Genomic DNA, 72,089 nt, shown 5'->3' on the forward strand with positions numbered 1-72,089 from the left:
AGGCAGACACGACTAAGTGACTAGCACTTTCACATTCATTGATATTTATGCATTTAATACACTCTGATAATCTTCTGCTTTACCAACCAAATCATACAGTGGAACAAAAGTGGAGCTGTGGTTTCACCTGAGAAAGTCATGGCCTCGCCCATCAGTTATTTCGAGTGCAACCCTGATGACCATGATGCAAAACTTCCCTTCTTCGTAACTGTGTTTGGTTCTCACCTGAGCTGTGTGTGTTAGGGTCAGTCAGTATTTTAATCCCATATTTACACAGGGAGGACTGAGATCCAGAATGGAATGACCCCCTGTGGATCGTGCACACGTAAGTGATGAGTCTGGGATTGCCTCTGGCCTCCTGCCTCCAAGGGTAACATGCGCTCCACTGATATTTAAGGGATGTGACACTGTTGTGAACTTTGCAGTGATTCCGGGTCTGCCCTCATCTCAATGCAGTTCTGATAATGCGCCTGGGAAACTGCAGGCAGGGTCTGAATGGCAGTTTTCTGCTGAGGCCACGTCTCTCCACACTGGCAGCCCATTTAGGGCGTTGGTATTTATGCAAAGATAATAGAGAACTGCAATTACCTGTTCATCTATTCTCCAGCTGGACTGTCAATCACAGAGAGGCAGTGCTTTAAAAGTCTTGTCAATCAGAGAGTTTCTCCCACATAAAGGTCTGCCTCTCGCCTCCTCCGACACCACTTCCTATAAACCTCTTAAAATGCTTAATTCAGGTGGTTTCCTTGCTTCATCTCTACCTGCACTCCCAAATTATCTCGACCCCCAGTTTTAGAAAGTGGAAATGGTATGACTTATCCATCCATTAGACATGCAACTGGAAACAGAAAAGCGTTGCTGAACTGGGGACAGTTCCGCATTCAGGGTCCCCGGTAATGAAGCTGCTCCTCCCGCAGACCTCTTTCCCAAACAAGCAAATCTTATTCCTCCTCTGGCTTCTCATGGAAGCTCAATTCACCTCCATGCATATCTAGTTTCTTTTCCTCTGCAATTTGTCTCGGTTTTGTGATTAGTGGCAAAAACCCTTTTCGCCTTGCACACTGCTTTCTGCTTAGCAAAACAGAACTTGTGCTATGTAGCCGGGGCTTAAGGTCAACGGTTAAATTGTTCCTGCTCCAGAAGACACGTTTTCATGGGCTGAATCTCAAGCATCTGATTAGCATCATTTGTACCTGTAATAAATGTCCAGGTGGAACAGGGAAGAGAGTCAGGGGGAAATGCTGAAATTCTCTGTTCTCTGCCTAGAATGCACTGCTGTCAATTATCTCATTTTCATTTCTTTAGAGACTTTTATTAGCAAAAATGATAGAATAGTTTTCAGTCTGAGGACTAGAAGGAAGCCTGCACATCGGCTCATTGGGCAGTGGTGGCACCTGTTTGCAAGTCAGGGAGACCCAATGTCAGAGCCAGGGTCTACCCAGAGAAAGTTCCCAGGACCTCAGCCTCCTCATTCATAACAGAAGCAGCTTCCAAGATGACCTGCATTTCTAAAACACGATGATCTCTCTGTCAGATACATAGGGACAGAGCATATAAGATCTAAATGTTATTATGAAATTACCAAGCTTAGAGTCACCCGAAATCCTTAATAAGGGGTAGAACAAGCATTACTACTGGAGCCACCAGTCCCCCAAAGAATAACAACCAAGGAAGAACTTAGGAGAGAAAAGACCAAAACCAAAGATGAAAGAAAAGAGAGTGAAAAGAAACTGGGGAAGATCCCTGAGGAGAGGATGCTTCAGGTGGCACTGTAGACACATCACATGGGAGCGGATTAGTTAGTCCGCCATGGTCCAGGGATCTGTGCTTCCACCTGGCCCCACCATTGAAGTGTTTGTGGGTGTAAACTAGGGCCCCTGCCACTGGAGTGTCAATGGTGTAAACCAGGACCCCCATCATTGGAGTATCCACAGGTATAAACCAGGGCCCCACCATGGGAGTGTCAATGGTATAAACCAGGACACCCATCATTGGAGTGTCCATGGTTGTAAACCAGGGCCCCACCTTTGGAGTGTCCATGGTGTAAACCAGGGCCATGCAGATTGTCTGAGCTGGTAGAGGTGACAGAAGCAGGCAGTGACAGGCCAACTTCAGACAGTTCCCTCCTTTCTAATTCCTTGATGCTGGGAGATTACCAGGTAAGGACTATGCTCCCCTGTTGCTCAAGGGTAGCACGTCCCCGATGAGTCTTCATTCCCCACCCCTACGCAATCCAGGGTCAGCCCAGGACACCTCGTCTCTCTAATGGGGCACCACTGGCCCAGTGGCTAAGCCAAGGTTGCAGGGGTCATGTCATATCTCTCCCTTCCCTCACATCCACTTTACATGGCTACATTTGGACGCACTCTGTGCATTACTTTTTACACAAACGCTGAAAGTACTACAATTGTAAGCTGCTACATCCTTACCTTATTTATGTGCTTAGTTGCTCAGTGGTGTCCGACTCTTTGCAACCCCACCGACCGTAGCCTGCCAGGTTCCTCTGTCCATGGGATTCTCCAGGCAAGAATACTGGAGTGGGTTGCCATGCCCTCCTCCAGGAGATCTTCCCCACCCCGGGATGGAACCCAGGTCTCCTGCACTGCAGATGGATTCTTTACCATCTGAGCCACCTGCGAAGCCCTCTTACCTTCCTTAGAAAGACAGAAAATCTTTTCTTCTCCTCCAAAATAAAAATAATTCAGAACCAAGGTGTTGTGGATGTGTTTTCTGATACACAAACCCACATTGTTACAAAACACAATCATCCCAGGGCTCCTGGCAAATTCTAACACCTGAATGGAGGGACTGTTTTTGACAAATGCGTTGCTAATTACTTCTGGCACCACTAGTTCTTGGAACGAATAGCGGTTGTACAGGACGTTCCTCCCAGGCAGAGTGACATCAAACAGTTATTGTAGGAAGGGAGCGGGTAAAGTCCCCAGCTTCTGTGTTCATCCATCACAACGATCAAGCCTGACTGCCTCTCCCTGCCCCCATAGCTGTGCCCCCACCGAAGTTCAGCTCCTCTACAGTGACCCCCGCCCTGTACTCTCACACTGTCAGTGACAAATCACCCCAGAGATGCATTGTTTCATAGTTTTGGAGACCCGTACTCCAAAATCCAGGTGTCACAGGTTGACTCCCCTTGGAGGCTCAGATGTATGGTCCATCAACGCTTCTCTCATTGTTTCTGGTGGCTCCCGGCAATCCTTAGGTTCCCTTGAATTTCTGTGCTGGGTCACTGCTGTCTCTGCCCACATCTTCACTTCACCTTCCTTTCTCTATCTGTCTATTACAAAGACTTTCGTCATAGGGTTTATGGTCCACCTAGTCTATGGTTGCCTTCGACATCCTCACCTAATGACACCTGCAGAGACCCTTACTGCACATTTTGAGCAGTAGGTCACATTCTGAGTGCCTGGGAGAACACATATTTGGGGGACCCCTTTCCAGCTGCCACAGTTACTAAATATGAAACCTCCAGCTCTCCTCTCAGGTTACATGAAACGCATCCTTCTTTTCCACCTCACTCAAATTTGTGGTCCACAAATTCAAAAACTGCTTGTTAGGTTTTAAACATTTCTCTCCATTTTCTCCTATGAACCAGTCTCCCAACCAGTCTCTCTCACTTTCTCTCAGGCACCAGTATCCCATGGACTTTGTCATAATTTAAAATGTCAACATTTCCCAGTTTGGAATGTATGAAAAAATGAGTCAACTGAAGTCTTTTTAAAGTGGTGTCTATTTCACACGAGAAACATTCATTGGGCAACAGCAGTTCCATGGATCGCCCATGTTTCAGCATGACTGGCAAATAAGGCATTAATTACCCTTATTTTAGAACTATCTTTTCAAGGAAGTCTCAGTCATGACCATTTTGGATGGTGGAGATGGTGTCTTACTGTGGAGCCGATGGCAGGCATGCTCATTGCCCACTATAAAACATTTGGATTCCTTAAGCTCTGAGTTCTTCCTTAATGAAACCCCCTGTGTGTGGGCATCCATCTAGACAGATCCATGTCATTCTTGTGGGCAAGGAGGACCACACATAGTTCCTGAGGTTAGTAAAGTCCTTTGTCTCAGACTCAGGAGTCTTGAGTCTCCTGATGGCAACCATGAAATTGTGACTAATTTATAAGCTCATACAAAAAATAAAACCTTAGACCCTCTGAAGACCTCAGTTAGATACAGTGTTTCTTTTTTTTCCCCATCTATGTACCAATGATTTTCAATGAAATGAAAGACAGCGTGAGAGAACATGTTAAAATCATTCAGGTAGTGTTTTCAAAATACCTATTTTCATCTCTGCTCAGAAGACATACTTGTATCTCTTGAGGATATGTTCAAGTGAGTAGACTGGCCAGGACTCAACCATGGACTTACTGTTTCTTCACAACATTTGTTTATTCTGAGTCTTAAGTGCTTTTTTTGGTGGGGGGGGGGGGGCGGTATGACTATATTTCTAGAAATAACCTCTCTTTAACAGTAGAATTTCTAACTATTGATTAGTATCCATCACTAACCACATATCATCTGGGCTCTGTGAGCATAACAAAATTATAGCTTTTGCCTCTTTTTCCCTTCTCCCAAACAATTTGCTTTGGCTTTCTCATCTCTGTCATTGGTATCACTGTTTCTTTTTGTTCTCACTGGAACGCTTGGATATGTTTGAATTTCAATGTTGTAGATCTAGAATAAATTTAGTGACCATTGAATTCAATATTCCTATTACCCAAGTGAAGCACTAAGGATCAGAGATAAAGCTGTTTGTGCAAACTTACAGGAAAATTGCTGAAGTATCTTTACTTCAGTTTAGTACTTTTATTCTTAGTTTAATGCTTTTTACACCACAACCCTTTCTCTCTGTCTCCAGATTATGGATGTTGCCAAGTTATTCCTATATTTAAAGTCCTCTTAAATCTGTCTTTTTTACTTTGCACTTGTATTGCTGACCAAGAAATGCCATTAATTGTAAATTTGATTTGTTATTCTTTTATTGGACTTCCCAGGTGTAGTGGTAAAGAACCTGCTTGGCAAAGCAGGAGAATTCAGAGACATGGGTTTGATCCCTGGGTCAGGAAGATCCCCTGGAGGAGGGCATGACAACCCACTCCAGTGTTCTTGCATGGAGAATCCCATGGACAGAGTAGCCTGATGGGCTACAGTCCATGGGGTCACAGAGAGTCTGACACAACTGAGCACACACTTTCTTTTATTTTGAGAGGTCTATGAAAGAAATGTGGACACAGCTTTGTAAGGCTTAACTCCATTCATGAAAGAGTACAGAACCCAGGTTGCCTATCACCTGAGTCATAGTTCTACTTTTTTGGTATAAAACATAAACCCAGTATTTTCAGATCCACTTTGAAGTATTTGTATGATCCTGTATTTATTTCTCTCTATACTGACCTCAGCTGTACATCATCTAGAAATTCAGAGATTCTTCTCCTTCCAGTATGAGTCATGGAGAGATTTGTAGGTGCCCATACTCTAAAGGTTGAGGTCACCATGGCTCTGATGAATGTCTGGTTGGTGCCAGGAGAGGCATTGTGCACAGGACCTGCTGTCCCAGACAAGCTCCTCCTCGGTCATCAGTGGTGACCAGTGAGGACGATCAGAACCTCCCCAGAGTGATGGTCACCTGTGTTTCTTTGTACATTGACTGAAGATGTATCATTGACATGAGTAGGCAGTTTTCAAATTTGTTTATGTTCACTTGTTTAATGCCTGCTCATTTTGTGACTTTTTAGCAGCACAACTGGCGTGTCAGTGTCAAGACTCTTCCCTCCATCTTTATCTTTCACTCCATCTCTCTCTGTATATATCTGTCTCCTACTCTGGATTTACTACTGTGGCCTTTCTGAAATTCATTATAGATCAAGAACATCTGCCAATATCTCTCTTACAGTGGGACCTTACTTTGAGAGTTCAAACCAGTATAATTCACTTTCCCCGTGTTCAGCAATTCTGTGTTAACCATACTTCCCTACCCCCATGATAAACAATTCTGGGATGAAGGCGACTTCCTAACTTTGCACTACACACTCCTGCAACCAGGCAAATGCAGCTCAGTTATCCACTCCAGGAAACGCTCCTACTGGGAGCTATGAAAGTGATGCTACCCTAAATATTACATCTCATTCAAGACTAACATATCACTCATCAATACTCATTTCAAGACCCTACCTTCCCATGTTCACCACCCAAAGCTATTATCATAAACTCTCTGGAACCCCAACCAGTTCTCCACCTTGGGTGTCAGCTTTTACATTGCTCAGCTGAAGCCCTAGATACATAAGTATCTTCCTGTTGTTTTTCCCTTCTGAGATACTGCTGAGACTCAGCCAAGATGTTACTGTCCTTCAGAGCAGCGAGCTGAACAAATTTTGTCTATCTGTCCAACAGCTTTGATGGTCGTCTCTTTGGAAATTCAGTGGCAAACACAAGTTCTAGGCTTTTCTCTCAGGGTCATCTTTCTTAGCCTGAGTGCTGGAATTCACATTCCTAGCTTCAGCTTTTCTCCCTGGTGTCAGGGTTCTGTTTTCCCCCTGTGGTTCCAGATGAACAAGCAGATGTTTTCACCTTTTGCATACCTGCTGCCTTCCTGACGTAGGGCTCTGCAACTCCTCTCTTGGGGTCTGAGCAGAGAAGTGTCCTCCTGGGAGTGGAGTTTCCTCCAACTGAGCTGAGAGAACAGAAATTGTGGAGCAGTTATGGCTTAAGTGCACCAGGCTCTTGATGTTCTTACTGAGCTTTAGTAGATTTTCTTGAGTAAATGTTTCCTCATTTGCTGTATGCCCTTAGGATAACTTCCAGATAGTTAAAAATTTCAAAAAGGTTTAAATAATTTCTACCAGTTATGGGTGTCTCACCGGGAATGGATCCACAAGGTTCCTGGTGCCACCATTCTGGAAGTGGGATTTCCTCTTAGTCCTTAAACCCAAGTAAATACTAAAGCTTCTTGGTGTTCAGTAAAACCTCATGGAAGCTTTTATGTGAGTAAGTCTCTCCTTCGGAGGGCAAGATGACTATTTCCAGTTACAGAGAGATCTCAAAGAAATATCAGATTCAGGGAATTGGGCATAATTTATTTTTTGCAGTTTGATAAGAAGAAGAACACACCATCGCTTGGTAATTGGCAACCACCATAAAGTGCCTATCTTGGTCTATCAGTGTTAATGATAACATAATGAAGCCCAGGGAAGGAGAACATCAAAGACAGGACTAACTTACCATCCACCACCCTCGTTTTACCCGTGGTGAGAGGCTCATGAAACAGAAGTGGCAGCTTTTTCGTACACTATGTTCTGCTTCTGTGCCTGATTGTTGACATTCAATGAATGAAAATGATGGTGGAATAGCCTACATCTTTGAGCAGGTATCAGAGAGCTCCAAGTACTCAGAACCCATCTGCCAGCACTAAATCTTTCTGTTAATTTGTATTAGATTTTTTTTGCAGTCATAAAATAGCTAGACTAGAGATCAGATTGGCTATAGCAAACTTTATCTGGGAGGAGAAAAGTGTCAGTGTTCAGGATGCGATCCAAGGACCCTCTCACAGGTAGCTCTGAGGAAGGTGGGGAATGAAGTCAGTTTTCGCATTTTGGAGATGATGGTCTTGGACCAAAACTGATGATAATTAAGAAAAGTCACTGCTGTCAGATAACAGTGTGACTTGAATTTGAATGACTTGCCTCCCAGCCTAAAGCTTCCCACAGTGTCTCTACTGATTTGCTTGTCAAGTAACAAGTCACTGTAATTTCCTGATGAGGTGAGAGTCCTTAGAGAGATGTGGACTTTACACTGAACCTTGGGGAGATGTTTATCACGGGGGTGTCTGCGATCTGGTGACGAGACAACTTGATTCCCTGAGCCGACATCCTCCACTTGGGAAGAACGTGCTACCATATGGCATTTTAAAGATGTTATTCTAAAAAACAAAACAAAACAAAAAACATTGGTAAAGTGAGCTTTTCATGAGACTCTGTGCTTCCAATGCAGGGGGCATGAGTTCAATCCCTGGTCGGGGAATTAAGATCCCACATGTTGTGCGGTGTGGTCAAAAGAAAAAAGTCTTTGTAAAATTTAATTTAACATATGGTCTATTTGTTAAACAAATGTTACATTTTTTAGTGTGGCAGTCATTTCTTTCTTGAAATTAATAATAATTTTTTAAAAAGTTTTACAGAAATTGCCACTTCACTGAGAAAACTGGGTTCAGATGTCAATTTTTTTTTTCTGTAAATGATTTAACTAGTGGAAAAATTAACTCCTATTTATTGAAGAAGTATTTTAAATAGTAACAATTCAAAAACCTAAGATCATGGCATCTGGTCCCATCACTTCATGGCAAATAGGTGGGGAAACAGGGACAGACTTTATTTTTGTGGGCTCCAAAATCACTGTAGATAGTGACTGCAGCCATGAAATTAAAAGATACTTGCTCCTTGGAAGAAAAGTTATGACCAACCTAGACAGCATATTAAAAATCAGAGACATCACTTTGCCAACAAAGGTCCATATGGTCAAAGCTATGGTTTTTCCAGTAGTCATGTGCAGATGAGAGATTTGGACCATAAAGAAGGTTGAATGCCAAAGAACTGATGCTTTTGAACTGTGGTGCTGGAAAAGACTCTTGAGAGTCCCTTGGACTGCAAGAAGATCAAACCAGTCAATCCTAAAGGAAATCAATCCTGAATATTCATTAGAAGAACTGTTGCTGAAGCTCCAGTACTTCAGCCACCTGATGTGAAGGGCCAACTCATTAGAAAAGACCCTGATGCTGGGAAATTTTGAAGGCAGGAGGAGAAGGAGATGACAGAGGATGAGATGGTTGGATGGCATCACTGACTCACTGGACACAAGTTTGAGCAAGCTCTGGGCGATGGTGAAGAACAGGGAATCCTGGAGTGCTGCAGTCCATGGGGTCGCAAAGAGTTACTGAACAATAACAACAAACGTATTATGATGGATGTCAGGCTTGATAATTGTCATTTAAAATTGTTTCTTATGCATTCATTTTCTAAAATGATTTTATTTTCTTTTAAAATTTAGATTATAAACTCCATCTGTTCAGGTCATAGTCACTTGACATATTCAGCTATAGAATTTTAATTCATCTCTGTACAGGTGTATGAGCCTTGTTTAGTGATAGTAGGTTAATGAGAAGGTGTGAAAATTATATTACAAATCGAGTTCTGAAAGATTGGAAGGGTGAAAGAAGTCACTGGTTATATTTAGTTTCGTTGTTAAATTGTAGAAAATGATCTCTCATGCAGCCATTTTTTTTTAAACCATGTAAATAAAATCAACTACTTCTAATACTTTTTCAGACTATATGGACCCTCTTTTCATATGTGAAGAATTTCTTCTGGATAACCAAACAAGGACCTACTGTATAGCACAGGGAACACTGGTCAATATTATGTAACAACATAAATGGGAAAAGAATTTGACAAAGAATAGATACATGTATGTGTATAACTGAGTCACTTTGCTGTACACTTGAAATTATCACAAATTATTAATCAACTATGCACGCAAGCTAAGTCACTCAGTCATGTCTGCCTCTTTGCGATCCCACTGACTGTAGCCTGCCAGGCTCCTCTATCCTCGGAATTCTCCAGGCAAGAATACCGGAGTAGGTTGCTATTTCCTTCCCCAGGGAATCCTCCCGACCCAGGGATCGAACCTGGGTTTTCTGCATTGGCAGGTGGATTACTTAACACTAGCATCACCAGGGAAGCAAATGGCAATCATATTCCTCAAATAGCTAGATGAATTTATTTACTTGACAGTGCTTATCTTCCAAATACTCAACAGTAATTCCAATTTACAGGAAGCAGGTGGCTTCCCCCAAACCTTCTAGATAACAAACTCTGAAAGCCGGAGGCAGCAGAATCTATTCTGACTCTAGTCCTGGGTCTGAGGTCAGTGGGAGGTCAGGAGATCCTGATTCGGTCCAGGACAGCTGGCCAGTCACTGCATTTTAGGAGTTGATGATCTTCATGATACATCTCACTGCCCAGCATGTCTGTCTCCAGTACGATCACTTTTTCCTTCCTCAAATTCATATTCAGGTGCCTTTCTTTTTGATGAGCAGGGATATTTAAGCAACAGATACCATGCCATTCAGATCTAATTCACCCAAATGAAACCACTGTCCCACTCTAAGAAAATTCTTTTCTTTAGCTGGGGTAATGGCTCCTCCAGCTGTCAGGCTGTAACTGAGTCAATCACTGGGGTCCTACCCAGGTACAGCCAACTGAGGCTGCATGGCGGGGTTGGGAGCGGAGGCTGAGGGCTGATTCTGAGAAACAGGAGGCCGATTCTTCCTGTGTTATCCCAGAGCAAGTGGTCTTACCTGTTGGATCATACAAATCATTTTCGGCATTTCTTTATTTTTACTTTCCAACTTGATGGAAATACCACTTTGAACAGTTTTGTGGAAACATCAGAAGTGTAGTCCATGTTTCAATAGTCTTGTAGCTGACTTCATGTATATTTATAATTTTATCACTTTCAGACACCTATTACTTTTCCTGCTCTTGGATGCTTAAAGAGCATGGCTTCTCCTGTCTTCTTCCACCCTAATAGTCCAGGTGTCATCTCAGCAGTAAATTATTGAGCGTTTGCCACCATTTCCAGGAGAGCTGTCCTCTGGGAGGTAGGGAGGACATGGAGATGAGGATGAACCTGTCTGGTTAAAATCTGAAATATCAAGATATATAGTGGTCAGATTAACAGCACTGACAAAAATGGGACTATATAATTTTTATTTTTCCCAAGCCATTAGACAGAACATTTAGGCTCCCCTGAAAGTAACAGTGAGACGAGGATGTGGGCTGAGGGTGAATAACTGATGTGGTTATCTGATAAGCAGGCTAGTGAATAAAGATAGTTTACCAGGAAAAGAGTGAATACAGAGGTGCACTTAAAGGTAACTTTTCTTGGCAATAGTGAGTCTATTCCCCATGAGTCCTTCAGTAGAGGGTATACAGAACACCCTCCCAGGAGAGTCTGTGTGATGATGAGAGCCGGGATCATGGACACACATCTGCCCCTGGAGATGCCTTCCCAGTACTTGTGAGCTTGTTCAAGTGAGGGGCAAGCAGGGACCCTTGTCTCCAATGGTGGGGACAACCTGTCATTGTGAATCTGTGCCTCGAAGTGACTGTGAGAGACCAACATTCCCTACATCTTTTGTTCCTAGATCCATTTATTCTAGCTTTGGGAACACGACACTGTTTTTCAACTCACTTATTCTACATCCTGCTCAAAGTGTCTCAAGTTGTTTAGACTTGATGTGTATGGGAACCCAAAGTCAACCCCATGACCAGTTATAAGTTGTCCACTGAAGCACTTCCTTTGTCTGAGTATGTGATCTTCACCCCAATACGAAGAGTGTGTTTTCAGTGAAAAGTTTCCTCTGTGACACAAGTATAATCTTTCCCAATAAGTTTACTATTCTTTTTTTAGATTAACAATATCCTCCAATTCAAAATTGAAACTCACTACTTGATACAAGGTTTTCATCAACTTTAAAAAACAGCTCTGAGAGTAAAAAGCCATGTTGACATATATTCTCAAGTAATTCAATGAAGGATATTCAAGGAAGTAACTCATTGGAAGGACGGATGTTGAAGCTGAAACTCCAATACTTTGGCCACCTGATGCAAAGAGCTGACTCATTTGAAAAGACCCTGATGCTGGGAAGGATTGAGGGCAGGAGGAGAAGGGGACGACAGAGGATGAGATGGTTGGATGACATTGCCAACTCAATGGACATGGGTTTGGGTGGACTCTGGGAGTTGGTGATAGACAGGGAGGCCTGGTGTGCTGTGGTTCGTGGGGTTGCAAAGAGTCAGACATGACTGAGTGACTGAACTGAACTGAATTTAGTGAAAGGAAGTTTTGTTTTTTTTTTATGACCATTTACATTTGAAGGATACATTTTGAATTAAAGAATTTTAGTAAATGGGAATGTAAATAATCAATGTTTCATTTGCCTCTTTTTTCTGTTATGTGTTTGGAATCTAGCCTTTCACATTTAGGAAAACCTAAAGTGTTCATTTTAGCTATTCTTTGTACTCAGTTCAATACTTTCTTGACCAAGTTGACCCTTGGATTCTGTGTGGTCCACTTAGGAAATACTCTCTGAGCAGAGATAAACCATTGTGTGAAACAGCAAACTGTGAATTTGCTTCCAGAACTGCTTTGGAAATACATTCTTACATTGAAAGAATGTAAAACTGAGCTAAGCCCTGAAGGGTGGGTAGAATTAGGATGGTTAGACATTAATTAACATGTTTAAAAGAGAGTGAAATTCTCAGAGACCAAAAATACGTGTGAGTCTGCACTGAGAACACATATGGTGTGTATTCATGGACTGGACTAGGATAGACAGAAGTCACAAGATATACGGCCTGGGTGGGTTCAGACCACTGCGCAAACAGCTGCAAACACAAGAGTGAATACTATAGTTCATCTCCTGAGCCATGAGGAATGACAGAATGTGAAGAACAGTATCATGATTTGAGATCCTTTTAAGATATGATCATGGTGAGTGTTGGGTGCTGGTCTTGCTGTCTTCCAGATCAGCAGAGGGAAATCAGAAACAGTAATCAGATTTAAGAGCAAGTCTTTCAGACTATAAGTAGGTGTTTATAAAACCAGTACAGTGGAAGTCAATGGGAAGTGACTATCTTAAGTACTTTCATGAAGGAAGGATTTTAAGGTTCATCATTTTGGGGTTAATTTCTACTGAAACAGCCTGTTAGAATTTTCATTGAAATGAAGTACACAGAGCAATGAGGGGAGAGTTGACTTCTTAACAATATGAATCATTTCAATCCATTAACGTGACTCACCTATTAATTTTACTTGTTTTCATTGATATTTTAGTTTTCAGCACATGAATCCACAAGTGTTTTCCTAGTTATACTTTTTAAAATGTCATGTTTACAAAGTATTATAAATGGTATTCAAGTTTTCATTTCCAATTATTCCTAGTCAGTATATAAGAATACAGTTTTTCTATAGACCTTGCATCAAGTGAACATAATAAATTCATGTATTAGTTCCTGTAACTAATTTTTATCTAGATGTACATGGTGTCTGCAAACAAAAGTAAGTTTATTATTTCAGATCTATAAGTCCATTATTTATTTGCCTTATTATCAGACAGTAACTACTGTAGGCTTTGTGAGTCATATAGTATTTCTGTTGCATGTTCTTTTCTCCTTCCTTTTTTGCTTTCTTCCTTTCTTTTTACATTTGGGAGTTTGGGATTGTCATGTATTATGTTTAAAATAGATAAGCAAAAAGGACTCACTGTATAGCACTGGGAACTCTGCTCAATATCCTGTAATAATCTAAATGGGAAAAAAAATTGAGAAAGAATAGTTCCATGTATATGTATAACTGAATCACTTTGCTGTACACCTCAAACTATCCTAACATTGTTCATCAACTCTACTCCAATATAAAATAAAGCTTTTTAAAAATTTAAAAGCAATTCTCAGTTTCCAAGCTACACAAAAATAGGCCATAGACAGAATTTTTGTAGCTTTGATGCAGAGTCTATAACTGTGATATTTAAGAGGTTTATTCAAACTAGGTATTGAATGAATAGATAAATGAAAGGCTCTTCAAGACAGACCCATTACAGAAAGTTACACTCGTTCTGGGAGTTTTTCAACATTTTAGTCTCAATTATTTCCCTCAGTTAGATATTTGCATTTCACTTCCCTTCAGTTCCCTTGCTAACCCCAGGGTGACCCTTAGAGTGGAGTATTGCCTGGTATCCATCGTGTGCTTCTTTGTGTGGTTGAGAGATTGCTGACACTAAATGCCATGGACAGCAGAGAACTTCTGAAAACCCTGGACTTTTTATCATTGAGCCATCGTTTCTTTTATGGATCTATAGTTACATCAACCCTATGTAGAAACCCACCTTTTAAGGCATTTTCCACCTGTTCCACTCTCATTGCCAAAAGGACGGAGACATTTAAGATCAAGTACTTTTTAGGATTTTCAATTTTCCCCCCAAACACTGTTTTTATCTCAAATAGTTCTTTTTTTTTCCTTCTTGAATGTGCTGCTTTTTATTTTTTTTATTTTATTTTTTTCAAATAGCTCCTGTTACAGCTCAGAAAGATTAACTCCAGGCACTGAGGAAAAGAAAGGAGAGAGAGGCGGAGAGAGAGAGAAAGAGAGAGAGCGCGCAATCAATTTACAATAGTCTTGAGCCACACATGTAAGAAAACAGGATTCCAGAAAGTCTTGGTTTGGGGGATTACTGTTGAATAGCAGGTCATTCTAATGGAGGTAATGACTAAAACATATTATTTATCTAAAAACCCCCAAAATGTTTTTGTCTTGTAGTGACTGTGATTCAAGACCCTCCAGTCTCTTCATCTCTGCAAGAAGTTGAAATGCCTCTGGGAATTTCTGTTGTGTCAAAATCTAAACAGTGATGTGGAAAATGCTCAATATCAGTGTAAACACTCAGATACAGGTGAAAACTGTGGATTCTGAAAGAAATATTAGAAAATATGTACATATATGTACATGGAAAAGACTACCAGAAAGCTACAAAGAAGTCATGTTTGTTTGCACTTCCTGTACTTTACATATTTCCTACAGAAAATATGAATCAACTTTATAACCCAGAAAAAGACCTATTTATAAAAGGATGTATGCTTTTAATCTTTGCGTCCTTCCATTATAAGCTTTAACATGAGCTGATATCATGTCCTCGCTGTTTCTCAGTGATGAGAAAACGTGTATCTGATCTCTCTCTTAGGAAAGTATATGCATTTTTAAAGGAAATTTCTGCTGTCTCTCTTCTTAACCCAACATAATGGATGGAATTTAGATTTAAGAAGTATTTGGAGTGATCGTCAAATCTTGTTTTCACTTTGCTCTTTAAAGAGCAGTAGTTATTATTCTATTTGATGGTTATAGCTCTGAAAGTACAAACAGCAGAGGCATAACTAAAAATGAGATTTAAATTCCCCGACTTGAAGCTCCATCATGACAACCCTTCCGAGGTTCATCCCTCATCGATTCTGTGATGATTTAAGAATCACAGAACAATCTGGCTGTCCCTTCCTAAGAATGCAATCCCCAACTGTCTGCTGTCTTTCCTTGTCATTAGTTTTCTACATTAAAGATGTAGACACTGTAATTGTTTTCCACTTAACACCATCATCAGCTGAGCAGACAGGAGCGGCTGCTTTTATAAATCTGCCTGTTTCTCTGCAGGCGTGAGCCTCACCCTTCTTCCTCCGCGCTGAGCTGGGCGCCTCTGATTGCACCCGTGTCCCCGAAGCGGGTAGGAGAAAGTGAGAGCTTGCCCCCAGTAGCTCCGACCCCCTGCCCCGTGTCGGTGCTTCAGAGAAAATCCAGGCTGAACTGGAGCTCAGGCGGAGGGCAGAATTCCCAGAATTACAAAAGCAGTGTTGAGAGGTAATTGAATATACTTACATTTAGGTCTTAATTACCTTTTTGATTGGAGGTTTATCTTTAGCATGGTATTTTGATAATGCAGCAGGACCAATTATTTTGCGTGATCTCCCACTGTGTTAAGGAAATGCAGACTGTAATTTTGCGATAAGTAAGTTCAGTGGGAATAATGTTCTAAAAGTGTATCAATTATGGCAGGCTTTTAGTTATATTTTTACTGGTGTGTAAGCATTCCCAGTGACTGGGTTTGAACAATGTCTTCACCTTTTACTTCTGCTTCCCTTGGCAGTGAGAGCTGGTCATGGGATGTGGGGTTATAAGGGAGGGGTTCTATGCTTAAAATTATGGAAAAGATGCTTGAAAACTGTCTTAAAGAAATGAGTTGAATGAGTAAGAATACACATTTTCAGTGAGACACACATAGCTTTAGGGTGGAAATAGCAGAGACAGAAGATCTTCACGGTTGATCAGGATACACAGGTGAAAATAACAGTAATATAAACAACAATCCTAATGGAAATCAATTCTGAATATTCATTGGAAGGACTGATGTTGAAGCACTGATACTTTGGCCACCTGATGTGAAGAGACGACTCACTAGAAAAGACCCTGATGCTGGGAAAAATTGAAGGCAGAAGGAGAAGGGGATGACAGAAGATGAGATGGTTGGATGGCATCACCGCTCGATGGACGTGACTTTGAACAAACTCTGGGAGATAGTGAAGGACAGGGAAGCCTGGCGTGCTGCAGTCCATGGGGTCCAATGAGTCAGACATGACTTAGTGACTGAATAACAACAACCCCAAAATCTTTGCTGAAAGAAATCTATGAGGATGACACCTCAGTCGTCTCAACTGAGGACACCACGACCACTCTCCTAAGAATATCTGAGACTTCTGAACTATGCCTTGTGAGATGCCTTTAGTTTTTAGCAATTTTAGCCATTAGATAGTCATATCACTCTGAATTCTATAATGACATAGACTTGATCTCTTTCTTAAAAATCACCATCAGCAACAGGGAACCCACTTAGAACATCAATATAAGAACATGATCCTTGCAATTAACTTCCTGCAAGGTTATGGAAATTTTTTCCAGAAATGAAGTGATTGTCTATGGGAAAAGGAAATTTCCAGAGAAATTGCTTGAATGAAAAATTAGTTCCAAGAGCAGTCACTCTCCACATTGTCCCCTTCCACCCTCATTGCCTCTTGAATATACACACACCTCTACCCTAGTGGGCTTCCCTAATAGCTCACCTGGTAAGGAATCTGCCTGCAATGTGGGAGACCTGGGTTTGATCCCTGGGTCGGGAAGATCCCCTGGAGAAGGGAATGGCTACCCACTCCAATATCCTGGCCTGGAGAATTCCATGGACTGTACAGTCCATGGGTCACAAAGAGTCGGACATGAGTGAGTGACTGTCACTTCACTTCTACCCTAGTGAAGAGTGAACCTGAATTATTTAAAATTATTTTATTGTATTTTCTCCTCTTGTTATATTGAAATGTTGTTAACATTGATCGCATTAGCATTATGGAAAGAAAGAAATGGTGCTTGCAGCTTATTAAGTGTCTTAGCTTTTCTTCAGCATTTAATCAAGTGAGAAAACGATTCATTGCTTCATAGACCTCAAATCATGAACATTATCTTCTTAATTCTGTGCAGAATATGAACACCCCAGGACTAGGAGTTTTGATATGAATTTAATATCCAAGAAAGCAGAGAATATAAAGCATTCAATGCAAGCAGGAAGATAAAAATAATAATATTTCAAATATACTGTGTGCATTCAACAACAAGGCTTTGAATTAAATAAAAATCTTTAAAGAAATTATACCTCTAAAGACATTTTATTTCAAACTAAGCTTTAAAACACAGGGAGCTAGAAAGAAAAATACTGACATATATAACTTGCCCCTTAAGGGAAAAAATACTCATTACTTGTGTAAGCAAAAGATATAAGAAATAAATAATCAAGCATGACTTCAAAACGATAAGTCAACAACAAAGGATTACTCTGTTCTAGATAAAAACTGCATGAGATATGAGCTTTATGCTATAAAAGAATGAAGGAGATAGCAAATTTTATGATCTTTTATTTAAAAAGAGTAATTTTTTCCTCAACTTTATAAAATGTTTCTAGAGCAAAATCAGTGACAGAGATCTCTCTTTGTATTTAATGGTGTGAAGAGTCCAGATACATAAACCCTGATCTGAGCATGCTGTGTGCAGTCGCTCAGTTGTGTCTGACTCTTTGCTACCCCATGGACCATAGGCCCGCCAAGCTCCTCTGTCCATGGGATTCTCAAGGTAGGAATACTGGAGTGGGTTGCCGTGCCCTCCTCCAGGGGATCTTCCCGACCCAGGGATTGAACCCGCATCTCTTGCATCTCCTGCATTGTCAGGTGGATTCTTTACTCTTGGCCACTTGGTCTGATCTAAGTGGCCTGATCTAAGCCCTGATCACTAAGGGCTTATGATCACTAAGATCACTAAGCCCTGATCTAAGAAGCATGAAATCACACTTGCAGATTATATATATATATATATAGCCCAGGATACTGCAGGAAAAGGCAATGTAAACACAAAAATAGCCATTGACATAAGGGTAAAATATTACAGAAAATGAAGCTACATTTCAAGAAAGCATCTGTTTAGGATATGCAACAGTATTCTTGGCCTGCTTTGAACGTCTGTATTGTTTTTCATTTAATAAATGCTTACTTATGGTATTAAGAAAATGTAGCCTTTAAGATACAGTGTTGCTAATACCTAAAGCATTTAAATTATGAAGCCTCTTTTCTGACACCCCCTTGGAATTCAGTGGAACATATTTTAATTTAAACAGGTGTCTTGAAAAAGTCAGTAAAAAAAAAAAAACAAAAAAACAAGACTTTTCACTTTCTTTCAAGCTTGCAATAAGAGTTTTCATTTTAAAATCATACTATCATGCTATTTTGTGATTTAAAGAATCATTTTGTTCTGGTCAACTTTAATGGGATTTTTGTCTGGAAAAGTCTAGGCAAGTTGAAGTGAAGACATTTTATGAAGAAATTGCTGTATTTTTCTGAGTTGCACATTTCTGACAGTATATCTTGGGATTTATTTTATTCTTTTATGTCAGTCTTTGCAGGATAAAAGAGTATTTTTACTACCCCTATCAGGTTCCGTATTTATGTGTGTTTCACAGGTTGACTGAAGCAACTTGACAAAGAGCATCAAAAGTTTATAATGAAGTAATTCTATTCAATGCTGAAATTCCTAATTTGTTCCCTTTTGGATTTATTGACCATGATTCCAACCCAGGAGAAAGGATGCTAGACTTTATGTCCTCATAGATGACTTTAACGTTTTAATTTTGGTGGGTTTCCAAACTTTAATGAATGTATCATTTCATTTTAGATTTTAAAATATTTTTTGATGTGGACCATTTTTAAAGTCTTTATTTAATTTGTTACAATATTGCTTCTGTTTTATGTTTTGGTTTTTTGACCCCGAGGCATGTGGGATCTTAGCTCCTTGACCAAGGATCAAACCCACACCCCTTGCATTTGAAAGGTGGAGTCTTAACCACTGGACCCCCCAGGGAATTCTTATCATTTTAAATACATAAGGTCAAATCACTTTTAGAGAAAACTATTGTTGTTCAGTCACTCAATTCTGTCTGACTCTTTATGACCCCATGGACTGCAGCACACCAGGCTTCCCTATCCTTCACCATCTCCCGGAGCTTGCTCAAACTCATGTCCAGCGAGTCAGTGATGCCATCCAACCATCTCATCCTCTGTCATCCCCTTCTCCTCCCGTCTTCAATCTTTCCCAGCATCAGGGTCTTTTCAAATGAGTCAGCTCTTCACATCAGGTGGCCAAAGTATTGAAGCTTCAGCTTCAGCGTCAGTCCTTCCAATGAATATTCAGGATTGATTTTCTTTAGGATTGACTGGTTTGATCTCCCTGCAGTCCAAGGGACTCTCAAGAGTCTTCTCTAAGACCACAGTTTGAAAGCATCAATTCTTTGACACTCAGCTTTCTTTAAGGTCCATCTCTCACATCTGTACCTGACTACTGGAAAAACCATAGCTTTGACCATATGGACATTTGTTGGCAAAGTAATGTCTCTGCTTTTTAATATGCTGTCTAGGTTGGTCATAGCTTTTCTTCCAAGGAGCAAGCATCTTTCAATTTCCTGTAGTCATCATCTGCCATGATTTTAGAGCCAAAGAAAATAAAGTCTGTCCCTGTTTCCATTGTTTCTCCATCTATTTGCCATGAAGTGATGGGACCAGATGTGTAGGTTATCTCAGTTTTAGGAGTTTGACATCACTTACAAACTTCTATGAATTAGAACCATGAAGCAATTTCCCATCAATGATGTCAAGATAATCAGGATAAAAGTATATAAAATAAAAGTGTCTCCCCCCTTTAAATGGGAGTTCTCTGGGCTATAATTTGTCAAAGGGTTTTAGTGCATATCTCTAAACAAATCCTTGAATCTGATGTAGAAATAATAATACAAGGTGTTTGTGTGGTATTAGTTGCTCAGCTGTGTCCACTCTCTGTAGTCCCATGGACTGTGGTCAACCAGAATCTTCTGTCTATGGAATTTTTCAAGCAAGAATACAGGAGTGGGTTGTCATTTTGTACTCCAGGGGATCTTCCCTACCCAGGGGTAGAACCTGAGTTGTCTGCATTGGCAGGTGGATTCTTTACCACTGAGCCACCTGAGAAGCCCAATAAGACAATAATAACTTATAAAAACTGATATTGCCACCTAATATATTATGAGCTAAGCATTGTCTGCTCAACATGATCATGTGAGTCACATTCCATTTAACCAAGTCTGAGAAGTGAGAGTCCTGCAACCCAGATTGGAAAAGATGCCTGCTTGTCTTGCAGCTACTAAGCAGTTCATAGGGGATTCCAGCAGTGATGCTTCTGACTACAAAGCCCATACACTTTTCATGCTTAAAAAATAAGAACCGCCTAGATGGATTATGGAAGAAAGAAAGCAGTGGAGATATTAAGAACCCTAACCCATAACAACAAGAGAAGACAAAGCATTTCTTGATTTACTCCTCAGTGGTTCACAAGAATAAAATTATTTCTACATTCATTCCCCACCACCCCATCCCCCAATTGCAGCAGAGTCATCTTTTCCTGAAGTTTTTTCACTTCTCTATAAATATTAATACATTCATTTACAATCATATTAGTAATTTACCAGTAATTTACTTGTCAGAATTTGTTTTTGAAAAGCCACAATAACGGGGACAACAACAAATGTTATAGGAAATGAGGAACTGGCCGTTGGGCTGGGAGACAGATGGTAGCAGCTGTCTCCTTGACACTGTTGTACTTCCTATCTGACAACGAATAAATCTCCATAAGCATTTCCCGACCTGGAAATATGCCGACGTTGGGCAAAAAGACACGGGGGAAAGCTCTGCACAGTGCTTGGCACGGAGGAAGCATTCAGTAACACTTAGCTAGGTGGCAACCTTTCAAAATCAGATGAGCAAACTAACCGCCCATCATCTGAGAGATCTGGAGCGCCTAGGATTTTCCTGACTCCTCCATGTTGAGGGGCAGCTGTTTTCCCTGTGACCTCAGATCTCGGAGAGATCTAAGAAGGGTTGTCAATGTTTAGTTTGTTCAGCTTTTTTCTTGTGAGGGTAGGAGTAATGGTGTCCAAGACTGTCCTTGCCCTATTTGAAAGTGGAATGACTTGATAAACATAAAAAATCTGAACTAACTTAATTCTTCTCCCTCCAGCTCCTCATCTAATTCCCTTTTAATAATATATGATCCAATGTGCAGGATCTATAGAAAATTATTCTTGACAAAAACAAAAGCAGGAGAGAGAATGCTGATAAACTTATATAAATACATATATAAAACTTATATAAATACATATATAAAATGTATTTATATAAGCTTAGAAGAGGTTTGAGTAAGGGCTCAAATCCAGATTATGTTATACCAATCAAATTATTGTTTGGGTAATTAAATAATTATTGCTTCTAGAAAAGAGTTAAAAAAAGTATCATATTCCATTAAGCCAATCAATTTGTTGCATCCATTTATATTATATCTGTCCTAAGAAATGGACTCGCTTTTCTTTTTTTTTTTTGCTTTTTTGCTTTTTAATGTAGCAGCAAAAGCCCCAGTTTCATTTTTTAATCACACTTTGGCTGTTATCAATGCTTTTTGCAAGCATCAGCTCTTTCTATGCGTTAATTTGATATAATTCATTAGTCTTCCTGACATATCTTATAGGGTTGTGCCATTCTTTGAAATTGCCCTTGATTGCATAACCTTCTTTTCCAACTTTTTTGACTTATTCTTCTAAAATCTGAGCTTTGTGGTAATATGGTACATTCCCTCTCATGGTGACCTGAGATTTCTTCTTATCTTTACTGAAATAATTTCTGATGTAAAATCAGAACTCATTATGAGGCTTTTAAATGTCCTTAATCATATTACTTTTTAACATATTTTCACAGGAGAATTGAACTACAGAATAAAAACAGGATCATTTTATTGTATTTTTGGAAAAAAACAAAGACAAATTTTTTAAGAAGTCCTAAATATAATGAACAATTATGGATATACTATAAATCCTTTTCTAAGTTATATTTATGCTATATGTGTGTGTGTGTGTGTGTGTGTGTGTGTGAGCACACGCTAAGTTGCTTCAGTCATGTCTGACTCTCTGCCACCCTATGCACCATAGCCCACCAGGCTCCTCTGTCCACAGGATTCTCCAGGCAAGAATACTGGAGTGGGTTGCCATGCCCTTCTCCAGGGGATCTTCCTAACCCACAGGGGACTGAACCCATGTCTCTTATGTCTCCTATATTGGCAGGTGAATTCTTTACCACTAGCACTACCTGGGAAGCTATATAGATACATGTATATGTATACATATATTTTTTTTTTTTTTCAAATTTTGGTTTGAGTCAATGGAACATAAAATGTGGAATTTTCTCCACCAAAGAGTCAGAAAGTTAAATATTGTTTCACCCACATTCTTTTGCAATCAGAGATCTAGATTTTATTTGGGCCCTTGTGAAATTGTGACTTTAGAATTAGCAACTGGAAGTGAAGTGGACACCAACCACTTCCACTGGGACTGGAAGGCAGTTTGGAGGAACAGGTAGTCGTGTTATTTCTGGACCAAATTCAAACCTCACGACTCTTGGGGAACACAGACACTTGTGCTTGGCCAGCCGGCAACAGTGTAGATTCCCCCACGGAGGCTCCATTTCCACTGTGACCTTGCTCCAAGTCTCTTGTTTGTGGCTTCCATGGGCACATGGGTAGATCAGCAAAATGATGGAGGAAGCAGACGTTGAAAATGCAGTGAGAGTCTAGGTTCCTTGTTTTGCAGGTCCATCGACTTTCCTTGAAATTTCTCAAAGGGCCAGACAAAGCACCCCTTCCAAAAAGGAGGTTCAGACAGAGACACAGCTCTCTCTGTGGGGCCAACTGAGTGGAAGGTAGTTGGTCCACAGTCCTCTGGGTTTGGGGTGTGGGATGAGTCAGCCTCACCGAGTGAAAGCTCTGAGCTCTCTTGAGACTTTTCACAGGAAGACTTTAATCCTCTGCTTTGCATCCGGTCTACAACTGTGGGGATGTTGGGGAAGTCATGCCAAACCTTAGTCCCCACTCTCTGATCATTGATTGAACATCTGAGAGCCTTGAGCTCAACTCCAGCATTGTTTTGAAGATTGATTCTTGTGTAGGGAGGATTGCTAATGACTTACTGCTTGTTTTTATGGGATTCATCATTAGAGAGTTTGTGTGTTTTTCCATGTAAACCCTATGGGAATGTTCACCCAGAAAGGCTTCACATTTGCATGTATCAGGGACCCTATCCACAGCTAACTTTTGGTTTAATTTCTCGCCTTGGGATTTCATTGCCCGCCTATGCTGGTTCAGGGATGTTTTCCTCTCTGCAACTTTATTCAAAGGACAGCTTCCCACAGTACTGGATTAGAGTGGAGCCCTGGTGGTTATGGCTCAGTTGGTAAAGAATCCACTTGCAATAAAGGAGATCCGGGTGTGATTCCTTGGTCAGGAAGACGCTGGAGAAGGGATAGGCTACCTACTCCAGTATTCTTGGGCTTCCCTTGTGGCTCAGCTGGTAAAGAATTTGCCTGCAATGTGGGAGACCTGGGTTCGATCCCTTGGTTGGGAAGATCCCCTGGAGAAGGGAAAGGTTGCCCACTCCAGTGTTCTGGCCTGGAGAATCCCATAGACTGTATAGTCCATGGGGTCGCAAAGAGTCTAACATGACTGAGCGACTTTCACTTTCACTGGTGGTCAGCACCACTTCCCCACATGAAATATTTAGAGATGTTTGTCTGAAGGCTAGCCTGTGCTCCTCACAGTTTTTCCTCTGATGCTAAGGCTCTGCTTCTTCATCTCTTGGGCACAATTTATCAGCCCTTGAATTTGCACCCCCAGCCCTTGAGGCCGAGCTTTGCCCCTCAGAGCATTTATAGCACCAACTCAAACACTTCAATCTCTGCTTTGAATTTTACCTTAATTTCTGAAATACTATGAATTTCTTGTCCTGTTTTCTGAGCTCGTCTCTGTATTTTAAAAAGTGTTTTATTTTTAGCTGTTTACAATCCGCAGGAAGAGTTCAGGTTCACTTAGCTTGCCATTTGTGGGATCTTAAAATTATTATTTCTTTGCAATCATATCCACATGAGCATATTTTTAATGAAAAAGGGTATTCATGATGTAATTTGCAACTTTCATTTAGCAAAATCTTATTCATTGGGATTTTATATTTCAGATATGGAATTAGTCCAGAAATCAAAACAGATTTTGATGACATTCTTCTATATTAGAATAAAAGGTTTACCTTGAAAATTAATCATTTTAACAAGACAATAAGAATATATTTAACTAAATCAAGAAAACAACTGTTTTTAGGAGCACTTAAAATGACCCAGAAACAGTGATATGCTAATTACTAATCATTTTTTTCTATTTATTGTAGCCTATCTAAAGGAATTAGGACTTAGGAATATTTTATTTTTCTTAAACCTTGATTTTAAAAAATATATGGTAATATTACAGGTCTTTGAGAAATTATATAGTTTAAACTTTTCGATAGTTCTCTCTATTCTGTTCCTAATTAGCAGGAATTCATAGGTGATTATCATGAGCAAATTAAAATTCAGAATCTTAATAATACATTGAGAAAAAAGTATAGGGAAGATCTTTTTGGCTCATGGATTATATTATCAAGGAAATATTTGAATCACAAACCACATTCTCCTTGAAGTATCCTTCTTTCTAACTGTATCTCAGCACTTCCTCTCCTTTTTCACACCCTTATCTCCTTAAATGCAGGGAACATTTCAGAAAGCCATTAACTAACTTTTCAAACTTTGATATTACATAATATTGATTGAGTTAAATAAGACTTGTGTGGGCATTTCTGTAGGATTCTAGATCCCTGACCCCAGCATTAATTGGAAGTTCCTTATCATTGAAAGAGCCCAAGTATTGACATGGAAATGGCAGTGCCAAGGTTCTGAGTGCCTCTGCTTCCTGCTGTCACTCTCACAAAAGACTGACCAGCCATTCTGCCTCGCCAGCAAAGATAAAGTTTGTCCAAGGTCGCCCTTCAGTCTGTGGCCTGGCCTGCACCCTAGCAGGTGTAGCTGACTGACTTGTAGATAAAGTGAACTATGTTATTTGTCAAACAAAACCAGTGCTGCCTCTATTCCTTTTACAAAGAAAGTATACAATTAGTTTCCATTTTAAGAGTGCCAAGTAATATTTTAATACTTTCATTTTGTGCATGAGAAAGTCTGATTGGAGTTACAATAATCCATCTATGTAGAGTGATGGAATTCAGGGAATTGGAGATGGCTGGTCTCCTTGGACCAGCCTTAAGTCTCCTTACTCAGGCTCAATGAATGAATATATTAAGACCTGAACACCATCTGAGATCTGAGAAAAAGAGACACACACAGAGGCAGCTCTCTTCTCAAATATTCCAATTCTAGCCACCATGTGTGCACATAAAGTAACTGTTAATATAAACCTGTATTTGTTCCTAGGACCTTTGAAACTATGGTAATTACTCCAGATTTCAGCAAGACAGTGAGATCTCCGACATGCTCACAGTGACCAATGAGTGAGGGAAAGGGGACTGGGCTAATTGGAGTTGAAAACTGAAATATTAAAGATGTTGTTGTGTCCTGGTGAAGAGTCAAGAATTAACACTGTTACAGTTCAAAGACTCAGACTTCTGTTCTTCGAAAAGATTGTCAGTTTACTGCTTCAAACCTGTTTACTGTAACCTTACACATAATTCTGTTCTATTGTTACCTGGAATCCCAGAGCTTTCTAATCACTAAATAATGCAAATATTATTGTTGTCAGACAGTGAGAACAAGAAATCCCTTCTAAAATCCTGGCCACACACATGCGCGCGCACACACACACACACATGCACATATGAGTTTCTGGTTACAAATGGCAGATCGAACTAGTGTGTTTAAATATAAACCTAACACAAGAACAAGAAGGTAAGTATCAAAAGAGTACCTAAGACACAGACCAGCTTCTGTGGTCTTTGTGGAGTGGAGGGGAAGGTGAATGAAGAAGCTGGTGATGGAAAGAAAGTGCAGTCTAGACAATGCCTCTCTCAGCATTCAGAGGAGGGACCAGCTTTTGTTTTGTTATTATTATTATCTTTTTTTATTTCCAAACTGTTGGAGATCAATATTTTTGTACCATATAATAAAAAGGAAATACTAGAAAAATAAAAAGACATAAAAATTCAGGACCAACGTTTTTAGTCTTATATCCAATGACATAAAATTACTCTGTCAGGCTGCCATAAAAAGGTCTCAGTGGTCCCTGGCATTGGTTTATCTTGTTGCAGAGAGATAACTCATGGTGTGCGAACCCACATCTTTCCAAATGTCTCGAATGAGCATCACTGGTTTAGTGTCTCTGTGAAGGAGGAATAAAAACAAGAGGAGAACCCACTCACTTGCAGAAATGACACAGTGTCTGGGACTCAGAAATCCAGGCAGTGTGGACAGAAAAGTGATACATAGCGCTCAGTGCTGGGGGGATACTGTACATGTCCCGCACCCCCCTTCTTCCAAAGGCCCTCTCCACCCCTAGATGGCATGTCAGTGACTTGGAAAACCAAAAAATACTTGAATTGTACTCATGATGCTTTGTTTAAGAAGGCAAAGAAACTACTGATACATTGATAAAAGGTCCCACCAAAATCGTTATCATACATACCACTTATTATAAACCCAGAGCCAGGAAAACAGTCACATCAGAAGAGCCCAGAATTTAAACAGCTAAGATTTCATAGTTTTGGAGACAAGGACTTTGTTTTGAGTACTCTCAGCTCACTATTTTCTCACATATCATAGACTTTTAAATAAAATTTATTAAGTTAATGACAAAAGGCCTAGAAATGAAGAGATATGGGTCATCTTTAAAGAGCTACGTAACGCAGATCCCAGTAGCTAAGATAACAACTAGTCTCTCCAGATCCTTAGATCTATGAACACATCTCAGTGAAGGGAGTAGAAGCTAAAAGACAAGAATGCATCCTGACAACTGAATGCTTGATCCAGCTCTCAGACTTCTTCCCACTGAAAGTGACAGAAAACTTGTCTCAAACTAAATTAACAGAAAAGGAAATTTACTGGCACATATACCAAGAGGGTATATGAAGAAAGCTGTGCTCTGAAGAATTGATGCTTTTGAACTGTGGTGTTGGAGAAGACTCTTGAGTGTCCCTTGGACAGAAAGATCAAACCAGTCAATCCTAAAGGAAATCAGTCCTGAATATTCATTGGAGGGACTGATGCTGAAGCTGAAGCTCCAATACTTTGGCCACCTGATGCAAAGAACTGACTCATTGGAAAAGACCTGATGCTGGGAAAGATTGAAGGCAGGAGGAACAGGGGATGACAGATGATGAGATGGTTGGATGGCATCACTGACTCAGTGGACATGAGTTTGTGCAAACTTCAAGAGTTGGTGATGGACAGGGAAGGCTGGCATGCTGCAGTCCATGGGGTCATAGAGTCAGACATGACTGAGCAACTGAACCGATACTGAGAGGGAGGGTTTCCCTGGTAGCTCAGCTGGTAAAGAATCCACCTGCAATGTAGAAGCCCCTTGTTTGATTTCTGAGTCAGGAAGATCTCCTGAAGAAGGGATCGGCTACCCATTGGGGTATTCTCGGGCTTCCCTGGTAGCTCAGATGGTAAAGAACTTGCCTGCAATGTGGGAGACCTGCTTTTGATCCCTAGGTTGGGAAGGTCCCCTGGAGGAGGGCATGACAACCCACTCCAGTATTCTTTCCTGGAGAATCCCCATGGACAGAGGAGCCTAGCAGGCTACAGCCCGTGGGGTCACAAAGAGTCGTACATGAGTGACTAAAGTACAGCACAGCATACCCAGAGGGAAAAGGGTAGCAACAAACCTGGACTTGGGCATGGATTGGTCAGGGCTAGAACCCTCACAGTTCATGGCTATTCATTTTCTTTCCTCCTGGGAAACAGGTTCTCACCCTGTGGCCACAGCAGGGCTGCCACACAAGTCCAGCCTTGACATCCTCAAGTTCAAGATCAGCTGACCGTACTTATGGGGGATCTGTGTTTGTCTCTGCATTCTCTCACCAATACCATGTAGTATGACAGTATGTCTTGAAATTGGGCAGTGAGTTCTCCAACTTTCTTCTTCAATGTTGGCTGTTAGTTTGAGTTTTTGACTTTTCCCATAAGGTTTGGGTTCGGTTTGTCAATATCTACAAAATAGCTGTTTTGGATTTTGATTAGGATCATATTGAATCTACAGATCAAGTTGGGAAGAATGCACAACTTAATAATATTGAATCTTTTAATTCAAGGTAACAGTATTATTCCATTTATTTAGATTATTTTTTGCTTTTTATTGATGAGATGGTTTTCCATAAATTTTTCTGTTTGTTGAGGTTCATCTTATGACTCAAAATGTGGTCAATTTCAGTCTATGATGTCTCATGTGATCTTGAATAGAATATACATTTTGCTGCTGTTGAGTGGACCATTTTACAAATGTCATTTAGGTGAAGTTAAGTTATAGAGATATTGATGATGAATTCTTCCATGCTTTATTTTTCTGAGAAAAATTATTTATCCTTTAATTTGAAGGATAATTTCACTGGTTATGGAATTCTAGTTTGGTGAGTTTTTTCCTAATACCTTCAACATTGAAATACCTCACTTCACTCTTTTTGTTTGCATTATTTCTGATAAGGTGACACTATAATTCTTATCTGTTTCCTCTCTATATGTGGAATACTTGTCAATTAAGGAGGTACATTTTAGGCAGATATTTTAAAACAAAAATGTATTATCACTACTTTTCTAAAATTTTATTTGTAAAGCATTCTGAGATTGCAAGAAAACTGGTAAAATTTCAAAGATATACCCCCTCAATACAGACTTAAGTAGAAATAAAATAGACTCAAGGTTGCATCTTTTTTACACATAATAGCTTTTACCTCTTAATCCCCAACCCCTATTTTGCCCCTCCTCTCTTTCCTCTGAAAACCACTAGTTTGTTCTTTATATCCGTGAGTTTGTTTTTCTTTTGCAATATACATTGGTTTGCTAAATATTTAGTGATAGCATATAGTATTTGTCTTTCTCTCTGATTCATTTCACCAAACATAATACTCTCCAGATTGTTGCAAATGGCAAAATTTCATTCTTTTTCTGGGTAATATTTCATTATATATGCACATATATATACATCTTTATTATATATATACACACGCACACATCTTTATTGTATATATATATATATATATATTCATCTATTGATAAGCTACAAGGATACACTATACAGCTCAGAGAATGTAGCTAATATTTTATAACTTTAAATGGAATATAATCTATAAAATATTGAATCACTATGTTGTACACCCAAAACTAGCAGCGTGTTGTAAATTAACTATATTTCAATAAGAAAGGTGTGCAAAAGAGCCACAATCTCTTTACTCACACTACCCTACCCTAGTAGTAGTAGCAGCAGTAGTGGTGTTAGTCACTAAGTCGTGTCCAACTCTTTGTGACCCCACGGACTGTAGCCCGCCAGGCTCCTCTGTCCATGGAATTTTTCAGGCAAGAATACTGGAGTGGGTTGCCATTTCCTTCTCCAGGGATTGAACCCATGTTTCTTGCATAAGCAGGCACATTCTTTACCATTGAGCCACCAGGGAAGCCCCTACCCTCCCCAGAACTAGTCCAAATGCCTATTGTTAAGAGAATGAATAAATATTTGTGATATGGTCTTACAAGCATAAATAAGCTCTAAAAACAGAACTGTTGACTTTCAAAAGCATTACTGAGAGTAAAAGATATATTGAAAAAAAATTATACCTTGAATACAATTAAAAACTAGACATTTTGAGAATGTTAAAAAATTTTCATTGTTTCATTGATTGGTGAAAGACATGCGATTCTGTACCTCAAGAAGAGTAGAGGTGTTGATACAAATGTAGGATGGAGGTGCCTTCTTAAGTGGGAGAGACATTTTTGAGGGACATATTCTATAGTCCAAGGTATTTACTAATTCAACATGAAAATCCCCTTTCAATAAAAATTGGCAAGCACACTAGATAATATGCAAAGCAGAACTCGGGGTGTTAGACTCTGCATTTGATCTTTCTCTAATATTATAAAGGAGAGGCACAAGGAAACGCTTCTGTCTACACTGCAAATATTGTTTTATCCTTTTACTATATAGCAATGCTGATAAAATCAATTAAATCATACACAACTATTAAAACATGTTTCCAACTTTCTTCTTATTTTGTAACTCAACCTTAGGATTCAATTTCAAAATATTAAGTAATTTATTTTTATAATAAGAAGCTATTTATACTTAATAATATTTGAAAGTTTCCTGTGGAGTCATTTAAAATTGTGATGGGCACGATGTTGGTTTAAAGCAAAGGCAATATTGGGTATGGCCAACATCATAAACCACTCCAGACTCCCTGAACACACACACACATGCATGCCCATACAGAAGAATAAATGAGAAAACTTTCGCCATAATTTATCAGTGGTGATACCAGGCTCTTCATGCACTGTGACGTGGGAAGGACTCTAATAATTATTGAGTAAAATACAGAGCTGGTTATCTGGTATTAATAGGATTCTACTTTCCTAAAATATGTTGGAAGCTTTAGAACAGGTTGCAAAGAAAGACAGGTTGACACAAATTGGATTTAGCTACCAGTTACATATGAATTTATGGGAACAATAAAATAGGTTAAGTTATTCTTGACAGGTTTAGAGGATTGAAACAAGGGAGATCCAAGGCAAAAGCTATAAAAAATGCAAACTTGGAAGCACAAAGATCGCAAACAACAAAAGAAATACGGGAACTTTCTAAAGAAAATTGCACATATTTGGGGTATAGCATTTTTCTAAAAGATGTATTGAATGTGGAATTTCCCAAAGTTTATTTCAGGAAAATTAACATTTGACATAAAGGAAACTTGACATACACTTTTACATAAAGGAAACTACATATACTTAGGTCACTTTTTATTCTTGCTTTATTATCTGCCTGTATAATTATATTTGGTAATAACTTATAAACAGAGGCACATATGATTCTACCACCATCTTGACAAAACTAAATCCTTCAAATCTAAATCATTATGGAAATTGAAGAATTAAAAATACTAAAGATTGATGTCACCAAGATGGTGGAGTAGAAGTCCTCTGTTCCCCAGTACACATCAACGATAACTGTATCCATGAACAAAAATGGCTCGGGGAGAGCCCTGGAGTCCTCGTAAGAAACTTCAGCAGCACAGTGGAACCAAAAGACCTGAGAAGAGCTTCACGCAAACCCTGGAAGAACGTCTTCATTTTGTCTGCATCACTCGATCCCTTAGGCTGGCCCTGGCCAAAGCCAGGAGGGCCTCCCCGCTAGAAGGGGTGGGAGTAAATGACGAGTTTCCCCAGCCTCTGCTCACTGCAGGAAGGTCCTGCTTTGTTTTTACTCCACTCAGACCAGCAAAGCTGAGACTTATAGACATGGCCACAAAAATTAAAAAAAGAACAAGAAAAGCATCAGCCACACAGCATGCTCTGTCAGCCGAGACCTGGTGACTGACCCTATTCCTTCATGAAACTTACTTGAAGAATACTTTTAATTCCTAGAGCATCAGACTCATATTTTTATTCTCGTCCTTACCATACATAAGAAAAGAATCTTCTCAGCTTATTGCAAGGAATGGAAATAGCCCATAACATGAAGGATTACAAATATAAAACCATGTCATTTAAATTTTTGGTAACAGAGATAGTTTTGAAAAATAAATTTGAACAGAATTTTGCCAGAACAGCCATCATTTGTCAGTGACAGGTGAAACTGGTCAAGGGAAATAGATCCTGGCAAAAATTAATGGTTTCACCATTGCTGAGTTTGGATAAGAAAAATGCTGACATGTTGAGAACTGTTCTGGCTTATTTGTGGCTATTTTCCTTTCAAAAAGAATGTGCTCTAGAGAGAGATTTGCAGTTGCTCCTGGCACTGGGAGGAAAGGTATCTTTACGTCATGGTGTGAAATTGCTTTCTCCATCCACTGCCTTTGCTAACCTTGCCTGTATTTTAATAACTTCTTTATTTTCAGACCACCACGTGATTGATGTGTGTGCATTTTCTTCTGCAGTTCAGGCGTTCAGCATCTCCTATTCCTCTCTCATTGATCCAAACCTAGCCTAACCTAAAGACTTGGCTTTGTAGAGATGCTGCCTTTGGGATTAAAGGCCTTTGTTCTCAAACACTGAGGACACCACCTAAGGTTGGGTTTTAGCTCCAGGGGGAGTGGTGCACTGAAATCCTTGGCCTTTCCTCACTCGATCTCTGTGGCAGGCAACAACAGTGACCCTATATCGTCATTCACACCCCTTCTGCCCACTCTGGTTCAGACCCAAACATGGTACTTTATCTAGGGAGCTGTGAGCAGACATAATGGAGGCTTAGGCTTGCAAAGTCACCTCCAGATTTCCTCTCCTCCGTGGCTTCCCATGTGGACCTGAGAACTGATCCCAACTGGCTTGTTGGAAGACGAAACCTGTGGAACAGAGCCAGTCCTCACCTCTCAGCCTGGCTGAGACCATTCCAGAGCATCTCGGGCCAGCTGCCCCCAACATAATAGAGGCCCGAGGCCCAGATAAGAGCCCCAGAACCACTGACTGGTCACTAGAGGCCTGAGTGAGCACAGAGCAGATCAGCCCAGGCAAAGTCAGCACACCAAGCCCCTACACTCACTCCTGGCAAAAGTCAGAGTCCACTTAGTATGCCCCTGGTGTTCATGATGTTTGTTATGCAGGACTGTGGCGGGTATGGCTGATGCTTGGCAAGCTCTGCGGCTTTTATGACCATGCACCAGACTCATTTTTTTTTTTCAAACTGTGACTAATAACCAATTTAATGCACGTCAAGACTTTCTGAAAATGTTAAAAAAAAAAAAAAAAAGAATAGGGATAAAAATAAAGCAGAAAGTAGCATGAGTAATAAAATAAAATATTGCCTCTGAAACTTTTTTGTTATGTGTGCGAGCGTGTATGTGTGTGATGTGTGTGTGCACATTCTGAGTCACTAAGTGAAGTGTGCTCTGGCTCTGGGTATGGGTCCAAAGGATGGGGACAGCTGAGCTGGGTTGCCTGTGTAACCTGGCAGGTATCGACAAGCACACCTCCATCTGGGTGACACGGGAAGATGCGGGCAGCACAGGATGAATTGATCACCTCGACAACCAGAGCACATGCCTGGGTCACGGATGCCATCTCTGAGCGTGAAGGACAGCAAAACCTTCAGGAATAATGATTCTGTAAATTTAAAGCTACATAGTTTATAGGGTTTTCTAATCAGAAAAGACATCTAGGAAATTGGACTGAAAGTGCTTATAAAATGACCTTACTTCTTCTGACAAGTAAATCTAAGGTCAGTCTATGGATACAAAGCAATTAAAAGGCCAGTGACACATGGAAGGAACTCTGGACTTGCATCTCATGTTTGTACGATGTGTGTGTAGGACTTAGTTTGATCCTAGGACACGGGGACAAATGCATAACTGATCAGGGAGGACCAAGAGGCCATGAAAGACTGACCTAAACATAGGCTCTATGTAAAAACATGACACACACGACAGGCAGCTGTTAGGTGGAGGAGATCATAAATCTGCAAGTAGATGACCCCTCACTGGCGGTTCTCCCAGTCGTTTGTCAGCGCAGGACTTCCTCACACACACACTTCCTCACACACACTGTGGTCCCAGGGCGGGCTGGCATTCTCACTGTGTCCTGGGATGTAGTCGGGAGAGATGCTTCCTCCCACACCTGCAGAGTTCATCTGTCCCCGGACAGCAGTCTAAGATCTGAGGGAATGAGGGAGAACTGTTGATACCCAACACAAACCAAAACAGAAAAAAGAAACCTTGGGAGAGGTAGAAGACAAAGAATGCTTGAAATACTCTTGGAAATGACTTATGTTAATATAGTGCTTTAAAGTTTGCAAAACACATATGTATAAAGTATACCTAGACAAATACACGTGTGTGTGTGCTTAGTCATGTCCAACTCTTTGCAAGCCCATGGACTCCTCTGTCCATGGAATTCTCCAGGCAAGAATACTGGAGGGGGTTGTCTTGCCCTCCTCCAAGAGAATTTTCCCAGCCTGGGATCAAATCAGCATCTCCTGCGTCTCCTGTTTTGGCAGGTGGATTCTTTACCCCTAAGCCATCTGGGAAGACACAGATGCACCTAAAATGAGACACATGATATTTCATTTAATTTCCAATCTATAGGGCTTGATTATTCTTGGTCTCCAGATGAGGTAGGTAAGCCTGAGACTGTTTCTTTGACTCGAGTGCAGGTTAGCTGTAAAGGTGGGACTCTCGATGATCCCCTTGACTTTGCACTACAGCTGCCTCCACCATAGCCGACGTCTCTGCGTGCCTTGTGTGTTACTAAATGATTTTCCTTCTCAAAGGAATCACAAACTGGATGATAAACTCCCAGAGCTGTAGGCATTTCTTTTTATAACAGCCACATAAAAGACCACATGCAGAATACGGCCTTTTATGTACTGACACATGTTTCACAAATGGCTTTGTTGTAAAGGAGAAATGAAAATATATGACCATTCTTGATAAATGAAAAAAGATTAGTTATATATCCATTTAAAAAACCCACATGATTTCTAATAATAAAAAAATAATTAAAACAATGAACTATGATGAAGCTCTGAACTTTGAGACCTAAGATTTTTTTCTAGCTCTATTGAAGTATAACTGATATACAAAAACTGGCTGTATTTAGCGTATACAATTTGATGAGTTAAGAGATGTACATGCGCTTGTGGAATGATTATCATAGTTAAGGTCTATAAACATCCATAACCCATGAATTTCCTGTGACCCTTTATTTTGTTCTTTTTTTGTTGTTTTTTGCAATAAAAACAATTTTACATGTGATCTACTGTTTTGACAAATGGTCTCAGTGCACACGCTTCCGTGTGGTACCCATCAGTCTTAGGGAAGATCTCCAGAACATACTCATCTTGTGAAACTTAAAATTTACACCCATTGAATGATGTCTTCCCCACCACCACACCCCCTGGCACCTGCCTTTGCTTTTCCCATTTTGATAAGGCTACATGTAACACCCTGTCTGTGATCATAGTAGCTCTGATAACTTGGGATAATGTAAGACAGCATCATCAAGGCCTATGTAAAAGTAAAAAGTAGCTTAATAGAGAGTAAACATGTTTACATCAGTGATTGCTGCTAATGGAATAATTCTATCAGTTAATGAGCATCTGAACAAGAACACACAAGTATGAACGATGTCTGTGCAGTGTTTACCACAGATAAGCTTAAAAGCAGACGAGTCTCAACAGTTGTTTGAACATTCACCAAGTCAAACTCGACCGCGTGTGTGATCAGCCGAGAGGATTCAACGCACGACGGAGCACGGCTGCACACAAGGAGGAATGTACAAAGCCCATTAAATCACTCTCATCCCTTAGAATATTTTAGGGCTCCGTGTTCTCAGGAGAGAGGCAGCAGGTTCCTGCTCAGAAGGCACTTCAGGTCTGTTCTGACAAAGATAAAGGAGGGAAAAATAGGAAAGAGACATGACGTAACACACTCGATTTTTCTAAATGTTTTTCTACTCCTTTTATTCCTTCCAAAAAGGGGAGAAAAGAGAGAAAAGACTAAGTAAGTAAAAATTATGTGATTCCTCAGTGCAGTGTCTTCTTAGTCCTGCTTCTGCCAATTGACTGGTAAGCTAAACTTCCTTTTTGAATTCATTCTCCAAAATGTTAACTGACTAGCACTGCTGCCCGATTTAAAAAGTAAGACTTATCATCCAATCAAAGTCAGGGCTGCTGATCATTTCTTCTGGTGAAGCTACCATTGTTTGGATTGTAATCAACCCACTCCAGTATTCTTTCCTGGAGAATTCCATGGCTATAGTCCATGGGGGCACAAAAAAGTCAGACACGACTTAGCAACTAAAAACAACAACGATCAACAGATACATTTGTGAAGAAAGAAAGCCAAAAACTTTCATAGTGTATTATTTTCCTCAACCCTCACCAAAATCCCCTGTAGGAAGGAGTAACAAAAGGCATTACATCTGCCATAATATTAGTGTATTTAAGAGGCAGACACAGCAATAAACATTAGCTCGTTAAATAAGCACCGGAAACAGCCAGTTTTGTCCTTACAAAGATGTATTGAACAGCACTGCCCTTTAGGGGTTATACAGAGTAGAACTGAGCTACTAAAAATGGAAATTTATTCCTCAACATATTGCTGCTTAAATGGGGAATATTCTGATGTCTCTAAGGCTTTTCTGGATAATTTTATCAGTTTATGACCCTAATACTTCAAGGCCACGAAATAGCTTTTCCTTTTTTTTTTTCCCCCCTTCTTTAGAGAAAGTTAGTGTGTCATCTTTTCTATGAGTACCATTTCTCTGTGTAATTCAAGGTTTTGTTCCTTGATCTAATTAAAGATATACCATATTATTTAGGAAAGTAGCAGTATCTACTATATAATACATAATAAAGCAACATAAAAATAAAGTTCAATGGTTAAGCCACCGTAGATGTTTATGGAGCTTTCTTTATAGACTTTTTAAAAATGCAAGCATATTTACATGGCATTTTTGGCACTGCTCTGGTCTCTTGGGTATTAAATGGCCAGCACAATATTTGATGAAATGAGCCAACGGCTGCAAAAGCAAAATTACTATAGTAGCAACATATTTATGGTAATATGAAAAGAATTCACCTTCCCCCGGCAGAGGCAATAATACTGAGTCTGTTAATTTTCTTTACCCTCGGGCTGAAAAAATGTTTTTAGGTCATGAGAAGCATATGATTTCATGTATGAGCCATTTAATAACTTTTAAAATTGATCATAACTCAAATTTCCTTTACACCTACATCTTTATTCAAAGTATTCTTTAAAAAAAAAAAAATGGAGCCTTTCTGTTATGTTGTCGAGTTTCTGCAGTGAAGATAATTTTGTTTAACAAAGCATATCTGAATATTCCTTTATACATTTTCAAACAATAATGAAAATATTATGTATAATTTGATCTTCCCATTAACTTACAAATAATGTTAACTTATGTGTAGTATTAATGAACATATCTTTAATGACAGCATTCTTAATTATGTCCAATAAATGTTAGGCTTTGTAGCAACAGAAATTTAAAAATCTGTATGAAATTCTAGGAAGAAGTAATTTTAAGAAGACTGGAGGAGTAACTACGTCTCCATGTAACCAGACATCACTCTTTGAAAATTTAAACTCATGTCTTGCTTTTAGCTGGTTTCTGAATGTGAAAGTGAATTGTCTTTGATTTACATAGAAGTTTAAAAGTCCTGGTTCACAGGAAGACCCAGCAAAATCACTAACAGAACAAAGACATATCAGCTGGCTTCTCAGAGCCTGGCACTGCCCCATGGGGACAAGATGGGGGGCGAGTTTCATCTGTTACTGTCATAGAAACACCCACAGTAAGATTCACCATTTGTAATTCGCTCTGTCTCTGCCTCATTTCCCTCCCCACCCCATTTCTCTGTCTGCCCAGTACCACAACAACCTTCCAAATAAGCATGTTGTTTCCCTATTTCATTTCCAGGAAGCTCTTCCTCTCTGTATGAATGTTGTCAGCCAGAAGCCCACGCATCCTAGGGCCTGTTTTCTGCAACAAGAGAAACCACTGCAATGGGAAGCCCAAAAAACGCAACTAAAAATAAGCCTGCCTAGCAACGAAGACTCAGCACAGCCAAACGTAAATAAATAAATAAGTAAAATTATTTTTTAAAAATGTGTAGGTATGGAGGAAACAAAAGGCTAAGGCTATTTCACCCCAAAGCTGAGACTGTCTGTGGTCTGGAAGATTTTATCCAAATTCTCCACTATCTTTATTCATTGTTGAATGGTTGGGAGATGCCAGGGATTGCTGCATAAAAGCAAAAGAATTTAATTGAAGGTCATTTACATTCAAAGAGTCAATGATCATTCAAAGCAAAAAAAAAAAAAAAAAAACAAACCCTACTTAAGCTGTTCCTATGTGAACTCTCACGGTGGTACTTACAAAGAAGACTTTTCTTATTAGTGAATTTATCTGTGTCAAAAATATGTTCACCAGGCAGCTCTGGGAAAACTCAAGAACATAATAGTCTTGACTACTTGGACCAGAGGTGCCACAGGGATGGGTCAGCAGGCAGAGTGATCCCAGCTGGCCTGGCAGCCCTCTACACATAGCACCTCCCTGTTCATCAGACACTGCTCGATGAGTGGAAGCCACCAGAGGCCTCTGGAGGTGTTCACAGGTGACACAAGTGACACAGGTGAGCTCACAGAAGTCAGACAGGACTGCACTGACACTTCAGCCACCCAGAGACCAGGGGGAAGAAATGGCTTTAAATCCACGTGGAGAGGAACGGCCAGGGCAATGGTAGGAGAGTGGAAACCAGAACTCTTTAGCAGGTTTGGAGCTGGGCTGCTTTTTAAACTTGTGTTTATTTTTATTTAAAAGCATTGTATTGAAATATAGTTAATTTACAATGTTGTGTTAGTTTCCTGTATACACCAAGTTGTATACACTTGGATGAGTCAGATAATAGTTGTCAAATACTGAAAGAAAATCTCACCCATTTTTTGTGCTTTTACAAATTAATAGCTGCAGACATGACACACTTTTAGATGCAATCTGTATCATTAGTGTTTTCCACTGTTTTCTTAAGTCTGTATAATCAACCAGCTATTAAATCAAGACCTGCCTGGAGCATTTGTCATTTCTCAGATGCCTGGACCATTTGCCTTCTCCCAACACGAAGTTGCCAAATGCCAAGTTGCAAAGAATTGCACAGGAGCACATAATAATGTTGTAGATGCAATAGGTACAAATACCTTCACGAAGGTGGATAACAGCAGAATAATTAAGGACAAGGAGTTTTGCAAGAGGGTTCCAGGAAGACATCTACTTCTGATTTATTGACTATGCCAAAGCCTTTGACTGTGTGGATCACAACAGACTGTGGAAAATTCTGAAAGAGATGGGAATACCAGACCACCTGACCTGCCTCTTGAGAAATCTGTATGCAGGTTAGGAAGCAACAGTTAGAACTGGACATGGAACAACAGACTGGTTCCAAACAGGCAAAGGAGTACGTCAAGGCTGTATATTGTCACCCTGATTATTTAACTCATATGCAGAGTACATCATGAGAAATGCTGGTCTGGATGAAGCACAAGCTGGAATCAAGATTGGTAGGAGACAATGTTCATTGCAGCACTGTTTACAATAGCCAGGACATGGCAGCAACCTAGATGCCCATTGGCAGATGAATGGATAAGAAAGCTGTGGTACGTATACACAATGGAATATTACTCAGCCATTAAAAAGACTGCATTTGAATCAGTTCTAATGAGGTAGATGAAACTGGAACCTATTATACAGAGTGAAGTAAGTCAGAAAGAAAAACACCAATATAGTATACTAATGCATATATATGGGATTTAGAAAGATGGTAACGATGACCCTATATGCGAGATAGCAAAAGAGACACAGATGTAAAGAACAGTCTTTTGGACTCTGTGGGGAGAAGGCGAGGGTGGGATGATTTGAGAGGGTAGTGTTGAAACGTATATATTATCATATGTGAAGTGGATCACCGGTCCAGGTTCGATGCATGAGGCAGGGTGCTCAGGGCTGGTGCACAGGGATGACCCTGGGGGATGGGATGGGGAGGGAGGTGGGAGGGGAGTTCTGGATGGGGAACACATGTGCACTCGTGGCTGATTCGTGTCGATGTATGGCAAAAACCACTACAATATTGTAAAGTACTTAGCCTCCAATTAAAATAAATAAATAAATTTTTAAAAATTAATGAAAACCTTCTGGAAAAAAAAGATTGCTGGGAGAAATATCAATAACCTCAGATGTGCAGATGACATCATCCTTATGGCAGAAAGTGAAGAAGGACCAAAGAACCTCTTGATGAAAGTGAAAGAGGAGAGTGAAAAAGTTGGCTTAAAGCTCAACATTCAGAAGACTAAGATCATGGCATCTAGTCCCATCACTTCATGGCAAATAAATGGGGAAACAGTGGAAACAGTGAGAGATTTTCTTTTGGGGGGCTACAAAATCACTGCAGATGGTGACTGCAGCCATGAAATTAAAAGACGCTTACTCCTTGGAAGGAAAGTTATGGCCAACCTAGACAGCAGAGACATTACTTTGCCAACAAAGGTCCGTCTAGTCAAAGTGATGGTTTTTCCAGTAGTCATGTATGGATGTGAGAGTTGGACTATAAAGAAAGCTGAGTGCCAAAGAATTGATGCTTTTGAACTGTGGTGCTGGAGAAGACTCTTGAGAGTCCCTTGGACTGCAAGGAGATCAAATTAGTCAATCCTAAAGGAAATCAGTTCTGAATATTTAATGGAAGGACTGATGCTGAAGCTGAAACTCCAATACTTTGGCCACCTGATGCGAAGAACTGACTCATTTGAAAAGACCCTGATGCTGGGAAAGATTGAAGGCAGGAGGAGAAGGGGATGACAGAGGATGAGATATTTGGATGGCATCACCAACTCAATGGACATGAGTTTGAGTAAGCTCCGGGAGTTGGTGATGGACAGGGAGGCCTGGTGTGATGCAGTCCATGGGGTCGCAAAGAGTCGGACATGACTAAGTGACTGAACTGAACCCCTTGCTTTTTAATGTAATTTATTGAAAGCAAGCTTGTGCAATTTAATTTTAATAATGTCTACATTTGACAATTGGTTTTCAATATATTCCTGAATATATGGCAGTCAGCCATCGTAATCCACAATCAGCTTGCTTCTGACCACACTGTATTCACATTTCTAACAGGACGCCCCCTCTGGGCCCCACTCTGACCTACATGAATGGTATTTACTCTCTTTAAGTTCATGCCCTATAATTTCTTTCCATTTCTTTATTTTGCAGTTCATCTTTTGTTAAGCTTCTCCAGAGTATGCCCAGGACACTGGGACATTTACAGAACATACGAGAAAAGAAGATTCTATTAATATCAGAGAGATTGTGGACTTGGAGCTGGAAACAGATAATTAGGAACCAGTGGGCTACCTCCTGTCAAAGATAAGAAACTGCGGATTAAACGAAGAACCTGGGGCTTCAGTGAGAACTTGGCAGGGGAGGTGAGGCTTGAGCTGAACTTGAGCTGGGGGTCTTCAAGCAGATATGGGAGGAGGCATGTAGCTGTTTTTATGTAATAGACACTTCTATAGAGCTCATGCAGTATCAAGGCAGAGAAGGCAATGGCACCCCACTCCAGTACTCTTGCCTGAAAAATCTCATGGATGGAGGAACCTGGTAGGCTGCAGTCCATGGGGTGGCGAATAGTAGGACACAACTGAGAGACTTCACTTTCACTTTTCACTTTCACGCATTGGAGAAGGAAATGGCAACCCACTCCAGTGTTCTTGTCTGGAGAATCCCAGGAACAGGGGAGCCTGGTGGGCTGCCGCCTATGGAGTCGCACAGAGTCAGACATGACTGAAGCAAGTTAGCAGTAGCAGTATCAAGGAAAGGTTCTGGGCAGACTATGTCAGGTCTTGCAGGAAACACAGGAGACGTAGGTTCAATCCCTGGCTTGGGAAGACCCCCTGGAGAAGGGCATGGCAACCCACTCCAGTATTCTTGCCTGTAGAATCCCATGGACAGAAGAGCCTGGCGGGCTATAATCTATTGGAGTCACAAAGAGTCAGACATGACTGAAGTGACTTAACACACACAAAATCTACAAAATGATACATTCATCATGAATGTAAATCCTAACACATAACAAAAATGAATAACCAAATCCAGCACCCAAATTCAATAACACATTCAATGCCCCCATATGGATGCATTTCCTGTATATATTCTTCCAAGCCCATCACTTTTCTCATTCCCAGGGTAACCACTGACTGCATATAAGTCATTTAAAAAAAAAAAAAAACTGTAGATTTGTGTGCATCATTAATGTTTTGTTAGATTACATTATACTGCTGAGGAATAGAAAAACATTTACTTACTGTGTAGTCTCCTGAGCTTTTCCTTTCTGTTGACCACTGTCTTTTAAGACCCATCCATAAGACATGTGGTTTAGTTCATTTTCTTTGCTATGTGAAACTGACTACCAAAAGTCTATGTTTTTTAAAAAATATATCCAGCATGTAAGAATGATCAATTTTTTGAGATTTTATTTATTTATTTATTTGGCTTTACTGGTTTTCATTGCTTCATGGGCTTTCTCCAGTTGCAGTGAATTGGGGGCTACTCTTTAGTTGAGTTTCCCTGGCTTCTTATTGCAATGGTTCCTCTTGTGGAGCATGGACTCTAGGTGCACAGCCTTCAGGAGTTGCAGCAGGCTAGCTCTGTAGTTGCCACTTGTGAGGTCTAGAGTGCAGGCTAAATAGTTGTGGTGCATGAGCTTGGTTGCTCCACAGTGTGTGGGATTTTCTCAGACCAGGGATCAAACCCATGTCTCCTGCATTGGCAGGAGGATTCTTTACCACTGGGCCACCAGGGAAGCCCTAGTCATCTGTATTTATTCTCTTTGTTGATAGACTATCTACTTCGTTTCCAGCTTTATTGTCTTTAATAAGCAATAGACAATAATATTGTCTTTAATAACCATTCTTATGAATATCTCATAAGAATGAAATATCATAGCTACTGGATAAGTTACGATTTTCCCAGTAGTCATGTACAGGATGTGAGAGCTGGACAATAAAAAGTGCTGAGCACCGAAGAATTGATGCCTTTGAATTCTGGTGCTAGAGAAGACTCTTGAGAGTCCCTTGGACAGCAAGGAGATCAAGTCAGTCAATCCCAAAGGAAATAAACCCTGAATATTCATTGGAAGGACTGATGTTGAAGCTGAAGCTTCAATACTTTGGTTACCTGATGCAAAGAACTGACTCATTGGAAAAGACCCAGATGCTGGGAAAGATTGAAGTCAGAAGAAGAAGGGGATGACAGAAGATGATACGGTTGGATGGCTTCACCAACTCAATGTATGTGAGTTTGAGCAAACTCCAGGAGATGGTGAAGGAAAAGGGAAGTCTGGTGTGCTGTAGTCCATGGGGTTGCAAAGAATTGGACAGGACTGAGTGACTGAACAACAACAGCAAATGGATATTTCCAGGTGCACCTGTGCAGAAACATTACTGAGCTATGTCCTCATGAGTGGAATTGCTCATGGGGTAGGTAGGATATAGCGATTCTTAACTTCACCAGATAATGTCAGATTGTTTCCTAAAGTCATTTTACCACAGTGGATTCTTACCAATGGTACACAGGAGCTCCTTTCCATCCATCCCTCACCAGAAATTTATATTATCATATTTCTTAAACATTGCCAGTTCAGTGACTGTGAAATGAAAGTTCTTTTGAATCTCAATTTGCATGTGCCTGATTTTTACTTAGTTTGAGCTTCTTTCATATGTTAATAGAGTGTTTGAGCTTCTTTCCTGTTAAAAAATTACTAGGCACTTTGTCTATTTGCCAGTGAAATCCATGGCATGTCACCTCTTAGGTTGTTGTCTTTTTATTTCCTTCTTGATATTTATTGATTGATTAATAAACAAGAGGCCATCCCTTCACTTATTCCTTTAATTTGAAAATGTTTACTGAGTGCTTGCTCAGTGTTAACTTCCACAAGGGACATAAACAGAAGTGTGAGTTATCACTGGCTATTTGATTTCTTCCTACCCCTGGGTTGTGAATTATATTTGGCTTACTTCAAAGCAAACCAGAAATGTTACTCTATTGATTAAATGTGAGATTTTTCTGGATCTCACTTAAACCAAAACCCAGATCAAATATTAAGTAAAAATATATATATCAAATATGTTTTAAATTGTTCCATCAAAATAATTTTCCTGATTCTTTGAATTTTCAACAACTTGCTACTATGCTGACATCGCCTCTTGTTTGGGCATGATATGAATAGATGCAGTCATCAGTTATAGAAGTGCCAGCAGAGGCACCACCAGCTGTAGCATTTTGCCACATGCAGGGCAAGCCCACAACCAACATCCTCTACAGTCCTTAATAAATTCATTCTTATCAAGTTTGTAGATAAACTTTATGACCACGACTTCTGTTTATCTCCTTTATTGTAATTCTTTCTGCTATGTTTGTGAGTGACATTTGAAAAGCTGAGGATTTTCTTTGAAATTATTTTTCCATTAAGATCAGCAATCATTTGCAAACTGTGAATTCATTAAAACCTATCTTGAAAGAGAGCAGGGATATATTAATGCAAGAACACTGACAAGAGTAGGCAGAGATTGAACCTGAGTACTGCTAAACTCTTTTTGAGAAATTTCAATAAAATTTGTTATTTTCAGGTTCAAATTCTAACCTGAATTAAAAGGCTCATTATTAATTTTACTCCTATAAAAGTTAAAGTAATTACCCCTGTGAAAAATATGGACAACTAATAAGTAAGGCCTTTTATCCTTTTGAGATGCACATTGCATAAAAGGTATATAATTTTGCTTCATATAATCCTGTATTTCATAGATTACATTTGCTAAGTGAATAATAAAACTTGTAGGTATTTGGTTAAAAATGCAAATGTGTTTCTTTTATCTTTCCATTTCTGTTGCTTATGTAAGTAAACAAGTTCACAGCTAGAAAAAAAGAAGATTGTGCTTTGTTAAAATGTTCATCTATCTTGCCAGTTGTTTGTTAAAACATGCATATAGGTTGCCTGGTATTCATGATAAAATCTTCGTGTTGATTTTTATACTTACAGAATTTGGTATAATTTTAGCTCATCTTTTAGAATAAAATGATTTGTATTTTAAAAGTACATTCTTCTAGTGAAGGAGCATATTATGATAGCTTCTAAATATAACTCAATATAAGCAATACATGTTCTAAAATTGCTCACCTATTTGAATAAATTCATTTATTAGAGGTAATCCAGTTTGCTAAAATATCTCCAGGTATACAGATTGTAAGATTAAATTCTATTATAAACCATATGGGGAAATGTTTTGTTTTTGTAATGGGTTTCTCCCTATTTTTAGAACACCCAAATCTATGTTCAATATATGCAATTAATTAAATGTCATGGATGGGGTCGCATGACCAGTAGGATAAGCAAAAACTTCCTTCCCCAGGATCACGAGGGCAAAAAGGTTAATGTGAGACAGATGCCGCGTTGAAGGAAGCTATTACAAGGAGTGCTTTTCAATCAATGAGATGTTATTATGAGCAATAGATCCAATTTCTTTTAATCAATGGACCTTTATTATTACATTTGCTAAGAGATATTCTATAGAATTCATACAGGATATTCTTCATCAGAGTATAGGTCACATTTTCTTTTTCATTTGGATTTCATCATGACCCCTAATTGTATCCCTATTAAAATATACTTTCTCCTTTTTCATCATCTTTATCTCTAAAGATTTATTTTTATAACACGCATCCTTTTTTTCTCTGTAGATGACCTATTTATGCTCCTGGAAGGGGTGTCTGAGACCTACAGGAAGACAGGGCATGTGGTTGGTCAGAAGGGCTTATTGGAAGGCATGATTTGTCAGATTTTGTCAAATTTAAAAAGTAGGAAAAACATCCCTAGCCAGGTAAGTGTAGGTGTAACACTGAGGCTTACGTCTTTTTATCTCGCCTTCTAGATCCGAAAGACTGGACTCTTCAAGGTCTTCTGACAATGCATCAGTGACTTTCCTTTGCTTAAGTTCAAGTTGCATGAAAGAATCTGATGCTATTAACTCATTCTTCAAACTATTATTAAGCTATTACCTTGGGCCAAGGTATGAGGGTTGGGGATATATCAATGCATATAAAGTAGTCTTTGCCTTGAACACTGAAGAATTTTGAGCAAAACAGACAACTAAAATGACAGTTATACACAGAGTGATACACTAAATATTCATTCATCTCTTATTGAAATATATGACGTGAATATGAATATATATCATTCTAAGATTCAGTGACAATATTTACATTTAATCATAAAGTAAAGCATGTGTTTATAGGTAAATTCAGAATACTATATCTCAACATATATAAGGATGTAGACTACTAACTTTTAGGGCTGGTTGGGTTTGTACCACAGCTTGACATGACTAGCTGTCTGGCCCTGGGCATGTGCTATTGTCTGACCTAATACTGTGTCCCCCCAAGAGATGGTGTCCCCCCATAATTGGAATCCTAATCCTCAAGGTGATGGTGTCAGGTGGTGGGGAATCTGGGAGGTGATAAGTTCGTGAAGGTGGAGCCCCCAGGATGGGGTCAGTGTCGTTACAGAGAGAGCCCAGAGAGCGCCCTCGTCCTTTCTTCCTCTTAAGAACAAAAGAGAAGACACCATCTGTGAACCAGTAAAAGTCCTCACCAGACACTGGATCTGCTGACGCCTTGATCTAAGACTGTGAGCCCCAGAGCTGTGAGAGTGTCTGTTCGTTAGGCCACTCAGTCTGTGACAGTTTGTTCCAGCAGCTTGAACGGGCTAAGATAGCATGTGAGCTCACAAGTTCCTCTTCCGAGACACAAGGGATAATAATATTAAAGATCACCACCCTCACACACCATATACACACACAGCCATGAAGCTCACTAACATAAATACATGACTGCTTTTACCACCAAAAAACTCCTTGTCATTCTCTTTAATGTGACATGTGATTACCATCCCTCCATTATCCTCTTTAATATCTCAAATGTCACCAGCCCCCTGGGTCCCTGCCTCAGTGAAATGTAGTGCCTTCCTGCTGGCCTGGCATTGTAGTTAATGAGACATGGGTATCAACGAGGAAAAAGTAAAAAGAAGAAATACATGAAGCTATTTGGTTAAAACATGTGGTCAGTAATTTGGCAGTTATGGAACAAGATCAATGGCAAACAGAAATGAAGTGGCACTGCCATCAGCATGGAAAGAACACGCAAATAATTTTATCACGAAGCTGTAAAAAGCGATTATCTTAAATATTCTCCCTTAGCAGTGGGCAGACGTAATTATCTAATCATCCGAGGGCATTTCAAATAGCTTCTATGAGGCTTTAACTCATTAAAAATTCTAATTCATAGAGTTATTTGTACTTCGCACTAATCCTCATGTAAGCATTGTTTTGAAATTTCCTCCAACCATTATTTAAAATTCTTTTTGAAGTAACTGCCGTTCTATACGCTGAAAAGGATGACGCTAAGGAAATTATGTCTTACAAAAACTTTAAACAGGGAGAATGCATAGGACAATATATTTTACAGGTCTGAAAAAAGAGAAACAAGTCTGGCATCACAAGCTGATTTAAAATATGAATGCGTGGAAAAGAAGTAAGTGGGGTTTTGATATATTCTATTGAAGAGTTATCAAAAAGGGCATGATAAGCATTCTCTTCAAATTATTCATTCATAAAGCAAAGCAAAGGCAAAATATCCATATAAGTTAGTTCTGACATTAGAATTATAAAATAGAATAGGTGGCAGCAGCATATTCCTGCAGGAGACAGATCACAGAGTCTTGCATGCCACTCTAATAAGAATATATTTGAATAGACTTTATTATGTAGGCAGTGGGAAGCCAGGAAAGGTTTGAAATAGAAGATTGATTCTCTCTCTCTCTCTCGTAGACTCTTGTGCTCTTATGACAGTCTGGGAATTGATCATTCAGTCTGAAATAAGGCCGTGGTAGTGGAATAAGCAAATTTTAAAATCAGAAGAGTATTTTGTCACCAGAGCCAGCACCCATGTTCCCTGCTTAAATAGGTATGATCTTTTGAGGTCTGGGATAATTTAAGGAAATCCAAAGATACCGGGGCCAGAACTCTTTGAAGGAGATTTCATCTGCCACCTCACCATGTGGAATACTATTGGGAAATAAAACGAAGATCAATTAACTATTAACTGTACCCTCTTAACCATTATTCCTCTGGAGAAAGAAATGGCAACCCACTCCAGTAGTCTTGCCTGGGAAATCCCATGGACAGAGGAGCCTGGAGGGCAACAGGCCACGGGGTCACAAAAGTCAGACATGACTGAGCAACTAAACAACGACAACAAACAGTTACTCCCATATAAGGCCTTTCTCATATCACCTTTGTGATCACCTTAACAAAGGACAGAAAAGGATTTCTTGTCTTCTCTTTTTAAGAATCATTATATCTTTCTTTGCTGACCTCAGACTTTACACTATGCTAAGTCACTTCAGTTGTGTCTGACTCTCTGCAACCCTCTGGACTGCAGCTCATCAGCTTCCTCTGTCCATGGCATTCTCCAGGCAGGAACACTGGAGTGGGTTGCCATTTCCTTCTCCCAAACTTTCCACCATGGTCAATAATTTGATCACTGTACTTCAGAGCTCTTAAATACTAAAATGCCAGCTGTCGTTGGGCTATGCAGTTAGAGTTATCACGTGTGAAGAAAGAAAAGAGCAAGTTAGCACAGGTGTGGAGAAGGCTGCCTCAGAAGGGGAGAGTGGTCCCATTCAAGCAAAATGAAGAAAGAGTGGGGAGGGTCTGATTCTGTGTAGAATGTAGAAGGCCAGGACACTCCGGGCTCCCACAACAACAAGAGAAAAAAGCGAGACCAAGCAGAGTTCATTGCTTCTTTGCAACCATCGGGAAGCCGAGTCCTGGTGAGCCTAAACAGCCTGGACTCCAGGAAGATGGCTCTCCAGGGAGACTCAGGATGTGTGACCCACGTGTGACAGAGCCCAGGAGAGATGCTGCCGCCACAACAAGTTGCAGGAGGAGAGCGACACAAAGGCCAGCGAATCACAGTGATTTGCAGCTCCAGGCCTAGTGAGGTGGGGTAGAACTCCAGGGCCTCAGACAAAAGGGATTTGCTTTTTCTTCTGCAGGTTCTCTTCAGTAGATACTGCCCGGAACTCCCAGGAACCAAGGGGCAGCATGGTAGGCTGCATAGACCCTCCTGGTATGTTAGTCCAGGGTCTCCAGAGAAACCGTAAAGGCTCTACAGACAGACACAGAGAGAGGCTTATGAGGGATTGGCTCACGGGACTGTGGAGGCCCAGAAGTCCCACCGTCTGCTGTCTGCAAGCTGGAGGCCTGGGAGGGCTGGGGTGTGATTCAAGCGAAGTCTGGAGTCCTGGGATACAGGGGCCCTGAGGTCCAAGGGTAGGAGAAGATGCTCCAGCAGAGAGCAAATCCCCCTTCCACTGCAGTTCTGATCAATTCAGACCCTCGGCTGCTTGGCTGATGGCCACCCATGCTGGGGAGGGTGATCTTTACTCCATCCAGGGACTCAATGCTAATCTCTTCCAGAGCCCCCTCCGCCCCACAGACACACCACAAATGGTCCACTGGCTCTCGGGGTGACCCTTAGCCCGTCAAGTTGGCACAAAATCAACCCTCATGCTCCAGATGGCACAGAGGAAGGGGTGAAAAGACAAGGAAGGCACAGACCTGGGTTCATCTCACACAGGGCAGAGATTTCATGCCACTAGGGGAGAGACTGTGGACCTCGTAGTTCTCAGGGTGTAGGTAAACACACAGGGTTAGTCACCTCAAAATCCTCTGCTCCTGATGGAGGGGCTGGGAGCCAGCCCAACCCTGGGATCTGCTGACACTTACAGGAGTGGTGGGAAACTCTCACAAGAGACCTGGGCAGATACCAGGCACTGTGGTGCAGGGTCTGGTTACCGTGGTGAGAGAGGCCAAGGAAACCAAGCAGGACGATCTAGGGCTCCTGGGCACAAAGGCTTCTCCGTGTCCCCTGTTGCCTTAAATAGATCATATCTATTTAAGGAAATAGGCTTCAATCAACCTCCTTGATCTTTCCTAAGTTCCCAGAGGCCATTTCAAGCAGTTGCTAATTAGGGACAGGAGGGAATGCAGAGACAAGGGAGGAGGAGCCTAGAGAAACAGTAGTGCAGCCTTGGGGCAGGGTCCTGGTTCCCCCTCAAGGGATACACAGAAATATTTCTGAGATGCTTTGCAGAGGCTTAAACCCTCAGGAAGTGAGAAGCTATTATAGCTGTAAGCTTCCCCCAAGCACGAAGACCCCAGGCCAGTTGGAACCGGAAGTTTGGTGATACTGACTCCCACATACCTCACCACCAAGCCATTCAGAGAATGTCCACAAGCTGATCCCACCCTCTTTGAATTATTACTATCAAACTCCTCACTACTCTCTCCAGATTCGGACCACATAGTTTTGAAGACTTTAGCAGACTGTGGCCCCCTTTGCCTGGCAAAGCAATAAAGCTATTCTTCTCCACTTCAGCCAAAACTCTGCCTCTGAGTTTTAATTCAGTGTTGGGGGTTCAGAAGCCAGATTCAGCTTCAGTAAGAGCATTGAGAACACTGGGTCCTAGGTGCAGAAAGATGCTGGAGAATGGAACTAGACCAGGAAAAGAGAGCCCCTGCCTGCCCCCGTGTATGGCCTCGCATGCCTTGAACAGCATCAGTGCTCTACATGAATGGAGAGAAGCCCCACCGTGAGTCACTTTCTGGGAACAAGTTTCATTCCTAGGGGACCTCACCTACTTTTAGAAACACCAGGCAGCATTTGCTTAAATTTCCCCAAATAGTACCTCTCTCCCCGCTGCCTGCTAGCGCCCCCACTCTGCCTTCTCTAATTTCTTTTTTCCCACTTTTGGAAACACAAGTTTCAGAAATTCCTCTATTTAGGACCTGGTGATGGCAAAACCAGTTTGCTTGATCCGTTTCCTGGGAATTGTTTATTTTTGCCTTTGCTCTCAAAGCACGTTTTCTCTGGGTCCGTAATTCTAGGCTGACATTTATTCTCTCCATTTATTGAAGATCCTCACCTGTTGAAACATCGGCATCAGTACAAATTGATTTCATTTCTCAGTTGTCTTTCTACCTGGCTGCTTTTGTAACCCTTTTTGCTTTGCATGTTCTTGAGTTCCTCTGTAATAAGATGGACTTTTTTATTTGCATATCTTAGTTGGGATTCTTTGTGATTCCTGGATTTGAAGAATCTTTTATCTATTTACAAACCCACATGCATAGATATTGGTGTTTTATATTTTATTTCCTCTACATTTGTCTCATATCCTTTCAGGATTCCAACTCTGTACATAATCTCTTCTTTCAGACTAGACTTTTTGCCCTTTAATATCTTCAATATTTTCCATATTTTATCTCTCTGGGCTGGATTTGGGGTACTGTGTTAAAACCTTCTTCCAGTTCCCCTGTTCTCTCTTCAAATATGTTTAACCTATGGTTACAGATATAGAATAAATTTTCATTTGAGATTATTATATTTGAAATTCATATTATGTTTAATACTTGAATTTTTTTTCTAAATCTACCTGCTGATTTTGTATAGATTCTGACCTTTCCTTCTTTTATTAATTTAAGTATCTTAAACATTCTTTTATATGTTGGATTAACCTAGTATTTTAAGGTTTTTCAGTTTTGATTCTTTTTAATTGTTCCTTCTGGGTTTTGTTCATGGCATACTGTTTTCATTTGTTTGCTGTGGTTTTCTGTGTGATGTTGAGGCGAAACATGAGGTCTCACAGAGAGCATTTGTACTTGATAATCCAAGTCCTCTATGTCGATTGCCAAGTGGGGTTTCCAAATTAAATTCCCAGGTGAGGTTGTGTGTTGACCACTCAGGTCCTAAGAATGCCCATGGAGCCCTCACATGACCAGCCAAGATTCTGAACGCTCCTTGGTCCCAGGACACAATGCGAGGGAGACATTTTCTCTCCTTCCTTTACTGGGATGGGGGTGGGGTGGTGTGACACCTTCCCCATGACCATTATATGTGCCCGCTGGCCCCCCAGGATGTTCTGTGGTATCCTGTCACATTTCCCAGATTGGGGGCCTCAGCCTGTGTCTCCCACTCCAGCTGCCTTCATATCTTCAAAGCATCTGAAGCTCAAACAGCTCTCCTCCCTGTTTTTACTTCACTTTGACCACTGCAGAACCCTTGTGGTTTTCACAGATAATTGATGCAATAAATACATTTTCATATGCATCTCATCCAGTGCTTTTAGTTTCCCACTGAAAGGTTTGTTTCCATATCTAATGGGCCTTACAGCTGGAAACAATTCTAAAGCCCCCTCGGGGGCAAGCGGGTGGAAGATGGTACTTTTGTCACCCACCAAATAGACCCAATTGGGTCCCCTTTCCTCTGCTTCCTTCCAAGAGGGTGATGCCAAGGACATGCCCAGGGAGTAGCCCCTGACAGTCTCCATCGCAGGCCCACACCCCAGGAGAACCAGCTGCCAGCTCCTTGTGAAACCTGCTCCTTTCCTTGTTAGGAGGAAACAGGAAAAATATCACCTGCACTTCTGCCCTATTTACAACCAACCCAAGGGTTGGTTCTTTATCCTCAGTCCTGGTCTCTGCTTCCTGCTGACAATGTCTAATACATGAGAACATACTTAGACACGAATCTCATGTTGGCTCAAGTAGATTCTAAAATCTGTTGGTTGTGTTTGTTTTGCATGAATTGGATTCTACTGAAGGCTTTTAGGACACAGTTTCTAACAAATGGCATCATTTGAGAGCCCGGTGGTAAGCTGTTTTATCTTGCACCAGCTTCTCTCACAGAAGCTCAAGGGCTGTGCTTCCTAAGACAGCCCCCAGGAGAGCGCAGCAGGAGTGATTCTGCGGTCTGCCTTCCACTGCTGGGCCCAGCATCCGTCACCGCCTACCCAAATGCAGCGTGGCTGTCCTGGCAAAGGCATCAGCATATCTGCACATAGTTCAGCACAATCGGCAGCAGATTTTCAAATAATCAAATAGTATTTATTAATCCCGCACACGCCCCTCGCTGCTCCAGAGGCACCTTTGTAGTATCATCCTTAATTAGGACAATCAAATTCCCCTTTTATCTTCATTCAGCAATTACAAAGTCATTTTGTCAGGCATAAATTACTCCTTTATTATTATGGAAAAATTTATTTCTTACTGACTTCAAACAACATATACGTTATCTTCAATAGCACATAGTCTTTTAGGAAATAGATACCATTTTCCACCCTGAATAAGTATAATTCAGAAGGACATTTCTAAATAATACCTCGTCCGGCTTTATGTTCTGTCCCTGCTATTTCAATGCCTCATTTGACTGGAATCTACAAAGTGATATAATTCGTCTTTAAACTTAGCATAATTTTCCTTTTTTCCCTTGGAAAGGACTTTTGATGGATATATTCCTCTTTGAAAGTCATTTTAGACTTTTTTAAGAGCTCAGTGTTAGTTGGCACTCACACATTTCAAGCCTTAAATGTTTATATATATGATGTCATAATATCATATACAATTCTATATAATATCATGATATTTTATACTATCATGTATATAATGGTAAAGTAGGCTTCACCAGTGGCTCAGCAGTAACGAATCCACCCGTCAATGCAGGAGACATGGGTTTGATCCCTAGGTTAGGAAATCCCCTGGAGAAGGAAATGACAACCCATTCCAATTATTATTTCCTGGAAAATCTCAAGGACAGAGAAGCCTGGCAGGGTATAGTCCATGGGGTCACAAAAGAGTTGGACACAACTTAGCAACTAAGCAAAAACAACGTTAGTGATAGTAAGTATAAATGATTCAAAAGACCTAAGGAACAAAACCATATCTCTGATGAGCTGCTTTCCACTTTATATTAATTTTAATTATACAGTTAATTATAAAAATTGATAGTTTAATAGGAGCCATCTTATTTTCTATTGTTTAATATTGTTCAATGCCTCTCAAACTGGAAATTACATTAGAATCACCTGGAGTTGTTTTTTGAAATGATGCTCAGCATTCCCAGGTTCGATTTGGAATCTTTTAGATGTTTCTCTGTAATTTGCATTCAACATGATCCACCCAACATTCTACACATTAAAGCTTTGAAAATCCTTAGTCTGGGGGTTCAGGTGGCACATAGCCTGCAGGAGGAGGTAGGACTTTCTGCTTTTAGCGTCTCCAAGTAGAGCTGAGAATTAAATTGACATAAGACAGAGCAACAGGAGAAAAGTGTTTGGATTTATTTAGCTTAGGCTTTTTTTTTTTTCAAGTCTTTAATTTGTTACAATATTGTTTCTGGTTTTTTATGTTTTGGATTTTTGGCCCCAAGCCATATGGGATCTTAGCTCCCCAACTAAGGATGGAACCTGTATCCCTGGCATGGGAAGGTGAAGTCCTAACCACTGGACCACCAGGGACAGCTCTAGTTAAGTTTTACATGACAGTAGAGCCTCTAAAAAAATGAAGACCCAGGGAAGGGCCAAGCCTACGTGTTTCTGGACAGAGAGCCAATGCTGGAGAAATAACTACAAAGCAAATGGGGAGTGAAGTAAGACAACAGTTTTGTGGTTGGTATTGTTTATTACATTTTGTTATTTTATTCAATGATAATTAAAATGTAAGATATTCTTTACAGTCTAATTTAATTAGATTTATACCAGTTTGTCCAGCATATAGTCAGTACAATCTATGAGGTATTATCAGTTTCTTAAGGCACTTCCCTGGTGGTCCAGTGGCTAAAACCCTGTGTTCCCAATGCAGGAGGCCTGGATTCAATCCCTGGTCAGGGAACTAGATTCCATATGACACAACTAAAGATCTCACATGCTGGAACTAAGACCCAGTGCAGCCAAATCTGTCAATAAATATTATACAACAAATTTTATGCAACAAATATTATACAACAAATCATCAATAAATATTATAAAAGAAACTAAGTTCCTTTGCTGTCCACCTGAAACCATCACAACACTGTTAAATGACTGTATTCCAATATGAAATAAAAAGTTCAAAAAGAAAAAAAGATTTATTCAATCAGTAGCATTGCAACATTGTGGATTTTCTTTTTTTCATTTTTTAAAAAAATGTATTGGAGTATAGTTGATTTACAATGCTGTGTTAGTTTCAGGTGGACAGCAATGGATGACCAGCAGGGACCTACTGTGTGGCACAGGGAAGTCTACTCAATGCTCTGTGAAAAGAATATTCTGTACGAGAAAAGAATCGGAAAAGGAATCTGTGTATGTATATGTGTAACTGAACCACTCTGTTGTACACCTGAAGATGGAAGTCACTTCTACAAGGTCCATTTGTACAGTGTGCCACCCCCCGACTCCCTTTCTCTCGTTCCCAGAGTGTTTCTTTGTTCTGAGTGTGGAGACAGTGGAAGACGAGGTCTTCCAGCTCCTGCTTTCAGGGAGAAACAGGGCGAGGTCAGAGCACCTTCCTTGCACTTTCTGTTTTTCAAGTGCTTTTAGTTCAGAATAATTCTCATGTCCCAGTGCATATTTGGCTAGAGTATTCAGCCACTCCTCAAGCTCTAAGTCTCCTCTGCTCACTGCCTCTTTGGGTAGAGAGTTCTGTCTCCTCTGTGACTCCTGGTCCTTCCACCCACAGGACGATGATATCAGAACGACTCCGCTTTTCCACTGTGCAGTTTTGGCTGATGCTCATCAAAGGCTTTTAATTCCGCACTTGTGGTTTCTTTGGCAACCCCACACCCCCTGCATCTAGGAGGCTTTGGAGCCATTTGTTTATGGTCAGTCCCATGGGTTGGGATATCTTCCATGTTCTTTAGATGAGATTCTAATATTTGCTTATCTCCTTGTCTGTCTGCAGCTGAGAGGTCACCTTGAGATCACTGATACAATTGTTGGGAAAAAACATCCCCTAATCAAGACTCTGTTGTTTTTTTTTTCATCTGTGAAGTCTTTCTGGGCATCTGTGACTTTAAATATTTTCCAAATTTGCTTCTTAACGTCTGGGAGCTAGGAGTGTTCAGCATTTCTTGTTCTTGCTTGCTGCACTCAGCCACTTCTGATCTCTTTTTGAACACCAGTCTGTTCTTGCCTGAGATAATTTTTTGGTCATACTTTTCAGGAGAAACCAAGTAAGAGCCAATACACAGGAAAGGTGGCCATTTCCAGCCATTTGGCTTGCAAATACTGACTCTATAGTGGTGGGGACTGGTTTCCTGGTTGATGCAGCTGATATTTGTGCTAAAGGTTTATCTCTGCACAATGTGAGCTACAACCACCCCAACTCTAGTACTGCGTATTTCTGAGGCCCGATGGCCTGCGTGCATGTGTGCTCAGTCATGTCCACCCTATTGGTAGACAATACCATGTGTCTTAGCTTTTTGCTACAACTCTAGCCCTGGTACAATTTAGTGTACAGTAAAGTGGTACAATAAAGTGATACCAGTGTGTTAGATAAGTTCTCAAAACTCAAGGATTTATAGTAAAGCAGATTTTATTTTATTTTTTCTTTTTCAAAACTTGGAAGATTCTTGCATTCATTTTTTACTTTCCCACACCACCCATCCTGGATATGAATGGCTTGTGTCTCCATCAGGAAACCATAGCCAATGGAGAACTCAATCTTTGGTCACAGTGTTAAGAGCCCCTGGGTTCTGTCCCATCAGCCCTCTTTGAAGGAGCTTCCCAGGTGGCTCAGAGGTAAAGAACCCACCTGCCGACACAGGAGAAATAAGAGAAATAAGAAATTCGATCCCTGGGTCGAGAAGATCCCCTGCAGGAGGGTATGGCCACCCACTCCAGTATCCTTGCCTGGAGAATCCCATGGACAGAGGTACCTGATGGGCTACAGTCCATCGGGTCACAGAGAATTGGACATGACTGAAGCAGCTTAGTACGCTTGCATGAGAGCCGGTGGTACAGGGCTGTGCTCATGGGATGCAGGTCTCATCTCCGTTTCTCTCTGCTTGTGTGACTGTGAAGGAGCTACCTTTTCTAAATATCTCATTTCTTACTTGCCAAATGGAGTTAATAATGCTATCACTTCCCGTGGATGCTGGAGGATTAAATGAATCTATATGTGAAGCACATGTAGCGGTGCCCAGCACAGAGTGGATGTCTTAGCTGCTATCAGGATCAAAATCTTGCAGATGTTTGCAACAGGGAGAAGGAAAAGGTGGGAGACTCCTGTCATCCAGAGAATAGAATAGAAGGGGCAGGTGCAGAAGAGATGTTAAACTGGTCTGCAATTTTGTAGGAGCTCTGAGCCGAAATGTATTTGCAACATTATGAAGTTAGTCTTTTTATAGCGCCAGTTTTCCGGCAATTTGCATAACATTAAGCTATAATTATCACTGCTATTACTATTACAATGACTATTATTGTTTGGCTTTCTTCCTGAGCTAAATGAGTGTCTGTTAGGGCCTGGACTGGCCATTCCTCTTGCTGAGTTAACAGTGGGGCCCTACTTGGAGTTCCAGTATATGCAAGAGAGGTCTTTGGGTGAATTTAACCTGTATTGCCTGGAGCAGTTAGGAGTACTCTGCACCAAGGCCAGTCTCCTTTGCTGTATTCAAGGCTTGTCCAGCAGGGTAGAACAGGATAAACTGGACACAGAGCTATCCAAGAGAACCCTCCTCTATAATGGAATGTCCTGCTCCTTCCCTGTCTAGAAAGGTCACCTCATAAGTGTCACAGCCATGCCATACAGGGTTCAGATATGGCAACTGAATACTTCAAACATGGCCAGTGGGGCTGAGGAGCTCAATTTGACATTTTATCTCATTTTTGTTCGTTAATGTAGATTTAAATGATCATGTCTTTTGGATGTGGTATTTGGCAGTGACCCTAAATCCTATGGACTCTACTGTAGGAATCAGATGTTACAACAGTGTCAACTGGATGCCAAGTGAACCTCACTCAGGAGCCCACCAGCTAAGAAGCTGACACTGGGTGTGGTGGGTGTGAGAATGCAAGCATGGCTGTGGGGGATTCAGGCATCTATCTTCGTATGGACATGTGATGTCAGACTCGTTTCTTGGAGAAATTGCCACATTTTTCCTCTCACTGCTGGGCATTTGGGTTGTGTTTCTATTGCTGCAATAGGTGTTTAAAACTCCAGTTACTGTAAATGAGACATTGTTATCAACATTTTGATGGAATTCAATTATATATATTATTTTAAAACTTGGACATTACATCGTGATTTGCAGGACTTAAAACACCAGATTAGCCCAACTTAGTAAGAAATAGCCCACTCTCTTAGAACTGTGCTCTTCTCCAAATTCAATTCTCACATTGTGTTAGGGTGGCTTCCCTGTCTGTTTTTATCAGACCTATTTTCACATGTTTGAGCAGGTCACTGCCCTGATTAAAATCCCCGTGTTTCCTGTCCTGGCATCGGAGACAAGCCAGAGTCCTGGGTCTATTTTCCAGGCCCTGGATGGTCCGGCCTATCCCTGGTATCGCCTTGTCACCCCTGTATCCAGTCACACCTCCCCGTGTTTTCTCGGAACAGGCAGAGGGGTCCTCCCACCCACCTGAACTAAAGGCCCACTGACCCCACTGCCTGCTTACAGCTCTGTTTCTGATCCTTAGCACTTTTCATTACAGAGAAGCTATTTGTTTTATTTGTATTTGTTTGTCTTGATTCTCATTTTTGGAACCCTTTTTACTAGCTAAGCACCTTTAAAAACACAGCCAGTGGTTCTTTCCCTGCTGTTTAACACAAACAAGAATGTTGTGTTAGGTTTTCAGTGCATGAACAATTCAAAGAATGACTCAGTGATTTTCCTTACCACAGATATTACCAAAAACTCCAAGATTTATGAGGAATCTCTGGGTGACAAATTAAGAGATCATGCTTAGATATTTAAAAATAAACTAAGCATGAAATGCTGAATGAGATGGTTATAGTCATGAAGAAATGCTCCCATGAGGATCAGTCCCAGTGTTTCATTTATGGTCATGTGTTACACAAACCATTCTCTTTAAATAATGAAAAGGGGGCTGGAGGAAAGAAAGAAAAGGACAATAAGATGATCTTTTCTAACGGAATCTGAAGAGTCCATGAAGATATTTTAAAAATAATTTTTGGCCTCAGCCGGTGGCATATGAGAACTTATTTCCCCCACCAGGGATCAAACCCATATCCCTTGCATTGGAAAGTAGAGTCTTAACCAATGGACCATTGGGGAAGTCCCCATGGAGATTTTTAAGGCATGATTATAATATCAGATAAGTTACCCTTGAGTCTGAAGCTTAAAGGGCCCCTGCAGATGGCTTCTCAGGTGGTGCTAGTGGTAAAGAATCACCTGCCAATCCAGGAGACCCAGGTTCGATCCCTGGGTTGGACCCTGGAGAAGGGAATGGCAACCCACTCCAGTATTCTTCCTGAAGAATCCCGTGGACAGAGGAACCTGATAGGCTATAGTCCATAGAGTTGCAAAGGGCTGGACATGACTGAAGTGACTGAGTAGGCAGATGGAAGTAGACAAGTTTGGCATAGGTACACCAGGAAGGAACATGAGCTCAGGAGACTGACTGCTGACAAATATAATTCCTGCTTCCCAACTGGAACTGATTTGCCTGGAATTTTACAGAGCTGTATTGATTTTGTCTTTAAAAAAAAAAAAAAAAAAAAACAGCTTAAAATCTCATGGGTTTCTCCACAATGAGAGGGGCAAGAAGTCTGAAATTTTTTTTTTTTTTTGCAAAATCCAAGACACTGCACCAATGGTGAGGAAGTGATTCCCTAAGGGTTCTTGACGTGTAGATGGAGTCCTGGTGCAGATGGGGGCAGAGGAGGATGCAGGGAAGAGGGAGGTGAAGGTGAAAGTGTAGGTTGAGACAAGATCTGCACAGGCTGAGAGTCTGTTTGGGATTTTACACATATTCTGAGAGCAACAGTGAGCCCACTGCATCACTAGAGTCTCATGTGATGAGACCTCATGTGAGGTCCTGAAGCTTGAGTTCATAGATGGCACGTCTACTCTGCACGGGACTCCTGCCCTTGATTGGGTGGAAGGTCTGTCAAGAAGGAGGAGATTCTCCATGCACTTGGGGTGCATTACTCCATGTGGGGATGACAAACCAGGGACTCTGAGGCCCCAGAGGAAGTGCTGTGGAAATGGTGGCTCTCGGATACTGAGCTAGATTAGAAGGAAAAGACAGGATATACCTGAGTTTCTGAGCTAGATTCCTCCAAGTGCTGAAAGAGGACCAACTATGTGAGGAAAACATACTGATAAACTGTCTTCCGTGAGTGCGTGTGTTTGTGTGTGACAAAACATTATTTTACTATTTTGGAAGTCCTGTCCTCACGCAGCTAGCCCCATTCGACAGAAGACAGATTTTGTGCGTGTGTGTGCCTGACAGCATAATCCTGTCAGAATGTAGAAATTCATTGAGTGGTTGGTGCAAGGCAGGGGTTGTTTTCCCCAGTGGAAAAATCCAGGCTGCTGCTCTAAGTACCTCTCGTTCCAACTTTTTCAGCCTTCCTTGCCTTTCTCATGCCCTTGAGATAATCTGTAATGACATGGCGCACCACCTCATTCCTTCAGGAAATTGATTATTCTTTGATTTCACACTCTCTTAGCTTCCTCTCCAGTTAGTGTGAGGTTGGTTGAATTTTTCCCTGCCTTCCTGGCTTTTCGTTTCATAATTCCCATTTGCACAGAGTTATAATAGGGAGGTAGCCTAAGTAATATTTGGAAGTCTTTTGCAACAAGCTCCTTTGACAATATTAATGCAATGAAAATAAAAACTGAAATGTCCTTATTTCAAGTGGGTATTTATACTTTTGTTATTTGGTACAAGAAGTTGATGCCAGAATGTGAACAATAAAATTACACGGGAAATTGTTATTATGAATCATTGAATATTTAATGAGTTATAGAAATGAAACTGTCAAACACTGGAGCAGGGATGAAAAGCTGTGAGGGGGAAAATGACAAAACTAGAAACCTGAAACACTGCTGTTCTTCTGAGCCCAACAAGAGGACGCGAAACACCCTGAGTCTGCAAGTCGTCCTCCATGCGAGGCGATGTTGCAATGCAACCGAGTCTGGTGCCTTTGTTGGAATGAGCGTCAGAGGGAAGAGAAATATGACATCTCTCCTTGTAAGGTTTTTCTTGGTCCTTCTTCTGGACTAGGTTTGTGTTCTCACTGAATAGCAGGGAATTAATTTTTTTCATTCATTTTCACTGAATCCTGTGCACACCAGGTTCCATGAAGTGGTGCCAACATGACTAACAGAAGTGAACACCTTGGCAAAGTGCTTCCTATTGGCATATTGCAGAAGGTGTTTTTCAAACTCTTCACTTCTGAGGAACCAGGGCTTTTTCCTCTGCTAAGCTGTGCAAATAACTGGTGTTTACTTGCCTTCTGTTATTTCAGAATTTCAGCCAAGTCACAAAAGTTAAAGTCCGTTAAGTACCCTCACAGCCCAAAGAGAGGCAGATGCTCCAGACTCAGAGCTGACCTTTGTGGCCCTGCTACCCCCACCCCAGCATCAGTCTCAGCCCCCATCCAAGACCCTCAGGGACTGGAGGGCTGTGGTGGGGGTCTCTGTCAGCTCAGTTGCTCTAACAGAGTAACAGAATGGGGGACTCAATGAACAGACATTTATTTCTGTAAGCTGGAGGTCCCAGATCAGGAAACCGTATGAGTTTATATCATAGATTATCGAGATTACGGATGTGATACTTTGATTCAACCCACAGGTTGCCTTTCTTCATTAAAATGGGATTGAATCTACTCATTATTACTTATGAGGGATCCTCAAGTTCAGTATTTTTCAAATATGTTTTCATCAGTGGAACCACTTCTCCAAAGAGGAATCTTCTCCAGAGAAAAGCAGAATTCTTGATAAAGACGTGGTCAGGGAGGGGGGCCTGGGAGAAGGTGGTCCTTGTTTTTCCCAGTGATTCTTCTTCTTCTGATACCCTGAGAGGCTCCCAAGGTTCTGACAGTAGAGCTCAGTTTGAAAAATGCTGGACATATTATTTAAAAAAAAATTTTTTTAAGTGGTTTTAAGTTGACATAAGAATTAAAATGGCAAAAAGGTTTCCCATATATCTCCTGCTCCAACTTCAACATGCCCAGCCTCCCCCACTATCAACATCTCCACCCGATGGTCCATTTGTTATCACTGATGGAACTACACTGACATGCCATCATCACCCATAGTCCATGGTTTACCTGAGGGTTCACTCTAGCTGTTGTACAGTCTATGTTTATTTAAACATATAATGACATTTGGGCTTCCCAGGTGGTGCTATAGTGGTAAAGAATCTGCCTGCCAATGCAGGGGACATAAGAGACGCAGGTTTGATCCCTGGGTCGGGAAGGTCTCCTGGTAGAGGGCATGGCAACCCAATCCAGTATTCTTGCCTGGTGAGTCCCATGGACAGAGAAAGCTGGTGGGCTACAGTCCATGGGGTCATAGAGTCAGATGCATCTTAGCACTCATGCATAATGATATTTATTCACTATTGTAATCTCATGCAGAGGATTTTCATTGCCTTAAAAATCCTCTGTGCTCTGCCTATTCATCCCTCCCTGCTCTACCTTATAAAGGAGAAGGCTGATGCCTAGAAATATTAAGTACTTTGCCCAAGGCCAAACAGATAATTAGTGGCTAATCTCAGACTATTGATTTCCAGCCCAGGAATTTTTTTTTTTTTTTGCTAATGAAATATTAATAATGAATAGAGTAAGTGTTTTTTACTTTTCAATTATTTTCATACTTAAGCAACAATCTTTTCCCCTTGCCCCTTTCATATAGTTAAGTAACTAATGATTTACTTTCAGACTTTAAATCTTGGGGGAAATTCTCGATAACTTTAACAGCTTCTTGAAATTCACCAACAATTCTTTCGAGCAGTTATTGATGCTTTCTGGCTTCATTAGCTCTTTGCCATCTGCTGCTCTGATGACACGGCCATGGAGAGTGAGTGATTTAGCACATTTTCTGACAGAGTCAAAGATTTCTTTTCTGTACCTTTATAGTACATTCTGCTACTTCAATTATTCCAGCTCCTCTATTGATGCACCCTCTTTGTCCCAGTCAGTCAGTTGAATCTCTCAATCAACGTTCTTGTGTGTATGACATTCATTTTCATTGTGTGACGTTTCCCTGATTCTGGCCCTCATGTCTCTGTGGGGCCTAATGTCTCATGCATTTCTATAGTCCTTAGCTCCCTTGTCATCGGTTCATCCCATTCTGCAGACCATCTTTCTTTAACCTTCTCAGGGCCTCATTTACAGTTTTGTTCTCTTTTGAAATGAATCCTGCTTTCCTGATAACTCTGAGATATTTACAATAAGCAATTATTATTTATCTTTCTCAGAATAAGTTTTCTGGGCAGATTTTTTAACTTTGCCCTACTTGAGATGCAATTATTCAATTGACTGTCCATGAATTGATTTTGCCAATGGGGCAGGAGAACTTTTCAGATCACTGTGGGACAATTATAGTTTAGGGTCTAGACAACCATGTCTTTTTCCTGGCAGTCAACTCTGCCCCTTCTGCTCTCAGATTTGGGGCAGAATTAAATTCCTGAACATGACTTTCCTCAGGCCTATGTGGGTGGGTGGGGGGTGGTTAGTAAAGGCATGAGAAGCTCTAGGAGACTGTTACCTGGTGAAAATATCACCGTCACCCAGGACAACTGCCAGGAGCCAGGTCTAACAACAGGGACCTCAAACTGATGCTGATGCTGGTGGTGATGGTGAGGAAGAGTTTCTTGGTAGATGGCAAGTAGAGTAGGGAGCATCTTTATATACCTTCGATGTCTTTAAGGTCTTGTCTCTTCTCTCTGATGAAATTACCAGAGCAATCCCGTTGGTAGGTCCACAGATAAAAGCACCTCTACCATCTACTCCCACATTACTTCTGGGCATGTAGGCTAATGGGTCTTTCCCCGAGGTGAATGGTAAAAAATCTGCCTGCCAGTGCAGGAGATGTAGGAGACCGGGGTTCGATCCCTGGGTCAGGAAGATCCCCTGGAGAAGGCAATGGCCACCCACTCCAGTATTCTTGCCTGGAGAATCCATGGGCAGAGGAGCCTGGTGGGTTACAGTCCATGGGTTCGAAAAGAGTTGGATGGGACTGAGCACACATGCATATAGGCTATTAAGGGACCTAGACCTCCAGGTCCCTCTGATTTGCTTTGCAGTTCTAATTTTCAACTTTATTGATTTGTGCTCTGATTTTTATTACTTTCTGCTCTGATTGCTTTAGGTTTAAATTGTTCTTCTTTCCCTAATTTCCTAAGGTGGAAGCTTAATTTATGACTTCAGATTTTTATCCTGCAATATATGTAATCAATGCTATGATTTTCCCTCTAAGCATTCTCTATACTACAGCCCAGAAATTTAGATAATTTTTATTTTGTTACAATTTTGATGAAAATATATTTTAATTTCTCTTGAGACTTCATTTGACCCATGGGTTATTTATTGAGAATTTTTTCTTTTTTTAATTTACATGTATTTGGGGATTTTCTGGCTCTCTCTCTTTGTTGTTGATGTTGGAGTTTTCATTGCTTTCTTTGGAGTAAACTAATCTGTGTGTGTATGTGCTCAGATCAAACCAGTCAATCTTAAGGGAAATCAACCCTGAATACTCATTGGAAGGACTGATGCTGAAGCTGAAGCTCCAGTATTTTGGTCATCTGACACGAAGAGCTGACTCAATGGAAAAGTCCCTGATGCTCGGAAAGATTGAGGGCAGAAGGAGAAGAGGGCATCAGAGGATGAGATGGCTGAATGGCATCACCAATGCAAAGGACGTGAACTTGGGCAAACTTTAGGAGATGGATGGTGAGGGACAGGGAGACCTGGCCTGCTGCAGTCCATGGGGTTGCAAAGAGTTGGATACGACTGGGCAACTGAACAACAACAACCCACATTCAAATGCAATATTTACTGTGTGCTCCTAGCCAAGTTAAGTATCTGAAACTTAGTCTTCTTAAAAACACAATGGAAAAAATAATTTTCATCTGGAAAAATTCTATGTGCATTGGAGGCAACAAATATAAATGGTTTTAGTATTTATCCCAGAAAAATGTTATGTATCTAATCACTGGTAGTTATTATTGGTGATTCTAATAGCATTATCAGTAAAGTATTTCAAATCAATACATTTAAAGTCTATTGAATGGTGACTTAAGAGGGCATTATCATATTTGATTGCTGCTACAGACTGCCTCAGAGGCCTCAATTTTGTTATTATAATCTTTTTATTGTTTTAATAATATCTAAAAATCAATCTGAAGATACTGACCATGGTGTTAAAATAATTTCATATTTATATCAAATGGTTATTCACTCCTCATGCTCTGTACCCACAAACTCATGGGTGACTAAGAATACTAAAATATTTATTATAAGATATAAAATACTAAAATAATACCTGCAATCCGTGGGGTCACAAAGAGTCAGACACGACTGAGTGACTGAACTGAACTGAAAATAATACCAATATACAAAAATACTAAAAATATATTAATATTTGCAATATTTTTTCTCCATAGGTCTTCCTCTCCCTGAATTTCTCTCTCACATACATTTTTTTCTTTGTAACACATTATGCATTTTCACTGTATAAAATATGAGACCCTAAATGATGTAAACTTGATGATCTCATTTCTGGAGTATACCTCTTCAGCTTTCTCTGCTGAGTTTCCCTGGAATTGGCCTCAGAGTCATGCTTCCCTCAATACTTTCTTTCTGGCCAGTATCTTCATTATCCAGAGCTTCTCAGAACCAACATCTGAGTCTGACTGAGAAATCCACTTCTCCAGGCAAGCTCTGTTAATGCTATATATATACTTGCCACTTTGGCTCTTCCATAGCATCTCAAAATTAATGCATCATCTCTATCAGTGTGATTTTTCGTGAACTTCCTCATGGATTCATTCATTTCTTTGACTGCTACTGGGTAACATCCTTTTTTTTTTTTTTTTTAAAGTCTTCTTGGATAATATAAGATGTTCACTCTGCTGACAAAACAACAAAATACTGTCTCATTAAAACGTTTAATTGTGTTACATTTTGACTGGAACATTAAGCTTGTAGGTTTAAACATGCTTGATTTTCAGTGGACATCCATCTTTCCTTTCCCTGTTGATACCATAACTCTGCTTCATCTCATAGGAAACGAAGATGGAGATGTGTGCTGATCTGTTTTGAGGTATCACAACTTATTTGTTTGCCTGGGAATAGCAATGGCATACTATGCCTTTGCTAAGGCATAGCAAATCCAAGGAAACACGTATTTATCATAGTATCTTCAGAGACAGCCTTGTTTCCTCTTGGATGTGCTGAATACCCTGTGCTTGGCCATGTTGCTGGACTGTTGGTTCTTGGTCACTTTTAAGAAGCCTATAGATCTTCCAGCATCACTAATGGTGCTATGAACAAAAGCAGCTGCCTGGATCTTTTAAGCGAGGTTCCAATTACAGATTCAGCACCATTCTCTCCCCAGAGAAGAGGAGGGAGCTGTCTGAGCTGTTGACATGCTCCTTTATGTCACCACTGTCCCCACCCAAAGATGGTCATTTTTTCTTCCCACTCACTTGGGCTTCTCCAGGCCTGTCCTCCAGGGCTTCTCTGCATAGGTGGACCTCCAAACCATTTTTTGTTTAAATAGTACATACCCAAGTTTCAGTTTTGCACCAACACATTTCCCAAGCTAGATCTGCACTTTCTCTTTATGTTTCTTTTGCTTCTTTCAGTCATCCTCAAAGGAAGCCTCGCTATCACACCTGGGGCAGGCTCTGAACCACAGTCACAGATGATCGCTTCCCATTGCAGGATGAACCTTTTACAAAATGCTGAAGTTTGTCTCTACAGACACAACTACAGAGGGTCCCACTCAATAAATAAGATGGTTTTATCTGTAAATGATCTCTGATTCTGTGATGAGTAAGTCCTTGGGGTTTCATTTCTTCTTATCATGGCACTCTCTTGTTGGATTACTCTGGACTTACAAGCCATTTGAATGACAAGATGCATCAATTTCTTCATTGTGTCAGGAAATGGTAAGTTAAGCAAATTTCTAAACCCTTCCAGACTCAGGTTTGGGATGCACTGTGCTGCTCACATGTTGGAGCCCATCACACATCGTCTCTGAGAGACGCCCATGGACTGTACTCACCAGGCTCCTCTGTCTGTGGAGTTTCCCAGGCAAGAATCCTGAGGTGGGCTGCCATTTTCTACTCCAGGGAAACTTCCCCACCCAAGCATTGAACCTGCAGTATCTTTTGTGTCTTCTGCATTGGCAGGAAGATTCTTTACCACTAGCACCACCCAGGAAGCCCCATGTATGTATGTATGTGTGTGTATATATGTATATATATATGTATATAAATATAAAATTTTGAAATCCCAAGTCGAGTGTTTATAAAACACAAAACCTTCAGAGTCTTGCCTAGCAGGATATTCTGTATGGAGGAGACTTTTTATATTGTCCTGGAATGTCAGTTTGGGTTCAGAAGTGGGGATAAAACCCAGCATTCTAGAGATGGCCCTCAAACCCTGGAGCCGGGCTTGCCCTCAACAAGGACGAGGGGTGGGAAGCAGCGGCCCCAGCACGGTCAGTCCATCTCCCTTTCCAGACCCATAGTCAACCTCCAGCAGAAGACAGGGAGTGTGCTGGGGTGGGGGGCTGGGGGGTGGGAAGAGGGGTCATGGGGAGTCAGGGCAGGAACTTCCTTCTCTTGAGTGGGTTCAGAGGGAAGGTAACTGGTCCATCTCTGAGAGACATGTGGCTCTCCTGGTGGCCCCGCTCCTGGAGCCTGAAGGAAAGACAGGCAGCCCTCAGTGCTGGCTTGCCTGTCCCCACACAGACCTCTCCAGGTCTGCTCCAGATGACCAACATCACAGAGGATGTGCTGTTACCTGTTTAAGGGAGTATTGTGGGCTGTGACACCATGCACAGAAGTGGACTTACTTGAACATGGGGGGCAATCATTAGAGAAAAAATTCAGAGCTATCATGTCTGTGACTTACCCAGTTGAGACAGTTCAGCAAACCAGTTACACTAGGATGATCCATTTTCCAGACACAATCCCAGAGATGGGGTTCATGGTTCAGATTAATTGATGTTTGTGCCATGGCTTTTATACCGGAGTGTGCTGGTACAAGAATTACCTGTGTGCTTGTCATATACATCTTATCTTCAAATTTAATATGAAGGCATTAAAGGTTTATCTTTTAGTTGATCCACAGCATAGAAGAAAAGATCTAGTCTAATCCTCCAAAAATTAAGAACGTGAGAAAAAAAGAGAGGGATTAATTTGGAGGACATAAGTGTTAACAGCTTGAAAAAATTATTTAAAATATACTGTAGGAAAATTTCCAATTGTGTGTATTTTTGAGTCTATACTACAGGACAGCATATATCAAATGAATTTCATTAGCTAAAGACCTATATAACTATTCAAGTATTCTTGTTGAGCAATGAAAGATACTGAGAAACTATATTTTTTTAAAGCCAGAGTGGTTGGAAATCATTCAAAAATAGTCAAGTTCCGTCTCCATCACAAGTCAGTACAGACTCATCACTGTAATAGAATCTTTTCTAATGACTGAAGTTCTTGAGGTTTGTCAGGATAATTACTAAGAAATGCATTTCATTCCATAGAGGAAGCTTACACTTTTGATTTGATTTTAAAGCACAGGACAGCAGTGATTTTTGTCTCAATTCCTGATCAAGTTTCCTTTCTCATGATTTATATGACCTACTTATTCCTGCAGTGAGAATTCTGATTGACTACTTAGTTTCTGGGTAATTAGGCTTTTGCAGTATTAGAGCCCTGAGTTCTGAGACAGAGAGTAGGGCCAGATTGAATGTCCAGTATCTTGCTGAGAAGGAGCGATCTTCTCTCTAAAGACCTGGGTGGAGCCATGATGACAAAGAAGCATTTTGACAGATGTCTACAAATAGGAAGAATGGCTTCTCAGGCCCTCCAACTGGTCCATTTTTTGCTCCTTTGTTCAGCATAGAATGAAAGACCCCTCCAATTCCCAGCCAGAAATGGTGCAGAACATTTAGAATATTCTTCAATGCACCAAAGGGAAAATGTAAAGGCTTTGGGTGGTGAGTTATCTGAGATTCCCTTCCCCTTAGCTCCCCTCTAGATATGAAATAAAATTAGAGTAATGGACATAATTAACTGTGAGTCTCATCTCAGAAGGATAATTTATTACCGGGTTAAAACCCCTTGAACCGGAACTCTAAGTGATTTGTGGTGATTATTATACAACACTTTTCCATTTTTGCTGACCTAGTTTTCTTTTCAAAAAAGAAGGGGAGAAGCTAAATTATGTAGGAAAAATGAGGCTTCCCCATGTCCCCAACTGGACTGATTTTGTCAGGCTATACTTTAAAAAGAACCTTTAAAGATACTGCATTCTTGACTCATTGGCCATGTCAGCGTCACTAAGGTTTTAGTGTTTGTGCCCCCATCAAACAGTGTTGGGGATGCTTGCTGATGACATGCATGGAAGGATGGTGGTGTCCACTTGACCAGGCCACTAGTTCAGCAGCATAACCTGCAGTCTTTGCTCTCAAAGAGTTTATGCTCAGGGGAGAGGTAAAGAGCCAGACAACAAGAAGATTCAGAAAATAACACCCACAGTTAGCATCTAGCTTGAAATACAATTAAGCCAAGATTCTTTTAGACCTAGTTCTTTTGAAGCACAGTACTACATGGAGGGGTGAGGGCAAAATGAGACCATCTCAGGGCCCCATGACAAGGTGGGGAGACCAGACTGAATTCAGAGAATGAAAGTAACAGCAAATATTTCAATGGCAATACAGAACAAATCAGGACAGCAATCAAAATCACTTGTATGGAGAAACAGGCAAGCAGCCGCTCTGGAGTGACCTCTGTGTGTTCAGAGTGAGTTCAAGGAAAATGTGCAAAATGAGGGTGATTTGGACAAAAGCACAAATGCCAGAGTTTGTTCCTGTACCTTGGCTTGACCTGGAAACATGGCCAAAAAAAAAAAAAATGTCACTTGGTGTAAGATTTTAATTATATGTGGGAGAGTTTATGGTCGAGGACATGTTTTTCCTATTTTGGATCTGCAGCTCCTGCCAATTTCTGCTTGTGTCAGGGACAGGTGAGGGTACTTATTCTAATTCCCATGATTGGAATTGTTTGTATTCGGTGTCAATAATTATTTAGAGAACTCTGGAATTAAAAACTGCATATTGAAGTCCCTCTTCCCCCTTTAACATAATTAAATCTAATTATATAACTGATTTGAATGTTATTGCAAAACTTTTCAGTGTAACTATTCAGAAGGGAATGATTACCGGCTAAGACAGAAAATGGTAATAAAAATAATAAAAATTCATCAGGGCATGTTGGAATCGGTTTTTTCAAGCTTTAGTAGTTTTTCCCTTTCTTTTGGTTAAAAAGGAAGCAATTCAACTCATATAACTTCTATGTGTCTCGCTTTGCAGAATATAGATATTCTAACAGTAGTTGAAAGAAAATGAGAGCTGAGTTTGTCACATCTCTGAATGGCTCATATTTTTATTTCTTGTCAGCTTTGCCCCACTTCAGAGGTGAAGACAATCGTGTCCTTAACTTCCTTTTTGTTAAGATCAGTAGTAAACTGATAAGCAGACCTCAGAGAGGCAATGATATCCTAAGGGCTGCTGACAAACCTAGATTTCCAGTTGAATTGCCTGCTGGATTAAACAACACCAAGAATCTATTTCCTGGCATATGGAATCTTTGCCTTGGACTGCAAGGCAATCAAACCAGTCACTCCTGAAGGAAATCAACCCTGAATATTCATTGGAAGGATGGATGCTGAAGCTGAAGCTCCAATACTTTGGCCACCTGATGGCTGACTCATTGGAAAAGACTCTGATGCTGGGAAAGATTGAGGACAGATGGAGAAGGGGTGACAGAAGATGAGATGGTTGAATGGCATTGCTGATTCAATGGACATGAGTTTGAGCAAACTCTGGAGAGGATGAAGGACAGGGAGGCCTGGCATGCTGCAGTCCGTGGGGTGGCAAAGAGTCGGACACAACTTAGCAACAGAGCAACAATGGGATCTTTGCAACCAAAGTGAGAGGTTTCCTTTGGACCACAGGGGAAACACACAGCCCATGAAAGAAACCAACAGACAACTTATGTAAATTAATTGGTTCAAACTTTTTTCGGATGGAAACCCTGTTGTCCCCACTCCACTCTTTTCTTCAATACATGAAATTGGTGTTAACAAAGGGACGGAATTTATTTTTTTAATTTTTTTTTTAATTGGAGGATAGTTGCTTTACACAATTTTGTTGTTTTCTGTCAAACCTCAACATGAATCAGCCATAGGTACACATATGTCCCCTCCCTCTTAAACCTCACTCCCGTCTCCCTCCCCATCCCACCCCTCTAGGTTGATACAGTGTCACTGTTTGAGTTTCCTGAGCCACACAGCAAATTCCCATTGGCTATGTATTTTGTATGTGGTAATGTAAATTTTTTAGGGTCATATTCCTGAAAGCATGAGTCTTCACCTGTACACCCTGTAAAGCCACCGTCAGTGGGTCTCTAGAGACTGTGCCTGGTGTTTTGGTGGCTCAGATGGTAAAGAATCCACCTGCAATGCAGCAGACCTAGGTTTGATCCTTGGGTTGGGAAGATCCTCTGGAGAAGGGAAAGGCTATCCACTCCAGTATTCTCGGCTGGTAAATTCCATGGACAGGGGAGCCTGGCAGACCACAGTCCATGGGGTCACAAAGAGTCAGGCATGACTGAATGACTTTCACTTTCATACTGAGGACAAATAAGGGACTGTTTTCTTTTTTATGGTATATAATCTTTTTTTTTTTTTTTTTTTTGACCAGGAGGCATGTGGAATCTTCATTCCTCCATCAGGGATTGAACCCACACCCTCTGCATTGGAAGCTTGGAATCTTAACCATTGGACCACCAGGGAAGTCCCAGGACTATTTTCTTTCTTTGTGATAAAATTTCATATTTTCTCCTAGATCCTTTACCAGTGAGCACCTGTGCTGCCTTCTGTGGAAGGGGTTTGTTTAATGCACATTGCCAAAATGTATTTCTCCATCCTTTACTTTATTACTATTGTTATCCTCAGTTGAAATGTCTGTGTTGGAACCAACTCAATTCTGTTAAGAACTGTGGTATCTTTTCACAGCAAAGTACTACCTGCGTTTTTTAATGCTAAAAATAAGGACATATACAGTTTATTTTAAATAAAAAATTAAGAAACAAAATTGCTTGAAAACATAGCTCCC

The sequence above is a fragment of the Dama dama genome, chromosome 23, assembly GCF_033118175.1.
Source record: "Dama dama isolate Ldn47 chromosome 23, ASM3311817v1, whole genome shotgun sequence".
Classification (NCBI taxonomy): Eukaryota; Metazoa; Chordata; class Mammalia; order Artiodactyla; family Cervidae; genus Dama; species Dama dama.